General features: G+C 40.4%; 1 protein-coding gene and 1 non-coding gene across 3 annotated transcripts; both read right to left on the bottom strand.

Annotated features, from left to right (window-relative positions):
* Positions 1-43978: 43978 nt before the first annotated feature.
* LOC138882046 (U6 spliceosomal RNA) lies at positions 43979-44081 on the bottom strand. Its single transcript, XR_011403507.1, has one exon. It is a non-coding gene; the product is annotated as a U6 spliceosomal RNA (small nuclear RNA).
* Positions 44082-48001: 3920 nt separating this feature from the next.
* LOC104239339 (serine/arginine-rich SC35-like splicing factor SCL28) lies at positions 48002-54569 on the bottom strand. 2 transcript variants are annotated; one of them, XM_009793953.2, is made up of 7 exons: positions 54301-54568; positions 51803-51880; positions 50930-51094; positions 50743-50810; positions 50491-50530; positions 48659-48952; positions 48002-48227 (listed from the first exon to the last, which is right to left on the bottom strand). In XM_009793953.2, exons 1-7 carry the CDS (start codon positions 54438-54440, stop codon positions 48218-48220), a joined length of 795 nt encoding a protein of 264 aa, XP_009792255.1. In that variant the 5' UTR covers positions 54441-54568; the 3' UTR covers positions 48002-48217. The 2 variants fall into 2 exon arrangements, with proteins under 2 accessions (XP_009792255.1, XP_009792254.1); XM_009793952.2 differs by having other exon boundaries at positions 48002-48952; positions 54301-54569.
* Between the last annotated feature and the right edge of the window lie 17520 nt (positions 54570-72089).

Below are 72089 nucleotides of genomic sequence, written 5' to 3'. Positions count from 1 at the left end.
CAATAAGTAAACGAGACTATTCCGTGCTTTAACACCTTAACGGGGTGGGAAAGGGTAGATATGGATGTGATGACCACGCGATAATGTCACGTGTAATCCCTCGTCGATGAGCGATTACCGGACATTGTGTGGGGTGATCCATATTATTTATAAACCTAGGACCCCCCCCCCCCTTTCCTTTACTTGTTTATTTCGTTGTTTTCCTTTCAAAATTTTAAACAGTTTTTCTCAAATTTTAACTTGCCTTTCACTTCTTTTAATTTTATCTATTTGCAACCCTTATGTGAAAACCCCCTCATATTTGAAGCTCTTATTTGCTTACTTAAAGTCACAATTATAGTATGGCCGGGAACCACACTAGTGAATCCTGAGGGGTGCCTAACACCTTCCCTTCGGGATAATTTCAAGCCCTTACTCGATTTCTGGTTTTCCTAAATCAAACCCTTCTTAGTATCCTAATGCACTTTAATCATTAGGTGGGGACTCCTCTTTTAATACCCGTTAAAAGAGTTGTCAATGTCATAAACCCTATTTCGCGAGAACAAAAGGGAGCACGACAGCATAGCGACTCTGCTGGGGATTTTTAGGCTTTTACCATTTTAGACTATTATTGTGATTTATGCGCAATTATTTGTTTATTTCTTTTAAGCATTCAATTTTCTTTTGGAATGCGAAATTGAATCGTCTCTTGTTTCTTTCCATTGTCTCCTTTACTGCTTTCCTCTACTGTACTCCTTTATGACTGTTTTAAATTATTGTAATTATTACTTTATGAACGTGAAAATACGTGACAACTTGTTTAATCATTGCATAAACATGTTTTCAACATCATATTCCACTCGTGCCAAACAAATACCATAGCAACGCTTATAATGAGTGGTTGCGCTCTTCCGATATCTTCACCCTTTAAATCTGACAAAGGCGTATTTGGTAAAACCAGTCGATCAACGGTGTAGTCGACGGTTCCGTGCCTTTCCCTCTTGAGTTGTCCGCTCAAGGGTACCAGTCTATTACCCCATAGAAACCTTACTCTGTTTAATTGGTGGTGGTAAACCTCTCATTCTAATTCAGTGCTCTCTGAACCGTGCGGGAAGGTTTCCCATCACACGGCTCACCAACTTGATCTTGTGCATGCATTATGGTCAAACTTAACCAAGTCAGTTATGTTGTCCGCATAATGACTCTTTAAGACAACCTCGTCCAAAGTCCACTGGGTTTCCCACAAAAACCAAACGGACACTACCACATTCTGTGCATTTATTTGGAGAATTAAATGCTTTTATGCCAATTATTGGTATTTAATAGTCGAGTCTGGTGGGGGTAAGGGCCTGACCCTTTTGTCTTGCAGAAACATAAGGCACGAAGTCCCCAGATTCGGTATGGTCACAAACATCCACCCAAGGTTGCTAGGCTGGTGGGAGGATCTTCATTCCAGTGATCAGACTCTTGTCCGAAAATACCTAGGAAATCTACCTTCTCTCCTAGAGGTCCAATCCAACAATAAAATCATAAAAGCTGCTACTCTGTTCTGGGACTGTGATAGGTCTGTGTTTCGCTTCGGGGAGATTGAGATGACACCCCTGCTAGAGGAAATAGAAGGATTGACTGGTATACCATGGGAGACTCCGGGTTTGTTAATGCCGAAAAATCGCAAGGGTAGAGGTTTCCTCAAAATGATGGGCCTAAAGAAGAATCCAGCATGTTTGAAGGAGTCTTACATTCCCTTTGATTATTTGTATAAAAGGTACGGTCACAGCAAATCCTACCGTACTTATCCGAAAGAGTTTGCCCTTACATCGTTGGGGCATATTCACCGAAGGGTCTTTGTCTTCATGTTCTGTTTCTTGGGGATGATAGTGTTTCCAATGAAGAAAGCAAGGATCCACACCAAGCTAGCCATGGTCACCAAAACTTTGATGGAGGGAATTGGGGGACAACTATTTAGCATAGTGCCCATGATCATCGCAGAGATATACCAAGCCTTGGAAAAGTGTCAACAAGGATCCCCACACTTTGAGGGCTGCCACTTGATACTCCAACTCTGGCTCATGGAGCATCTCCAAAGGGGTGAATATCGGCAAGAGATTTAGCATAGAGACTGGTACGATCATATAGCCTTCCATCAACCAAGGCGAATGAACTACATGCCCAACATGTTTGCTCAGCCAAAAGATGCCAAGGGATGGGTGGAGCTGTTTGAAAATCTGACTGAGGATCAAATACAATACATGTTCGAGTGGTTCCCTACTAAAGAGTTCATCGCCCGATCTAGGGACGCACCATTTTTGATATTGATCGGTTTGAGAGGAACCTACTCTTATCTCCTTCTCCGAGTTATGAGAAAGGCTGGTAGGAAACAGGTTATACCAAGGGTCGACAAGATGAGTCACTTCCGAGCCGACTTCCAAGTTATGACAGTCCTTATAAGTGCCAAGCTCAGCATATGTGGCATTGCAAGATCATCATGGGGAGAGATACTATCGTCCAGACAGATACCATGCTGGTTGCACCCCATACTATTCAGGATGGCTGGAGGACAATCACAATGGTCTGGGCCAAACTGGGTTTGTTTGAGGTCACAGAATCCTCGTGAAAGGGCTGAAGCACAGTTCAAATACAACCAACTGCGCAAGAGGATTCAAAAATGTGAAAGCGAACACTGCGAGATTCAAGAAGCCCACCAAAATCTAATTGAAGAATGGAAAGATATGGCTGTCAGCGCCAACAAACGACTAGGATACTTGGAACGGGGTCTAGTGGAGCTGGAAAGGAAATTCATCAAAAGGATCGAGGACTGCCAGAATGCTGAGGGAAACGAAGGTGAACACCTGGCTAGAGCCTACTTGCTGCTGGGACTTCGCGAGCTGGTGAAGTTGTTCGATGGAGCCAAAAATATCGAGTCTGGGGAAGGTCCTTCTGGGACCAAGTAGATAGGAGTCTTTACTTTTCGTTTTATGAATGTAATAAGGCCCATGGCCACTAGTGACATTTTATTTCCTATTTTTAGCGTCGTTTTGGGATTCGTCTACTTTTTATCAATAAAATGAGGCATTTATCATTACAATATCTCCAAATCAACTTATCGCTAGGCCTACCTTGGGCACAAATAGGTTTCCCAAATTAGGACACGATTTCAATTCTTGCACTATGTGTTTAAATATCGCAACATTTTTTCTTATAATCCTCACTGACTTGTTACCCTTTTGTTTTTATTTTTTTTATTTATTCCCCTCCCCCAAGGTTAGTTCGTGCACTCTGGAATCGTCATCATATTCCACAAGATCAAAGGTCTCTCCACCCACTCCTCCTCCAAGTCCTATCAAAAACAAGAACAAAAAAAATATGGAGGATCTAAACAACTCAACTGAATGGGTAGAGGTCACTCATGGTACTCAGGTCTCCAAAGAAAGTGCGTCCCAACTCGAGCAAAAACTGTTGAAATTTTAGGAGGAACTTGATCAGGTTCGGAACTTGGCGAGCTTATCATTTTCCTTCACCAGAATCCTGATTGACGGAGGGTCCAGCCTCAATATTTGTCTGTTGGTAACACTCAAGACATTGGGAAAGGGGCTGCATGAGATCAAGGATGGATCCATCAATGTCAAAGCTTTCAACAGTTCCCAAAGGTCCACTATTGGGGAAATTAGCTTGTGTTTGCAGATGGAGCCTACTTGGTTTGATGTTGAATTTCAAGTAATAGACGTGCCAAAATCTTAAAACTTGCTTTTGGGACGGCCTTGGATTCATGTCGCTGGGGTTGTAGCATCAACCCTACATCAGGAAGTGAAGTTTGAGTGGAATCACCAAGAGGTGATCATTCACGGCGACAGTAGCAATCCTATATACAGTCGCCAAACCATCCCAGCGATCGGAGGTAGAAGAAGGATAGGCGGAGAGACCTATTACCACATCGAGCGAGTCAACGCCTTTGATAAGGACAAATGGTAGGACAACAAAATCAAAAGCATATTGAATTGGAGAGGATATGAACCTGGCAAGGGACTTGGCAAGAACCTCCAAGGATGGCACTACTTTCGGTCTGGGATACGAGTACACTTGGGAAGAGTTCACCAACTGGTCGCCACCATGGCACGGCCCTTACTACCCACTGGAGCATCCAATACCCCATTTGGAACAGACTTTCCAATCAACCGATGTTATATATGGGTCGGAAGAAGAGGAAGCACTGGCAGCAATGAGGAATTTATTCGTGGAAGATGATGACATGGATTGTTGTGTCATTTTCAAGGAGGAGGGGGAGGAAGGCCCTTCCATGCAGGTTGTAAGCCGAGGAGCATGCCTCAACAATTGGACCATCAGAACCACTAGAGCCCGGAAAGCCTCGGGGTAACAAGGCTAAACAAAGCATCACGCACTATCTTTCATTTTTACTAGTTGATTTTCCTTTCGCATTTTTGAATTTTCGCAATAAGATCTTCAATATTCAAAACAGTTATGGAATTTAGAAAAACATTTTCTCTATAAATCTTACTCTTATTATTTTCTCTCATTAGTTTACTCATACATCATTACTATTACTTATCTTGATGAACCAATGACGGTAACATGCAACGAGACAACGCAACAAACGGACATAGATTCAGAGGAAGATGACATACCAGAAGAGATTGTTAAAGAGGTTGAAAATTTTGAGAACAGACCTAAGTCCAACCTGGATGAGACCGAGATTGTTAACCTGGGAGATGCAGAGAACGTCAAAGAAACGAGAATCAGTGCCCACTTATCGCCATCAGAAAAGAAGGAATACACAGAATTTCTAAGGGAATATGAAGACATATTCGCTTGGTCGTATGATGACATGACTGGTCTGAGTACATATATTGTGGCTCACAAATTGCCAACCGATCCAACATGTTTGCCAGTAAAGCAAAAGCTCAGAAAGTTTAAGCCTGACATGAGTCTAAAAATCAAGGAAGAAGTCACTAAGCAAGTCAAACCCAAGGTTCTCAGGGTAGTAGAATACCCAACATGGCTAGCTAACATTGTGCCAGTACCAAAGAAGGACGGGAAGGTCAGAGTCTGTGTCGACTATCGGGATCTCAACCGGGCTAGTCCGAAAGACGACTTCCCCTTACCGAAAATACACATCCTGATCGACAATTGCGCCAAGCATGAGTTGCAATCATTTGTAGATTGCTTCGCTGGATATCATCAGATCTGGATGGATGAAGAAGATGCTGAGAAAACGGCTTTCATTACGCCGTGGGGAATGTACTATTACAAGATGATGTTGTTCGGCCTAAAAATGTAGGGGCCACATACATGAGGGCCATGACTACCATTTTCCATGATATGATACATAAGGAGATCGAAGTGTATGTAGATGATGTCATCATCAAAACCAAGAAAGCCACTGATCACATGGAAGATTTGAGGAAGTTCTTCAACAGACTAAGAAGGTACAACCTGAAACTGAATCCCGCGAAATGTGCATTTGGGATTCCTGCCGGAAAAATACTTAGGTTCATTGTAAATCGGCGGGGAATAGAACTAGATCCATCAAAGGTTAAAGCCATTCAATAATTGCCACCGCCAAAGAACAAAAAGGACGTGATGAGTTTCCTAGGAAGACTCAACTACATCAGCCGGTTCATAGCTCAATTTACTCTCATCTGTGAGCCAATCTTTAAGATATTGAAGAAGGACGCCACTACCAGATGGACTGATGACTGCCAAAGGGCCTTCGACAGAATCAAGGAGTACCTGTCAACACCGCCATTTTTGGTCCCGCCCGAACCAGGTAGACCCCTATTACTCTACCTTGTAGTGCTAGATGGAGCGTTTGGTTGTGTTCTTGGGCAACATGATGAAATGGGGAGGAAGGAGCAGGCCATATACTATCTTAGCAAGAAGTTCACCCCTTACGAGGCCCGGTATTCTCTGTTAGAACGCACCTGTTATGCTCTGACTTGGATACCTCAGAAGTTGAGGCACTATTTCTGTGCCTATACCACGTATCTCACATCAAGGATGGATCCGTTGAAGTACATCTTTCAGAAGCCCATGCCCACTGGCAAGCTAGCCAAGTGGCAAATCCTACTGAGTGAATTCGACATTGTCTACATAACTCAGAAAGCAATCAAGGGACAGGCTTTGGCAGATCATCTTGCCGAGAATCTTGTGGACGGAAAATACGAACCCTTAAAGACGTATTTTCCTGATGAAGAGATATCATTCATAGGAGAAGACATTGTAGAATCCTATGACGGTTGGAGAATGTTTTCGATGGAGCAGCACATTTCAAAGGAGTTGGCATAGGAGCAGTCCTAGTGTCAGAAACTGGTCAGCATTGTCCGGTGTCTGGCAAACTCAGATTCCCTTGCACCAACAACATGGTTGAGTACGAGGCCTACATCTTGGGACTCAAGATGGCCATTGACATGAACGTCCAAGAGTTGCTAGTGATCGGGGATTCAGACTTGCTTATACATTAGGTCCGAGAAGAATAGGTGACCAAGAACTCCAAGATACTCCTTTATCTACATCATGTGCAGGAGTTGAGAAAGAGGTTCACAAAGACAGAATTCCAGCATGTCCCCAGGGTCCAGAATGAATTTGTCGATGCATTGGCTACCCTATCATCCATGATACAGCATCTATATAAGAACTTTATTGATCCCATTCTGGTAAAAATCCATGATCAGCCAGCTTACTGTGCTCATGTCGAAGAAGAAGCAGACGGAAAGCCTTGGTTTCATGATATCAAGGAATACTTGGCAAAAGGGGAATACCCATAGCTCGCAAACGCTATTTAGAAGCGTACGCTCTGGAGGTTATACAATAATTTTTTTCACAACGGAGGAATCCTGTACAGGAGGACTCCTGATTTGGGATTACTAAGGTGTGTCGACGCAAAGGAAGCATCTAAATTACCATAAGAAATCCATGTTGTGACCTGCGGGCCAAATATGAATGGCTTTGTCTTAGCCAAAAAGATACTCCGAGCTGGTTATTTTTGGATGATTATGGAAACAGACTACATCTAGTATGTCCGTAAGTGCCACCGCTGTCAGATACATGCAAATATGATAAAGGTGCCTCCAAACGAGCTTAATACAACAAGCTCACCATGGCTGTTTGCCGCTTGGGGAATGGATGTTATCGGACCAATCGAACCTGCCGCATCAAATGGGCACAGGTTCATCCTAGTGACAATTGATTATTTCACCAAATGGGTTGAAGCAGCATCGTACAAGGTAGTGACTAAGAAGTTGTGGCAGACTTTGTTCGCGACCGTATCGTTTGTTGGTTCGGAATTCCAGAATCAATCATTACTGATAATGGTTCCAATCTCAATAGTGATTTGATGAAAGCCATGTGTGAAACCTTCAGGATCAAACACAAGAATTCTATAACCTACAGACTTCAGATGAATGGAGCCGTAGAGGCCGCCAATAAGAATATCAAGAAGATACTAAGGAAAATGATAGAGAAGCATAAGCAGTGGAACAAGAAGTTATCATTTGCTTTATTGGGTTATCGCACCACAGTCCGCGCATCAATCGGGGTGACTCCCTATATGCTGGTTTATGGTACAGAAGCGGTCATTCATGCCGAGGTAGAAATTTCTTCCTTGAGGATCATACAAGAAGCAGAACTCGACAATGCAGAATAGGTGAAGAGTCGTTTTGAGCAGCTAGCTCTTATAGATAGAAAAAGAATGAATGCAGTTTGTCATGGTCAGTTTTATCAAAATAGAATGTCTAGAGCCTTCAACAAAAGAGTCAAGCCGAGACAGTTCACACCGAAGCAGCTAGTGTTAAAGAAGATTTTCCCGCATCAGGACAAGGCCAAAGGGAAGTTCTCTCCCAACTGGCAGGGTCCGTACATAGTCCACCGGGTTCTAACAGGAGGAGCCCTCATACTTGCAGAAATGGACGGAGAAGTTTTGCAGAAGCCGATCAATTCAGATGCAGTGAAGCGATACTATATGTAACCTTTATGCTTTCCTTTATGATGTAACTTGAACTACGCCTGACCTGATTCCCGTTTAAGAGGGGATATGTAGGCAGCCCTATGTGTTCGGTCACAATGCAATAAATTTCCATTTCCCTGCTATTGGAAACTGGGGCAGAATTTTGAGTAGGACCCTCAAAATTGCAAAGCTGATTCCAGCCATTTATCATTAATAGCTGTCAGAAGTAGCAGCCCAGTAAACTAGGGCAGAATTTTGAGGAGGACCCTCAAAATTCTGGAGCAAGAGAAGTTGTAATGTCTTGAACCACGTCGTAGTCGTAGGTTCATCTAAGGAAAACTATTCTCGATTATGTATTTATGTTATATTTTTTTTACTAAATCATGCATGTTTGTTACCAAAGTTGCTTTGTTTAGCAACGTTACCCCAATGATATGCACAGTATCACCGGAACAGAGTCGAGCAAGTCAAGTAGAGCCAGCGGGAATACGAACTAACCTCTCCCCTTTACTCCATCTGCATTCTCTGTATTGCATAAGGCTACCATTCTGCCTTCCGAGGTTAAGCTCTACCTCTATCTGCATTCTATGCATTGCATAAGGCTACCATTCTGCCTTCTGAGACTAAGCTCTGTCTCTATCTGCATTCTCTACATTCCATAAGGCTACCATTCTACCTTCCGAGGTTAAGCTCTACCTCCATCTGCATTCTCTGCATCGCATAAGGCTACCATTCTACCTTCCGAGGTTAAGATCTACCTCCATATGCATGACTGAAATATCGCCACTTCATTTACACCTTGCATGGAGGAAATATCGCCACTTCATTTACATCTGCATGGCTGAAATATCGCCGCTTCATTTATACCTTGCATCGGCTGAAAGATCGCCGCTTTATTTACATTTGCATGGCTGAAATATCACAGCTTCATTTATACCTTGCATCGGCTGAAAGATTGCCGCTTTATTTACATCTGTATGGCTGAAATATTGTCGCTTCATTTATACCTTGCATTGGCTGAAAGATCGCCACTTATTGCATTTCATCGGCTAAAAGATCGTCTCTTCATTTATACCTTGCATCGGCTGAAAGATCGTCACTTATTGCATTTCATTGGCTGAAAGATCACCACCTATTGCATCTCATGGGCTGAAAGATATTGTCCAAAGGCTCATTATTTAGAGGCACCATTTTTATAGCCCAAGAACGACATTTCATGGCCTAAGGACCCCTTTTATCTTTTGCATATCATTATTCAAAGGCATCATGGTTCGGAGGCATCATTCTCATAGCCCGAGAACATTATTTCATGGCCTGTGAATCTTTATCATACGCTTCATGGCCCAAGATGTCATGGTCTGAGGACGTCATCCTAACTGTCCAAAGACAACATTCATGGTCCGACGGGAACTTGCATCATGTTTAATTTTTTGCACAACATACACTTGTGTTGCTTATTTGCAGGTAAACCGGATAGCAATAGCCGTCTCAGTAGGAGAAATCTCGCTCCAGTTCCCGCAGCCCTGTTAGACTTTAACCATCCATCACAACCTAAATATCACGTCCGTCTTTGAGGAAATCTCCATCGGCATATTCCGCCGACGGATCCTGAACTACATATGGCTTGATTCATATAAGACTAGGGATATATAGGCAGCTCGGGAACCAGAGCACGGTCAAGTTCTTCAAACTATTTCGTTCGTTCAAAGTGGACATCATATCTTTACCCGATAACTCTTTTATCCTTCCCGGGTAAAGAGGGGCAGCTATTGATACTCAATTTTTTCCTATGTATTTTTACATGCAAATACTTTCAAAATAGCATATATATGCATATAAAAGTATGTCCATGCTTGCATGTTTATCTTGCTATATTTTCCTATATGAACTTTTGCTATCCTTTTTCGGTATTTTTGTGTTCTTCTACTGTATATATTTCCTACTGAGTTCTTAAGTTTTGTTTGCCTTCTACTGAACTCTGTTTAAGTCCCTTCTAAAAGGTTTTCTAAACATGTTTCTTTTATTGTCGTGACTATTCTCTCATTATACTCCAACAGTCTGTCTGCTATGAATATTATTGGTATTTGCTTGTCCTCTCATGAGATTCTAAAAGGAAATCTCTGAGCATGTTGCCTCATCATCTCTGTATTTGACTCGAGTTGGAAACCTTAGAAATTGGGGTTTCCTCCGAGTTTGGTCATATGATCAAACTAGGGTTATGTTTGAGGACCCTTGACTATTTCAGACTTATTTCTGGGTCTATGAACTAAGTGTGAACTTCTTATGTTTGCACACAATTCTGATTCTCCTACACTAGACTCTTCTATTGAATAGCATGACAAATTTTTTCATGTTTAACGTGTCTGTGTGCTTTTATATATGAGGAATCTTTCTTCAAAATGGTTTTCCAACTTGTGATTGATTCAGAATTCCTTTTAATAAGTTTAATTGATTGGTACTGATTTTCCTTAAGTCAAAATCTTTCCCATCTTTTTGACCTAGTTCATTCATACGAAATCCTCAATTTCTGATTTACTAGCTGTTAACTGATTTCCTTTCCTTATTTTCACAAATCGTGTACTATCAAGACTTTGTCGTTAAATAAACCTCTATGTATTTACCCTCTTGTACTGCTCTGGAAAAGTGTTTGATTGACCCCTTTCCTTAATTATTTTGCGCGTTTGAAATCAGAATCCCTTAATTAAAGGGAGACCTTGTGTAATTGATTTCCAAACTATTGTTGATACCTATTTCTACTTGCTTTCTGCACTATAAAACGGCACGACCCTTCTGCACTTTAGGACACCTTCAATTCAATACTTCTACACATCACCCTTCACAATTCTCTTCTAAACTCATAGCATTCTGATTGCTCATTTGCACTTTGGCTTTATAAGACTACTGCTTTCTCTTTGTTTGTTTTCTCTGAAACTGGTATGTCCTAATTTTAGTTTCAGCATCACCCCAATGTGTTTACTTAAAGTTTTTATATCAATGGCTACCTTACTGCTTACGTAGAGTTCAATATTTAACTTAATATGCCTATGTTCTACTGCCTGTTTCTGCTGTGAATCTTTGCTCCCTACCCCATTACCCCTATGTGTTTGTAAGTGGTGACTTAGGGCATGGCAACATGAGTTGTTGCCCATGACTTAAGTTCTGAACCAGTGAAGTCCTAACCTCTAACAGGCTGGAGGGTGTGCCAGCATATCCCATTGCTGAGTATGCCCATCAGCCTGCTTCTCTTGTGTTCTTGCAAATTCCCTACTCCTCTATACCCCTATATGCATTGATTTTTTAAGTTTTTCCCTTTTTCCCCCTTTACCCTTTCAGAATTTCACTTCTGCACTTGCACTCTCTCCTAGCTTCTAGGTTCTGCCCCCCTCTTATAAGCCTTGCCTTGGGACCTTGAGTTCCCTCTGAACTTGGACACTTGAGGGATGGCCCTTCCACACTGCACTATTTTCTTAATCTGGTAACATTTGGGTGTGAGCACTGCCCGGAGTCCATATGAGGCTCTTAGGGAACTCTGACACATCCAAAGATGAGAGAAAGGCTTTGGACCATGATCTTTAGAGTTGGTTCATCTCATATTTCAGACATGGAGTCTGAATTAGGCTCACCTTGGTTGTACTTTTAATTTTGCTTTTCTTATTTCATTCCGGGCTATAATAACTTGTAATAACTATTGGGGATGGCTAGTGAAAAGGGAGGGAATCATGCCTACAAAGGGGTAGATATCATGTTCGTAGGGAATCATTATACTTCTGCACTTCTGCATTTCATATAGATATCATGTTCATAGGGAATCATTATACTTCTGCATTTCATATAGATATCATGTTCATAGGGAATTATTATACTTCTGCACTTCTGCATTTCATATAGATACTATGTCTATAGGTTTCTGCACTTCTGCATTATATAAAGACCATGTCTATAGGTCTCTGCACTTCTGTATTATATAGAGACCATGTCCATAAGTCATTTCTGAAATTCTGCATATCATATAGATAATATGCCTATAGGACTTCCTGCAATTTCCATGTGCATCTGTCATTAGGCAAACCTGTTTATAGGAGTTAAATAACTAACTGCATATAGATGGCTTGCCTATAGAATTTTTGCATGTCAATAACAATGTTTTTAAAGTCAACAATGCCTAGAAAGCATGCATATATGAATTAACAACCTAGTATGAAACGTTTTCATTCACCTATAAGTCTAAAATCGGCAATATCATTGTCCAACATTTGCAGAATCTTTTGTCAAAACTCGTCTTCCCTGAATAACTGACGACCTCTTCTAAAATCAATACACTTCATCTTTTCGGAAACCAGTAAATATCATGCCTATAGGTTTCGTCTAACACTTAGGCAAGCCTTAGGATAAAAGTTATGACTACACCAGTTTTCTATGTTAATTACGACCAGCGGGCAGGTCTAATTCGGACTTTATATCTAAAAATATATGATAAATCAGCCTACTTTCTCCTTTTTATGTTTTAATCAGACTCTAATCATACATGTAAGACATGTTAAACTAGATACTTTTCTTTGATTTGAGGAGGTTTATTTGAGCCATACATGTTTATGTGTTTTCCCAATACTTGCTATACATGTTTTGTTTGTTGCCTTAGTATTTTTACCTTTTGAAACCACAAATAAGCCAATTTTTCTACCATTATAGGATTAGTGGTCCCAAGCACCTCTTGGGCTGATAGAATTGGGGCGGGTAATAGCATGCAATAAGTAAACGAGACTATTCTGCGCTTTAATACCTTAACGGGGTAGGAAAGGGTAGATATGGATGTGATGACCACGCGATAATGTAACGTGTAACCCCTCGTCAAGGAGCGATTACCGGACATTGTGTGGGGTGATTCATATTATTTATAAACCTAGGACCCCCCCCCCCCTTTCCTTTACTTGTTTATTTCGTTGTTTACCTTTCAAAATTTTAAACCGTTTTTCTCAAATTTCAGCTTGCCTTTCACTTCTTTTAATTTTATCTATTTGCAACCCTTATGTGAAAACCCCCTCATATTTGAAACTCTTATTTGCTTACTTAAAGTCACAATTATAGTATGACAGGGAACCACACTAGTGGATCCTGAGGGATGCCTAACACCTTCCCTTCGGGATAATTTCAAGCCCTTACTCGATCTCTGGTTTTCGTAAATCAAACTCTTCTTAGTGTCCTAATGCACTTTAATCATTAGGTGGTGACTCTTCTCTTTTAATACCCGTTAAAAGAGTTGTCAATGTCATAAACCCTATTTCGCGAGAAAAAAAGGGGGCGCGATAGCGGGAGCACTGGCCAAGGGCGGAGATGCACTCGGGAGGCCGGCAATCATCCTTGAGGGTAGTTTCGAGGTCGACGCCTCATCTATTTTTGGCGAGATGGGCAGGCTTTACGAGCGGGTAACTTCATCTAGCCTTGTTTGCTGTCTCGAGACGCTCCGTCTTTTATCCTAAAAAAAATTTATGTGGTTTCAGGCCGAGGCGCTTTATAACTAGGCTCTCGCCCAGTGTCAGGATAAGGTGAGTCGTCGTGATCATGAGAAAGCCTTTTTCACCGAGCAGGTTATCTATCCTTTGCTTTTTCTATCTTTTGAGCCTTTGTAAAATCTCATCACTTTTAACTCTTCGTGCCTCGATCCGCGCAGTTTGAGAAGGAGAACGCCCTGCTGAAAGGGGAGCTTCGGGCCAGGGATGCTAAAATATTCGAACTTAGCCGGCGTGTGGGCGAGGTGTCTTCTGAAAGGGACCACCTCAGGGAGAGAGCTACCTTGATTGAGCATCAGCTTTAGGGTGCAAGGGAGGATATCGACAAGTATAGGAGTCTTCATTCTGAGCTGGTGGTTGCATTGCTCCACATTAAAGTTGGGGCTGAGGCGTTTGTATCTCTGCATGGGGAGGAGCGGTTGCCGCAAATTCCTGCATTGAGAGGGCGTTTGAGGGGGCTGGCCCAGATTTGCCTCGAACCGTGAGTCATGCTTGGCTGTCTTCCCGAGGGCTGGCCGTTGAGGGCGTGTTGGAGGGCAGGTCAAGCGGGGTTAAAAATGGGGGTGGATCCCCGGAGAGAGGGGATGTTGTTGAGAAAAAGCCATCGGGGGATCTGTAATCATCTGGATGCAACCTTTTGAGGCCGTTAATTTGGTAATAGATTAGGATCTGCTATTTTTTCCCGTCGATCCCCCTGTTTATTTGTACAGTACTTTTAATTTGGCATTTGTATATGGATAATTCAGCGACTCTATTTCCCTTTCTATTTTGAATTCACTAATGATTGGCTCAAAAAACCTTAGATCTGTAATATAGCCCTATGGCTTTTTTGGGATGGCTCGGGGGTTCGTCGCATGGCCGGTTGGTATGGCCTCCGACATGAACCACTGTGTGACCCCGCGCTTTTGACCTCGGCCATTTTGCCGTTTCCACTATTTTGGGTTCAGTCTTTGAGTCGCGCTGCGACTCGAGCTTTAATTGACCCTTAAGTTCTTTTCTGTCTGCATAGATGAACGGCGATGGCCTTTTGTGTTTCGAGTCGAAGTAACCTTATAGGTGGGTGGCCCGAAGGCTCACTGATAGTGGCATTTATGTCATGCCCTTAGGCATATTGTATTTTAGCTATTGCGGGTCCAATCTCCGAGTTGCGTTGCGACCCGAGTTTTAATTGACCCTTAGGCATTTTCAAGCCAGCGATTGCGCCTCTTATGTTTTGAGTCGAAGTGACCTTATAGATGGGTGTCCCAGAGGCTCACTCGGCTAGTGATAGCGGCGTTTATGCAGTGCTCTTAGGCACGCTGTAGCTTAGCCATTCCGGGTCCAGTCTCCGAGTCGTGTTGCGATTCGAGCTTTAATTGACCTTTTTCAATCGTCGAGACCTTTCAATATGTTGCCTGGAGGCCTACATAGTTAACTATTTTGGATCCGGTCTCCGAATTGGGTTACGATTCGAGCTTATTTTAATCCTCAAGTTGTCAATTTTTTGGCTGGCGACGATGACTCTTACGCTTGTTTGGTCGTTGAGACCTTTTGATATGTGGCCCATAGGCTTTCTTAGCTGGCGACAATGGCTCTTACGTTGTTTTTGCCCGTGGGCTTTTTTGTAGGCTTTGTTTTCTACTCGTTAAGGTCTTTTGGAATATTTTTTTCCTGACCCGTCGTCGGTTCTGGAGAACCTCGATTTCAAGTCGTTATTGGTGATGTTTCGAGCACCTCGAAAGGTTCATAGCTCGTAGGTCGAGTAGATCGACGCTCTTGCGATTTGGAGCCAACATGGTCGGAGCTTATTTTTGCTTGTTGAGGGAAGCCTGTTTTAACCGGTTCTTTCTAAAGTATATTCGGAGTAGTGGCCTACGATTTTAGCGACAGTCGGGCATCCCCGAGTCACATTATTTTGGTTGTATCAGCCGTTTTGACCGTAGTCATGTGCGTTTGGCCATAGCCATTTTTTATCCCTAGTGATAGTTTAGGTGTCTACGCCGAGGGTACGCCCTTTAGGAATTCTTACAAATGCGACATATAGCCTAAACTTCAGGATTTTCATGCCTGTTGAGGTCTTACAGTTTGTCATGCATGTTGAGGTCTTACAGTTTGTCATTCCTGTTGAGGTCTTACAAGTTGTCATGCCTGTTGAGGTCCTACAGTTTGTATAATGTAGAATAGATCTGGTCATGCCGAGGCTGCCCGCTAGGGGTCTTACAGTTTTTGCTTTTCTAGCGTATGGCGATTAATGGCAGTCCCCGAGTTATCGAGTTTGTTCAAGCTTGAAGATAGCTTCTCATGAGCTCAGAGTTGCCTCGTAGGGGCTTCTTGAGCCCGGAGTTCCGACCCTGGGGTCGTGCGGGTGTTGAATTTATGATGCTAAGTCTCTGAGTATTTCGGGACGCAATCGGCGGAGAGGCCCTTGCCGTGAGTATGTTGAAATCCCCTTTTCCGAAGTACAGAATGACAAAAAGATATTCTTTATTGCTTGGCGTGAATATATGTTGTAAATACATGTGGTCTCGAGCTTGATATGATATGTTGTTCTCTATCGGAGCCCTGTTCGTCTTTCTCCCGGGGCGGGGTCAACTGCGAAAGAAATCCTACAGGTTCTTCGAATCCTTCTGTGGAAATGTATGGACGTCGTCTCCTTAAAAAATCTTGCTGGCAAAAACCCTTTTTGGGGTAAAAAGCCCAGTCGAAGGAAAAGAGTGCGACGTTTGCTCGAGGACATTCGTGGGGTTTCCCATTCGGTCGCCTTAGCAGTAGTACCACTTAAGCATCGATATATTCCAATTACTCGGAAGTTGCTCGCCCTCTATGGTACCAACTTGTAGGATCCTTTGCCGACTATCCCAAGGACACGGTATGGTCCTTCCCAATTTTGGCCCAGCTTCCCCTTATTAAGGTTTCTGGTGTTGAGGGTAACCTTCCATAGGACCAAGTCCCCGACTCTGAAGTATCGGAGATTCGTTCTTCGGTTATAGTACCTTTCGATTTTCTATTTTTGGGCGGCCAGCCAAACCAGCGAGGCTTCCCGACTTTCGTCGAGCAGTTCGAGGGCCGTTGACATGGCTTCATTGTTTGACCCCTTGCTATTGTGTCGGAATCTGGCGCTTGGTTCTCTGGCTTCCACCGGTATCAGTGCCTCGGTGCCATACACTAGAGAGAAAGTCGTCTCTTCGGTGCTTGATTTTGGAGTTGTCTGATATGCCCACAGCACCTCGGGCAGCGTTTCTTTCCATTTTCCTCCGCGCTTTCCAACTTCTTTTTTAAGTTCTGAATGATGGTTTTATTTGTAGATTCGGCTTGGCCGTTTGCACACGGGTGGTATGGCGTTGATAGGATTCTCTTGATTTTGTTGTCTTCAAGGAACTGTGCTATCATGCTCCTGATGAATTGCCTCCCGTTATCGCATGTTATTTTGAACGGGATTCCAAACCGGCATATGATGTGTTCCCATATAAAATTGATGACTTCCTTTACTCTTATTTTCTCAAAAGCCTGCGCTTCCACCCATTTTGAGAAATAATCAGTCATAAATAAAATGAATCTGGCCTTACTTTGCATCATTGGCAAAGGACCGACAATGTCCGTCCACCATTTCATGAATGGCCACGGTGATAAAACAGAATGCAGTTGTTCTCCGGGTTGGTGGATCATGGGGGCGAACCTCTGACACTTGTCGCATTTTTGGACGAATTCCTGGCATCTTTTTCCATGTTGTCCCAATAGTATCCCGCTCTAATCACCTTTCGGACTAAGGAATCGGCCCCGGAGTGATTCCCGCAGGTGCCCTCGTGGATCTACTGGAGTACGTAGTCCGTGTTGCCCGGCCCAAAGCATACCGCCAAGGGTCCATCAAAAGTTCTCCTGTAAAGAGCCCCATCTTCATCGAGCGAGAACCGGGCCGCTTTGGTTCGCAGGGCCCTAGATTCCTTCGGTCTCGTAGGTAGTTTTCCATCCTTCAGATAATCGATGTATTTGTTTCTCCAACCCCACGCCAGGCTGGTGGAATTATTTCTGCGTGATCTTACTTGACCACAGATTTGAACAATTGAACGACCGTTCCGGGGAGTAGGTCTTCTTCTTCAGTGGAAGATCCTAGGTTCGCGAGGGCATCGGCTCGCAATTTTTCTCTCGAGGTACATGGACTAAGGTCCATTATTTGAAGTGATGCAGTGCGATTTGGATTTTGTCCAGATACCTTTGCATTCTGTCTTCTCGAGCTTCGTAGCTTCCGTTCACTTGGCTTACCACAAGGAGCGAGTCGCATTTTGCCTAGACAATCTCGGCTCCTAAATTTTTAGCCAATTCTAAACATGTAATCATAGCCTCATACTCGGCCTCATTGTTAGACAATTTTGCGGTTTTTATGGATTGTTTGATTATGCCACCGACTAGAGGTTTTAGGACTATACCGAGCCCGGATCCCCTTACATTTGTGGCACCATCCATGTGCAGGGTCCATACCCCGAAAGACGTGCCTTATTTCAATAAAATCTCCTTCTCTACCTTGGGTACGAGGATCGGCGAGAAATCGGCCACGAAATCCTCTAGGATTTGGGACTTGATGGCCATCTGAGGTTGATACTCGATGTCATACCCTCCGAGTTCAATGGCCCACTTGGCCAACCGACTGGATAACTCAGGTTTATGTAGTATACTCTGGAAAGGATAGGTTGACAAGACACAAATACGGTGGCACTGAAAGTAAGGCTTTAGTTTGCCCGAGGCGCTTATCAGTGCGAGAGACAATTTTTCCAGATAGGGATACCGGGTTTCGACGTCTCCTAAGGCTCGGCTTACATAATAAATAGGAAAATGTGTACCTTGCTCTTCTCGGACGAGTACGCCGCTTACTGCTATCTTGGATATGGCCAGGTATAGCGTTTCATCCTCCTTGGGCGTTTGCGGCAAAGGCGGGCTAGATAGGTACTACTTCAGTTCTTCCAGGGCATGTTGGAATTCTGGAGTCCATTCGAAGTTGTTCTTTCTATTGAGCAGAGCGAAGAAATGATGGCTTTTGTCCGACGATCTCGATATGAATCTGCCCAAGGCCGCTATCTGCCCCGTCAGCTGTTGAACGGCTTTTACGTTGTTTGCCACCGTAATCTCTTCAATGGCTTTTATTTTGTCGGGGTTGATTTTGATCCCTCTATTTGAGACCATGAAGCCCAGAAATTTGCCCGAACCTACTCCGAAGGCGCACTTCTCAGGATTGAGCTTAATGTTGTAGCTTCTGAGGATGTCGAAGGTTTCCTGCAAATGGGTCAGATGGTCCTCAGATTTTCCTACTTGGTGTTCGAACATTTTGTTGACCAGCCGTTGGTATGTTGCTCCCGCATTTTTTTAGCCCGAAAGGCATTACGTTATAACAATATGTAACGTATTTTGTGATAAATCAGGTCTTTTCCCTATCCTCGGGATTCATCTGGATTTGATTGTACCCCGAGTAGGCATCGAGGAAAGTGAGGGTCTCGTGGCTGGCCGTAGCATCGATCAGGCAATCGATATTAGGCAACGGGAAGGAGTCTTTTGGGCATGCTTTGTTCAAGTCTTTATAGTCTACGCACATCCTTAGCTTATTCCCCTTTTTTGGTACTACCACTACGTTAGCTAGCCATTCGGGATACTTCACCTCTCTGATGGATCCGATTTTAACGAGCTTCGTCACTTCCTCTTTGATAAAGGCATGCTTTACCTCGGACTGCGTCCTTCTTTTTTGCTTCACAGGTTTGAATTTGGGGTCAACGCTCAGTCTGTGGGAGGTTATTTCCAGAGGAATACCTGTCATATCTAAGTGGGACCAAGCGAAACAGTCGATATTGTTACTAAGGAATTGAATAAACTCTGCCCTGAGCTCGGGGGTCAGCCCCGTTCTCAGGTATACCTTGCGATCTAGGAGGTGATTGATCAAAATGGTTTGCTCCAGCTCTTCGACTGTTGACTTGGTCGCATCGGATTCTTCGGGGGCGACGAAGGTTCGGGGTGCAAAGAAGTCTTCCTCGTCGTCTTCAAGGATCTGCATGCTTCCCTCCTCGTCTGGGGCTAGGCATGTGGGGGTTGGCGTCTCGTGGTTGACCGCGAACACTTCCCTCGCTTCCCGTTGTTCCCCATGTATGGTTGCAATGTCGTCCCTGGTGGGAAACCTTATCACCTGGTGCTAGGTCGAGGGCACTACCCTCATGTTATGTATCCAAGGTCTGCAAAGTAACGTTATATCTCATGTCGTCATCGATGACCTGAAACTCGGTGTTCTGAGTCGTGCCAGACATGTCAATTGGGAGAATGATTTCTCCCTTCGTTTCTTCTCTGATCATGTTGAAACCGTGGAGGACCCGAGGGGTGGGAACAACTTGATTGAGCAGCCCTAGCTGTTCTACTACTTCCGACCTGATTATGTTGACCGAGCTGCCTGGATCCACGAGCACGCGCATTATTCTGGTGTTGTTTGAGAGATACGAGATTACTAGGGCGTCATTGTGTGTTTCCATCATAGTTTCGAGATCCTCTTTGCTGAATATGAGGGTTTCTCCAAGTAAGCGCTCTCTGGCCGACCCCTCCTCTATAGTGGTCGTTCTCGCTCGTTTGGACACGGGTCCTTAGGGAATGTTGGTTCCCCCAATAATCATGTGGACATCGGCCTCTGGTTCGGTCGTGCCCTTTTCTCCATCGCCTTTGAGGTTCCGGCTTCCCATTTCACCAGTTGAACTAGGCGCCTCGTCCTGAAAAAGAGATCTTGGACAAGAAAGATTGTGAAAGATAAGGTGCGTTTGTGCAATGAAACTAGCAAGAAAATAATCACTATTATTTTTAGCCCCACAGTGGGCGCCAAATTGTTTACCGTAAAAATGGTAACAACAATTAAATTTATAAATGAGATTCTAAAAATACGCGATCTATTCCCAAGCTAGTTGTTAGAGCAGTTGATGCTAAGAACGTGGAGTTTAACGAAAAACGAGGTAGTAATCAAACCGAAGGGCCTGATGCCCGGTCGTAGGGCTGATCGATGGGGATCTCGGGATCCAAGTTCGGGTCGAGCTCGAACTATCGGGGACAGTCGGGGATGGGATAACAGTTGAAGGTATAATTAAACAAGGCTCTTTGTGGCCAATACTAAGGCATACGACGAAGAACGAGTAAGAACGCGATGAATATCGAGGTGGCCTCGGGCCAGTGAGAACGAACAAGTTAGAAAGAAAGAGAGAGAGAGAGAGAGAGAGAGAGAGAGAGAGAGAGATTATTGCACTTGTAGAGAAATGGAGCAACACCAGTCCAGTCTACAAAGTAATGGGGATCCCCTTTATATAAAAGGGGAATCCAATATGGTACAGGGCGCGTTAGTCGTAAAGGTATGGAGACAAGATGGCAGGACATGACATCTTGAAAAATAGGCCTCGGATAGACCAACCATGTCAGGTTAAGCCACGTGCCTTGGGGACTTCCCTCTCGCTTGTCATAGCTTGTTGTACCTGTCAGAACACGATATCCTTCGGACCGATATATATGTCGAACCTTGAGGATGTCGACCTCGGCTCCGAGCGTCAAGGGATGTGACCGCGAGATGGTTCTATGACGGGGGGAATCAGGCTCCCGGATTCGCCGTATACAACCCCTAATAAAATGTATGTTTGATTATAGCATGGGGTATTTAAAAGTAATGATAGTGAAATCCTTGTTGTTTATTAATTTTTCTTATGCAAAGTAGATGTAAGATTTTTGAGCCATCGTGATGTTTATTTCTCAAAAATCTTACTATAGGACTAAAAATATTCAAATGTAGGCATCTGCTAAACAGTTTAAAAGTGACAAAAAGATAACTTTTGAGTTCCTCAATAGTTAGGTGTATCTTTGTCTCTTTCCCTATGTGAATCTGATATTATATAGGTAAAACTAAAGGAGATCACTTTTGCACTAGACAATTCAACGGGTGTTTTTCTTTACTTTTGCGAAAATAGACCTTCTTTATTCACTTTGTGATCATGACCACAAAAATTATATTGTGTATATAAATTAAAAATTATTTTTTATATATGTAAATTAAATCTTGAGGAGCTATGAGAAGCCGACATTAGAAGGCCAACGGAGAGGTAGAGGTAGATTGGAGAAGTATTGGGGAGATGCCGGTGATTAGGCAAGATATGGCGTTGTTCCAGCTTACTAAGGACATGATCATGGATGGGAAGGTGTGGAAGTTGAGTATGAAAGTCAAGAATTAGGAAGTCGAGCATTGTCACTGTTTGTAGCAGTAGCTTTGATGCATCACTTAGGCCTCATTTATTTTTTTAAGATTAATACGTCTGAATCTGAAAACATATCTGATATCAAAATATGTATTAAGATTAAGACATCTGAATCTGAATACGCATCTGAATATTGAGATATGTCTTAAGTTATGAATACTAAATGATTAAGACTATTTGTTTTTAGCATCTAAATATATAAAATTTATCTTAATTTAAAATTTAATAAATATAATATATATATATATATATATATATGGTTGTTGGTGGTGGTGATGCCTAACAGGGGTGCTTGTGAATGCCGACTAAAGACGTGATTGGTGGTGGTTTTGGTTGATGGTAGTGGTTCTGGGTAGTAGCTAGTGGTGATTGGCACCAATAGCGATTATGGTTGAGGATAATGGTGGTGCATGGTGAATGTTAATATGGTGGGTGGTGGCGATGGTCGTGGTTGCGATTGAGGAAGATGATGGTGGGTGGTGGTAGTTTATAATGGTGGGCGGTGAAGGCTATGGTTGTTGATGATAATGGGGTAATTGGTTGCAGTAGTTGAGGTGGGCGAGTGTGTGGTTGTGATTGAGAATGATAGGGGTGGGTATGGTAGGTGGTGCTAGTGGCGGCAGTTATATTTAAGGATGATGGTGATGATGGTAGTTGATAATAGCAGGCGGTGGGAGTAATGAATGTGATGATAGCATCTTAATGAAATCAAGTCTCTGTTATGGATCTTAATCATAGAGACCTTTTCAGACCCATTAAGTTACTGTTAAGTAAAAAAATAAACACACTTAATGATTAAGATCTGAATGATTAAAATTCAGACTTTAAAAACAAACGCACTTAATGTATGAGATCTGAATGGTTAAGATTCAGACCTCCATTAAGTGCAAACAAATGAGGCCTTAGTGTCTTTTGTGTATTTTCGTATCCATAGACTTCTATTATTACTTGTTACTGTCTCTATTTTGGTTTTCTGTTTGCATTTTTTAGTGTTAGTATTGTTCGTATTTTTGCTTCGATGTCAGATTTGGTTTGCTTGTTATTGCTCTTCTATTTATTTTTCCTGAACCGAGGATCTATCGAAAACAACCTCTCTGCCTTCTTAAAGGTAAGGATAAGAACTGCATACACTTTATTCTCCCCAAATCCTACTTGTAGGACTACACAGGGCATATTATTATTGTTGTTGTATATTAAATTTTAAACACCTTTAACAAAATTTCTGACTTCGTCACTGCATACAAGACCCTTCAACATAAAGTCAAGCAAAGGAGCTACAAGCACTTGGGATGGTCGTAATGAAGTGGAGAGCGTCCAATATCATTTGGAGAAGTCCGTCTCATACTACACGACACGTTGCTAGAGTTGAAAGAAATCAAGAATTTCTATCTAATCATGTCGTTTCTTTTCTTGGAAGGCAGGACATCTAAAAGTTTAACCGTGGTAAAGGCTACTGAAAATACTATTTAACCCCTGATAATATGCCGTCTAATAAAGGAATTTTGAGTCCAATTGACGTGGTTTTTTTCTTTTTATTTCTCTTTGTATCCCCTTTTTGTCGGAATTTCAGTTTTCATTTCCAAATATTGTAGTCACATTGTTTTTAGATGAATAACCATGTAACAAGACATTTTTATTAACAGTAATATATTATCTATTATTTAATAATTTCAAAAAAGAATGACATTTAGCTTAATAGTCACTGGTTTTATCTTTGACTACGATCTTTTCAAAAGAATTATGATTTATTGTGCTTATTTTTAAATTTTCTATAAACTGATATGTTAATTCAAAAAAATAGATTTACCCTCGTTCTGTAAACGTCACCATTCCTTTTAGTTGGAGATAAAAAAAAATTCTAATTTCAAATTGATTGTAATTAATGAAAGTAAAGAAACACACATAAATCCCATGTTGTCAAATAAGTCAAAAATAACTTTTGCAAATGCCATATTTCAGGGATTTGGAACAGTTTAAGAAAACATATTGAAATGATAATTTGATAATAAAGGGTATGCTTTATTGTAGCAGGAGATATTTAAAACTTGTATCATTTTAAAATCCTGTTGCTTATTAATCTTTGATTTGCAGAATATCTACAAGATCTTTTGATGCATTTGTATCATTTTACTTCTCAAAATTCTTACTATAGAAGAAGAAAAATTCAAATATGGGCATCTACTAAATGGAGTTGGCAATTAAAAGAAAGACAAATATTTTGAGTTAATATTGCTGAACAACAACAACAACAACAACAACAACAACAACCCAGTATAATTCCACAAGTGGGGTTTGGGGAGGGTAATATGTATGCAGACCTTACCTCTACCCCGAAGAGCAGAGAGGCTGTTTCCAGGAGACCCTCAGCTCAAGAAAGCAACAAGAGACGCTATATTAGTACTATCAATAGACTCATAATAAAATAACATAAAATAACATAAAATCCATAACATAACATAAAATACCATAAAATAACATCAATATAAGAAATATAGGAAATACGAGAAAGATGTAAAGTATACTAATAACCAACAGATAAAGCCCATCATCAGTAGCTGATCAGTAGCATCCTAAGACTAACTCCTAACTGGCTAGTCTCGCTCTAGTGCTCTGTAGAAATATTTACAATTTCCCCCTAACCTACAACCTTAATACTCGACCTCCACAATTCCTGTTAAGGGCCATGTCCTCAGTAACCCTAAGCCGCGCCATGTCCTGCCTGATCACCTCTCCCCAATACTTCTTAGGTCTCCATCTACCTCTCATCGTACCCACCACAGCCAGTCGCTCACACCTCCTCACCGGTGCATCAATGTTCCTCCTCTGAATGTGCCCGAACCATCTGAGTCTTGCTTCCCGCATCTTGTCCTCCATGGGGGCCACACCCACCTTCTCTCGAATATCTTCATTCCTAATCTTATCCCTACTTGTATGCCTGCACATCCACCTCAACATCCTCATCTCTGCAACTTTCATCTTCTGGATGTGTGAGTTCTTAACCGGCCAACACTCGGTCTCATACAACATGACAGGCTTAACCACTGCTCTATAAAATTTACCTTTCAGTAACGGTGACACTTTCTTGTCACATAGGACTCCCGTCGCTAACCTCCACTTCATCCACCCCACCCCTATACGGTGTGTGACATCCTCGTCGATATCCCCGGTCCCCTGAATAACTAACCCAAGGTACTTGAAACTACCCCTCTTAGGGATGACTTGAGAATCAAGCCTCACTTCCTCTCCCGCTTCCGTCGGCTTGGCCCCAAATTTGCACTCGAAGTATTCCGTCTTCGTCCTGCTCAACCTGAAACCTTTTGACTCAAGGGCATGTCTCCAAACCTCTAATCTCTCACTGACGCCGCATTGTGTCTCGTCAATTAGGACTATGTCATCAGCAAATAGCATGCACCATGGCACCTCCCCTTGAATATGATGTGTTATGGCATCCATCACCAGGGCAAATAGGAAGGGCTGAATGCAGACCCTTGGTGCAACCCCGTAACAACCGAAAAATGCTCAGAGTCGCCTCCTGCTGTCCTTACCCGAGTCTTAGCTCCATCATACATGTCCTTAATCACCCTAATGTAGGCAACTAGGACCCCTTTAGCCTCTAAGCATCTCCATAAGACCTCCCTAGGAACCCTGTCGTACGCTTTCTCTAGATCGATAAACACCATGTGGAGATCTTTCTTCTTATCCATGTATTGTTCCATCATCCTCCTAATAAAGTGGATAGCTTCTGTGGTAGATCGCCCCGGCATGAACCCGAACTGGTTGTCTGAAATAGACACCGTCCTTCGCACTCTCATTTCTACCACTCTCTCCCAGACTTTCATGGTATGACTTAGTAATTTGATACCCCTATAGTTGTTACAGCTCTGGATATCGCCTTTGTTCTTATACAACGGAACCATTGTACTCCACCTCCACTCTTCAGGCATCCTATTAGTCTTGAATATAACATTAAACAACCTAGTAAGCCGTTCCAAGCCTTCTCTACCCACACACCTCCAAAGTTCAACCGGAATTTCATCTGGCCCGGTAGCTCTGCCCCTTCTCATCTTACGCATTCCCTCCATGACCTCATCGACCTCTATGTCCCTACAATCACTTAATTCATGGGGGCTGTCGGTATTCCTCAATTCACCTAGTACAATATCCTGATCCCCTTCCTCATTTAGAAGTTTATGAAAGTAGGTCTACCATCTCCTCTTAATCTGGTCATCCCCTATCAAAACTTTGTCGTCATCATCTTTTATGCACCTCACTTGGTCCAGATCCCGAGCCGTCCTCTCTCTCACCTTAGCGAGTTGGAGTAACTTCTTCTCCCCGCCTTTGTTCCCTAATTCCTCATACAAACGAGCAAAAGCTGTCGTCTTAGCCTCCGTCACTGCCATCTTCGCCTCTTTCCTAGCTACCTTATATCTCGCAATGTTTACTCTATTCTCCTCCTCGCCAATGCTCCCTACTAACCGCAGGTAAGCCACCTTCTTCGCCAGTGAGTTAATATCGCTTAAGTGTTAAGAAAATGCTTTTTCAACTTCATTCTTGCACGTCGGGTATTTGGACCATTATCATGTCTGTGTCAAAGCCAAGCTTAATAATAACTCTTCTTCTTCTTTTTTCTTTATTTATTGTTTCAACCTAGTTAACAATTTTACTTTAAAAAAGAAAAGATGGAGTGTGAAGCTAATTGTCAACTAAAAGTGTAATATCTTGTTTATCAAAGAAGCAAAAAAAACTACCCCAATTGTGTATTTCCTACTCATTTTAAAAAAATAACTGGTTGCCGTTATATATTATAGAAGAATTAATCAAGATAGCCGGCAGTGGCGGAGCCACATTGAACCAAGGGGTGTCAAGCGACACTTCTTCACCGGAAAATTATATTATAGTGCTAGATAATTTTTTTATTTTATGTATATTTTGTTAGGTTTTAGTTTTAGTGATGAAAAATAATATAATTGCTTTTGGTGTAGGGACTCAAAAGAATCAACTAAGATCGAAGTGCAAAAAGAGAAGCAATCAAAGCTGAAGGAAGAAATCAATCAGAGATTGATTGAAGCATTCAAAAGGATTGATTGAAGTAATCAAAGGAAAAGAATCAGCGTTAAAAAGGAAAAGAAACATGAAGATCCGGCAAGATAATCAATCAGAAGCTATTACTGGAAGGACCCAAATTTAAGGAGAAAATCCGGCAGCTATCAAGACTTAAAGATGGAAAGCTATCAATGTCCACACATCAAGGAAGAGTAACAGGAATTGACATTATTCTTGGAAAGAATCGATTTCTTTCAAGGATTAAATCTCTTGGGTTGGCAAATATCTTCGATCTCAACGGTCTCCTACAAAGTATTTATACGCAACCTTAAGATTTGGAGACACATACTTTGATTGAACCATCTACCCTCTTTTTGTTCTACTCCAAATAAGTATTGTAGTTTCATTAGATCTGCTATGTAACTAAGTGGGAGAAGAAAAAAAGATAAACACTGGTGAGGCATTGTATCAAGAAAAGAGAAGAGAGAGATACAGAGACTAAGTTATTGGTGTAAAGCTACGCCATTCAATCTGTACTCAGGAAATAACGATCACTGAAAGAGAACACCCTTGCAACCTAAAGGGACTGGACTAAGATTCACATTGAATCTGAACCAGTATAAAAAGTTCGATGTCTTTACTTCCTGCATTTAAATTCTGCGTTTATTATTATCTTATCTTTACCTCAAGTCGACTAATTGTTGATCTAGTCATACTGATAAAAGTTGTTAAAAATAAGCATTCCCCCCCCCCCTCCTTGTACTTTCATATTTACTATATATTGACTCCCCTTGACTTTTCGATGTATCTAGTTATTTATATTTTGACACCCCTTGATGAAAATTCTGGCTCTGTCACTGATAGCCGGTCATTCAACCGCTTAAACTAAAAATAATCGGTAAATATATAATATATATAAATATGTGTATATAGATTATACCGACTAATAAAAGTAAAAAGTGAATGTGACCTATAAGCATATAAATTTTATTAAAATTAAATTCATAAAATAATTTGGTTTATATTTTAAATTCAAGATATATTAGTCCAAATAAATACGACGGGCTAATATAATTGAATTTATTATATAAGTCCAAATTTATATATGGATTAAATAAATAAGTCTTAATCCATTGGGCTAGCCCACTTAGTTGGGCTAAAGTGATAAGCCCACTTCATTAAGCTCAAGATGTTATCTTCCTAGAGGCCCAGTTTGGTGCCACATGTCAAATGACGTGGCATGCCAAATCAAACAAAAGAACCAATGGGATCATGCCACGTGTCAAATGATGTGACATGTCAAGTCAAACAGAAGAGCCAATGGGATCATGTCATGTGTCAAAATGACAAGGCATGCCAAGTCACATTAAAAGGCTAATGAAATCGCGTCACGTGTGCAAGTGACATGTTCTGGCCAATCATATGTGTCCATATCACACTTCAATTTGATTGGTCGGAAAGAGTTTGTTCTTATCTCAACTCCTCCCTTCCACAACTATAAATAGGTATCTCCATAACTCAGAAAAGATACCAGAATTTATAACAAAAAGCAAGAGAGAGCTCGTGGATCAAACGCCGCAAATTTCTCTATAAGTTTCAAGCTTCAAGCAATCAAGTTCAAGTTTAAGAAATCAAGTTCAAACTCAAGAACGAAGAATGAATCAAGGTCAAGTTCAAGGAATCAAGCTCAAGCTCAAGAACAAGATCATTGTTCGTGAAAACAAATAAAGATTCAAGATCAAGCTCAAAGGCCCTTGAATTTATTTACTATTGAAAAGAAGAATCAGAGGATTCATAGAGATTGTAACACACAAATATTTGAAATAAAAATACTACGATTGTTGCGATATTTTTCGGTTTTGATTTTATTTTCTCGACGCAAATTTATTGTCTACAAATTCTGGCACGCCCAGTGGGACCATCTCTACCTATCATCTCAACTTTTCAATCACCAAAGTCCGAGAACACTGAAATGGCTTCAAAGAAAATCAACTCCGGTTCAACTTCCACCAAGGCTGCTAACTCCAGGTTCTATGCTAATGTGGAAAGCATCCTCGATGTTATATTTGGAAGTTTCGACCAGTTACGAGGAGCAAAGAGAGCTCTTTAGGACAATAAGCAACCCAAGTGTCGTCCGCATCAACACCTGTTTTCGGATCTTCATCCTCAAAAAGAGCAATATCTTCTACAAACGCACCTGAAAGAGGAAGCGATGTTGCTGAAAAGATCAAGAAAACTCTTGCTCTGCTTGACCTCTCCGGATCAAGCACTCTACTGTGAAGAAAGATAATGATGCTTCAAGTGATGGATCCCCCCACTTACACCACATAGCGTGGTCCAATCAAGGATCAATCTATGTGAAAATCCATTCTACTCTCTGTCGTCCACGACAATCATGCAAGCCATGGTGACAAACACTTTATCTATGGAGGAGCAGTTAGAAACTTGACGGAAGCATTCGCTGGCTTGACCAAATGCATGCAAAATCAAGAGGCTAGAATTGACAAGCTGACAAACAGGGTAGGAATCTTTATGGAAGAAGAATCTACCCATGCACCCGGCAAGCTCCCAAAATTTTTAGAGAGTGAATCTCCCCTAAGACAAGTAGAATCAACTAAGGCTATCCATGTCTCATCTAAAGGGATGATTCCAATCGATCAACTAAAGGATTTCATTGAAGGAACCATTAACAAATATTAAGTTGCTGCAAAATACTTCCTAACATATGCAAAGTCGTACACTGCAAGGGTCGATATGTTGAAGATGCATGCTGGCTATCAACCTCCAAAGTTTCAACAGTTTGATGGTAAAGGTAACCCAAAGCAACATGTGATGCATTTCGTGGAGACGTGCAACAATGCTGGGACTTATAGAGATTACATCATCAAGCAGTTTGTCCGCTCGCTAAAAGGAAATGCTTTTGACTGATACACAGACCTCGAGGTTGGATCTATCGATAGCTGGGATCAACTAGAGCAAGAGTTCCTCAATCCCTTTTATAGTACGAGACGTACTGTGAGTATGATAAAACTTACAAATACTCGTCAACGAAAGGGGGAACCAGCTATTGACGTTATCAATCATTGGAGGAATGCAAGCCTCAACTGCAAAGACAGGCTTAGTGAAGCTTCAGGCATAGAGATGTGCATCCAAGTCATGCATTGGGGATTGCGCTACATCTTGCAAGGTATCAAGCCTGGCACATTTGAAGAACTTGCAACTCGTGCCCATGACATGGAATTGAGCATGGCCTCCGCAGGAAATGAAAGACTGCCCATCTATGAACCTCGCAAAGGGAACGACAAGCAAAAAGCAAGTAAGTGGGGCAAGTTCGTACCTATGTCTGAAAGAAAAGAATCTATGAATGTCAACGCATCACTTGTGAAGTTCACAACGAAGGTGAGCAAGAAGCAGAGTATGAAATCCACTTCTTTTCAAGATAAGCCAAGTGGAAAGTTGACTTTAAAAGAAATGCAAGAGAAAGAGTACCCATTTCTGGATTCTGATGTGCCAGCTATTTTTGAAGAACTCCTCGAGTTAAATCTCATTGAGCTTCCGGAGATGAAGCAATCAAATGAAGCTGGGAAAACAAATGACCCAAATTACTGCAAATACCATTAACTTGTGAGCCACCCTCTGGAGAAGTGCTTTGTCTTCAAGGACAAAGTCATGGATTGGCTCGCGAAAAGAAAATCGTGCTTGAAGATGAGAAAGCAAGCGCAAACCAAGTCTCTATTACATTTGGCTCATTTAGTCCAGATGAATTATGCGGTATTAAAGAAATTAAAGATGAAGAATTATTGGAGAATGACAAAGTTGAAGTCAATCAACCTAAGGATGATGAAAGTTGGACATTAGTGACTCATCGTAGGTGCCACAAAAGGAGCCCATGAAAAGGATCAATGGAACAACCAACAAGGAAAATAATGGTGAAAATACCGAGGAGATGGAATCCAATTAAGCATGTAAAAAAAAGCAAAAGTGGAGGTGCCCACCCTCAAAAGCCACGACATCCAGTGACCATGGAGGATTTCTTGCCATGTTGGTTCCGCATGAAGATTTCCCATGATGGTATTGAAGCCTCTTGTTGCAATGCTGATAAAGGGGAAGAAAAGAATGACGACCTACCGTTAGCACCATCTTCAGAAAAGCTCATCGAGTCTATTCCTCAAGAAGCTAATGTGTGTGAGGAAAAGGTTACGTTCATAAATGACGATCTTCTACTGGGTGACACTCTTCACAATCGCCCATTATACCTGGTTGGCTATATGTGCGATGAAAGAATAAATCGAATCTAGGTTGATGGGGGATCCTCAGTGAACATTTTGCCAATTCACACTGTGAAAGAACTTGGTATTCCCATGAGCGAACTCTTAGAAAATCGTGTGATGATCCAAGGATTCAACCAAGAGGGGGAAAGATCCATAGGCACGATCAGGCTGGAAATCACCATTGAAGATATGTAATCAAGTGCATGGTTGCATGTAATCGACACGAAGACTTCATATAATGTCTTGCTTGGAAGGCCTTGGATACATAAGAATAAAGTGGTTCCATTTTAAAATACTACGAGGGTGAAGTCGAGAAGAAGATAGTTGCTGATGATGAGCCATTCACCGAAGTAGAGTCACACTTCGCTAATGCAAAGTTTCTACTTGAAGAACCGTATTGTGAAGGAGATAAAAGCTGATGATAGCATGAAAAGAAAGAATGACGAGCCCATAACTAAAAGAGCTGAGGTGACTATTGGTAAAGCCAAAGCTATTCCTCAGGAGGTACATTCCAACGTGAATAAATCTCATAAAGGGGGTATTGCGTCTTATGGAAAGAAAGTAAGTCCCACGCTCCAATATGTCCTTAAAAGGAAGAAAGACGAGGGCGAATCATCTAATCTCCAAACTAACACGCTAAAGGATTTAACTCTTCTGATAAAACGAATTGAGGCAGTAAAGTTATCCTCAAAGCCGCTTTTAGGGTTTGTAACCCAAAATCATTTGCAGAATGTGGCACTCCCTACAAAGCGAACAGATGAAGGTTTTGACCCTAACACTTATAAGCTATTTGCAAAAGTTGGATACGATCCCAATAAGCCATCAAAGTTAGGGAAGCTCCCATCAGAAGCTGCAACGAGGCAACCACGTGAAGGTTTGGGATACAAGCAACCGTCACCAGTGCGCATCTCAATAAGAAGTGCGAGTAGCAATTATATCACTGTAGAAGATGAATCTGCCACTTCTAACAGGCCTTCTATCTTTGATCGACTTGGAAAATCATCTATGAGAACTTCCGTATTTGAGAGATTGGGTCCATTAAATAAGGGAAATAAGTTCCAGAGAAATTATCGAAATACAACAACACCCGCTTCACCCAAAATTCAGAAGATCTCTAAAGATTTCCAAAGTTTGGTTCCTTCTAAAATGAAGCGACAAACAAAAGTCATGGTTTTGTGTGATGAAGTACTGAAGGTGAAGACATACGTTGTGGTCTACACTAAGAACGTGATGAAGACGAAGAAAGTGTGGGTTCTTCGTATCATGTTACTACACAAGGTGAGCATGGTATTTTTCTCTAATGGAGGATAACGAGAAATTAGACGATGTTTTACCATGTTATCACATATCATTAAATGATGGGAACCCTCAAGAAGATGAAGATGCAAAAGATGCACCTCCAGAACTTGAAGAATGGGTAAAGGCAATGATTGATGCCTTAAAAGAAGTTAACCTTGGAACTGATGAAGAACCAAGGCCCACCTACCTAAGGGCTTTACTAGAAGTTTATGAAGAAAGAACTTATATTGAGTTACTCAACGAGTTAGGGATGTCTTTGCTTGGAGTTAAAAAGAAGTGTCTGGCTTGGACCCTAAAGTAGCAGTCCATCACCTTGTCGTAAATAATGGCGGGTGTTCGTCCTGTTAAACAAGCCCAAAGGCGCTTTAGGCCAAATTTGGTTCCCTTGATTGAAACCAAAGTTAACAAACTCATCAAAGCTATCTTTATTCGTAAAGTTAAATACCCAACATGGGTTTCAAGTATAGTCCATGTAAGGAAGAAAAATGGCCAGATTCGAGTGTGCGTTGACTTCAGGGATCTCAACAATGTGTGTCCAAAAGATGAATTCCCATTTCCTATTCTAAAGCTGATGATCGATGCTACTACTGGGTACGAGGTAATGTCATTTATGGACGGTTCATCAAGCTATAGCCAAATCCGCATGGCGCTAAAAGATGAAGAGCTTACTGCATTCTGTACCCCCAAAGGTATTTATTGCTACAAGGTAATGCCTTTTGGCTTGAAGAACGCTGGTGCTACTTACTAAAGAGCTATGTAGAATATCTTTGATGACCTTCTCCACAAGAATGTCGAATGTTATGTTGATGACGTGGTGGTAAAATCAAGAAAGAGGGGCGACCACTTAAAAGACTTGAGAATGGTGTTTGAGTTGCTCCAGAGGTACCAACTTAGGATTAATCCATTGAAATGCGCCTTTAGAGTTACTTCCGGAAAGTTCCTTGGTTTCATTGTCTGACATCGAGGGATCAAAATTGATCAAGCCAAAGTGGATGCCATTTTGAAAATGCCCAAGCCCCCCAATATTCATGAATTGAAAAGTCTGCAAGGAAAGCTAGCATACCTTAGAAGATTCATCTCAAACCTAGCTGGAAGGTGCCAACCATTCAGTCGCCTTATGAAGAAAGGTGTCCCTTTCAAATGGGACCTAGCGTGTAGCAATGCCTTTGAGAGCATTAAATCCTACTTGATGAAACCTCCAGTTTTGGCAGCCCCTATACTTGAAAAGCCGCTGATACTATACATTTCACGAAAATAAAGGTCTGTTTGAGCGCTGCTGGCCCAAGAAAATAGTGAAGGAAAAGAAAAACCCCTTTACTAGTTGAGCAGGATGATGACACCAAATGAGCTGAATTATTCGTCAATTAAAAAGTTATGTCTGGCGCTAGTTTTCTCAATCCAATAGTTGAAGCACTACTTTCAATCTCATGTCGTTCATTTAGTTTCAAGAGCAAATCCCATCAAGTTCGTGATGTCAAAACATTTCTTAGTGATCGACTAGCAAGGTAGTACCTCCAGTTTCAACAATTTGAAATTGTGTACATCCCACAAAAAGCTATAAAAGGACAAGTGTTAGCAGACTTCTTGGCAGATCACCCTATACCTGATGATTGGGAGCTAACTGACGAACTACCTGATGAGGGCGACATGGTCATTGAAGTTCAACCTCCATGGAAGATGTACTTTGATGGTGCTGCACATCGCGGAGGAGCTAGTGCTGGTGTAGTATTTGTTACTTCTCAACGTGAAGTTCTGCCCTACTCTTTTTCGTTGACGCGACTCTGCTCTAACAACGTTGCTGAGTATCAAGCACTAATACTTGGGCTCAAAATGGTTGTCGAAATGAAACAGTTGCAATTGCAAGTCTTTGATGACTCTCAGTTAGTGGTCAATCAGCTTTTAGGTAGTTTTGAGGTCAAGAAGCCTGAACTACACCCATATCATGATTACGCTAAAAAATTAATGGGGTGGCTCAGTGATGTGACTATTTAACATGTGCCAAGGAAAGAAAATAAGAAGGTTGATGCTTTAGCTGCCCTAGCTTTATCGTTAATATTGTCTGATCAAGCCAAGTTATTGTCTGCCAAAAATGGGTAATACCGCCGCCAAATGAGGCTGAAGGTGAAGAAAATGAATTCAAGCATCTTGTCGCTATTTCTAAAGTTGAGAAAGAAGAATGGCAACAACCCATTATCGACTACTTGTGCTATGGGATACTTCCAAAAAATCCGCAGAGAAGGACTGAAATCCGTCGTCGTGCACCTCGCTTCCTTTACTACAACGATACTCTATATAGAAGGCCATTTGAAGGAGTACTCTTGCGATACTTAGGGTAAGAAGAAGCCTCTCCAAGCTTTGCAAGAGAAACATTCTGGGGTATGTGGGTCACACCAGTCTGGACCAAAGCTCCACTTCCATATAAAAAGGATGGGATACTATTGGCCAACTATGGTAAAAGATTGCTTGGACTACGCTCGAAGATGCAAGGCTTGTCAATACCATGCGAATTTTACTCATCAACCTCCTGAAGTGTTGCATCCGACTGTTGTATCCTGGCCATTTGACGCTTGGGGATTGGATGTTGTTGGACCACTGCCAAAGTTCTCTGGTGGGCACCTATACATCTTGGCTGCAACTGACTACTCAAAATGGGCTAAAGTTGTTGCTCTTAAGGAAGTAAAGAAGGAAAATTTTGCAAGTTTCATCCGAGTAAACATTATTGATCGCTTTGGCATTCCTCATTACATAATAACATATAATGGAAAGTCATTCGATAATAGGTTGATGAACAAGATTTGTGATCTCTTTGGCTTCAAGCAACGTAAATCTTTAATGTATAATGCTGCCACCAATGGTCTAGCTGAGGCATTCAACAAAACTCTATGCAACTTGTTAAAGAAAGTCGTCTCCAAACCCAAACGAGATTGGAATGACCGTATGGAAGAAGCTCTATGGGAATATAGGACCACTCATCGTACGCCAACACAGGCGGCTCCTTATTCACTCATTTATAGAGTAGAGTCGTCTTGCCACTTGAGCATCAAATAACTTCGTTATGACTGGCTATTCAAGAAGGGATCACTGATGAAGAAAATGCTCGACTTCGATTAGCAGAGTTTGAGGCTCTTGATGAGAAGAGGTTGGAAGTTCAATAGAGTCTTGAATGTTATCAAGCTCGATTGTCTCGTGCCTTCAATAAAAGAGTTCGCCCGAGATCCTTTCAAGTAGGAGATCAAGTAATTGTCGTACGAAGACCCATAATTACTTCCCATAAACCTATAGGGAAGTTCACTTCAAAATGGGATGGGCCATATGTCATATAAGAAGCTTACTCAAGTGGGGCTTACAAGTTGGTTGATGCATATGGCATGAGAATCGGCCCTATCAATGGAAAGTTTTTGAAGAAGTATTATCCTTGAAGTTACCACGCTCCTTGACGCATGAGCCTAAACTGCATGTTTCTATACTCCTGGCCCGCATGAGTCTAAACTGTGTACGGTCCACATAAAAAAAATTCGTTGGGTTGAAAACCTCGAAAGAGGCGGCTTAGGCAAAAGTTAGGACATTAAAATATAAAAAAAAGGTCCACTAGGTTGGAAATCTCTAAAGAAGCGGCCTAGGCAAAAGTTAGGACATAAAAAAAAACTAAAATAAAAAATTTACACATTCTGAACTACGGTATGACTTGATCCTCTTCACTGAGGTACGTAGGCGGCTTAGAGTTTCATTATGAGTTCAGTTGCATAAGTTCAAAAGATACATAATCCCTCAATCGTTGTCCGAATGAAGTACGATTGAATGTAATTCATTCAATCAGTATTTGAAAATCGAGCTCGGATATCATTCTTCTATTAAACTTTGGATCCCATTTGATTTAAAGGGGCAAGCCGCTATGGTAAATTAGTGTCTTCAACGAAATGATTAATATTTTTTTGGAGGTTGCAAAGCATTTGCATTGAAGTCCGGGGATCCGTTATGCCTTCACGTTCGCCAAACCTTCAAATTATTTTGGTCTGCCTTCATGACATTTCAAATTCAGTGAGACTTGGACAAGATATTTGGCGAGAATGAAGCTCATGAATTTCAATTTTTTACAATTAAAAAGTTCTCACAATCTCAAGGCTTTCACACCAAGATACAAATATTTTGGTGAAGTCAAGCTAATTTAGAATTGTCGGCATATCAGGAATCAAAGTTGACTTCAAAATATTATCTGAAACTATCCTTAAGGCATTAAAATTTTCATTTTGGATATATTATATTATTTCAATGAAAGTTTCCAATGGATCAAATGGTTCATGATTTCGACATTTCCACATCAAGATACAAAGGTTTTGGTGAAGTTGTGCAAATTTGAAATCATCACCGTGTCAGAATGTAATATTGATTTCGAACCATTATCTGCAACTATCCTTAAGGCATTAAGTTTGGAATTTTGGATATAATATAGATCTGTAAGTTAAGTTTCCAAAAAATCAAACGGTTTGTGATTCTGACTTTCCTACACCAAGATATGATTTTTTGGTGAGGCTGCGCAAATCTGAAATTTTCAACGTGGTGAAAGCTAAAGTTGGTTTCAAAATATTATCTAGGTCGATTCTGAAGGTGTTTGATTCTAAGTTTTGGATATATTTTGGATATTGAAGTCTAATTTTTGAGAAATCAAAGGTTTGTTATTTGGTCTCTCCTACGATGAGATATGAATCTTTTGTTACGAGTGCGTAAAGCTGAAAATTATGCGACCAAGATAAATGTCAGGCAATGTAAAGCAAAAATAGAAGCAATCTTATTTAAGATGAAATAAACATCCACTAGGTCAATCTAACATAAAGATAAAAGGGGAGATAATGCTAATAGCCTAATCTAAACAAAACTTGTAGTTGATCAATTCTTGACAGCTAGTCTCCAGGTTCTTCTTCTTCTCCTCCAAATGGGCCGAATCTTCATCAGTTAGTAAATTTAAGTTGTCATATGAAGAGACCTTAGTCTCGGCAGCTAAAACTTTTGCCTGAATCTCTTCAACCTCCTTTTGAGTCGCTTCCATAACACCTTCAAGGTTCTCCCTCTCTTGTTGTAATATCTGCAACTTCTTCACACCTCTCTTCAGTTTCTTTTCACTAGAGGAAACTTTCTTGATTTTCTCACTTGCTTCAAGTTTGAACGACTCGAGGCACTCTTTAGCTTTAGAAATCAGCTCTAGCTTCTCATCTTCACTCGTCTTATCAGCCATATTGGATCGCTCTTGGTCATATGACACGGCAAGCTCAAAAAGAGAATCCAGTAAACTCTCTAATGGAGAAAGATCCAAAATATTCGTCTTCTTCATATCCTCGAAAATCTCATTGATTTTCTCCCTATAAGATGAGAGCAGGTCGGCACAAGTTTTGGAGAGTCTGTTGCAAATATCCTCCCAAAGTCCCAAGATGAACTCCTTTTTACGATTAAAGATAATGCCCTTTCCTTTAAAAATAGATACTGCTATATTTGTCATCGGTGGGATGCGAGTTATCTCGTTTAGAGTTGGTTGGTTTAGGGCTCTGTCATGAGGAAGAGATGACGCCTTTGAAGACGACTTCACTTTAGATGTAGGCACTCCAATAGATTTATTACTCACTTATGGCTTATCATGTGGGGATACCACTGTATGGCCAGTGGCATTTAACTGCATAAGGAAAAGGCAAAGAAAGTGAATATTTTTTAGCAGATCCATTCGTTCGGTTAAAAAATAAAAAATAAAAAGGGCAAGGTGATTGTATTTTTACCTCCTTGTTACAAGTTGTAGGCATTCTTGAAGGACTATCAACACTTGGAACCTCTACAATCTCTATTGGGTTAGGTTGTTTCCTTTACCAATTTTGATCTTTATTGGTACTCTGGTTTGTATCTTGAGGAACTTGCGTGCTAAATGGAAGAACTGGAGGGTGCTTCTCTAAATCTGTTGAAGTGCACACCACGTCTTTCAAAACCGCCTTTAAGGATTTAAGCTTCCTTTTTCTTATGTTGTGTAGCTACTTTTGAGATTGGAGTACGTGGCCCTTTAACTTTTGGGAGTGTATTTCCAACACCTTGATCTTCACCTCTTAAAGGAGTAGCAGACTTTAACCCAACATTGTCTACCAAAGCTTGTAAATTATTCTCGAGAAACTTTCCATGCGCTTTCTCCCACCAAGGCATATAATTGGTAGAGAAAGGCTTCTCCACAAGATCTCCCGTTGGGGGAAAAATCGCACGTGACATAGACCGATATAGTGTGCAAATCCTCCAAAATCTGAGTCTTTCATCTAGAGAGGCGTTACGGATATCATTCTCCAAAAAACCAGGGACGTTCTGTAAAACCTAAATTGATGACCAAACCAATGTGGGCTATATGGCTCGATGATAAATGAGTTACCATACCTCAAAGAGAGGTAATTTAAACGTGAGCTCATGAAGTAATTTGACTCCAACTCTTGAGGGGCATCGTTATCTACATAATAATAAGGACGAGAATTGGTTAACATTGTTGGTGTCCAAACTATATCCTCCCTAGTGTAGATGTGTTTTCTTACATCTTTCTTGTCAAAGTACCTCGCAGCTCCCTCTCCTGAGTATGCCACCATCAAAGGGACAGACGGACCCTTAGCAAATGGATAATGGGTTTTAAAGTAATGTGCAAGCCAGTCGTAAACATAATGAATGGGAAAATAAACTTTGACCTGATCAAGTTGGGAAGAACACGAAATCTTGTTCAAACAATGATAAATACTCGCCAAAACTGGAACCGCAAGGCTGATCTTTCGCCCACCTGCCATCGTGCTTGCCATCTTAAAAGTCTCAGGGCGAATGAAGTTTTCTGCCTTGGGAAACACAAAGGCACATAGCCAAATTGATAAGAATGCTGCTACATATGTTTCATCTTTCTTGTCATACCTCACCCTAAGCTTGGAAAATATAGCTTCTTGATCTCTCGACCACCTCATTGTCTCGGGAATGACTCTGTTAGGATTATGTGTTGACTTTAGGTGCACGGATTTCTTTTCCTTTCGTAGTGGGGCTGGTTTATATGTCAAAGTTTTTTTATACCAAAACTTTGTCCAAGTGCTGCAGCGGACTTTTTGGTTAGCACCTGTACCTTCCTTAAGATGATGAAAGGCAGAAACAAGTACTCGCAAGATCGAGAGATAAATCTCATTTGTTTTTCGTGTAAACCAATAAGTTCTCTTGTCTTAGGTACCACTTCTTCATAAGGAGAACCCACAATAGGCAGACCTCCAAGGATATGCAAGTCCCAAAGAGATATAGAAAGTTCCCCAGCTGATGTAAGAAGCGTGTTCGTCTTGGGGCACCAAGCCTCACAAAATGCTTGTAAAATGTTTGAATTTCTATCATAAGTGAAAAGTGAGGCATAGACAGCATCATAAATCTTTGTTGTACTCAGGGTTTGTTGGCTTCCACCAAGTACATCTTCAGCCCATTCCAAAAATCCTGGAATATGACAATACTCACCCTCGATTGTTATTGTGCTTCCCCAACGTACTTCGCCTTGAATTACACGATGCCCTAAGTTTGGAAGGGTGCTAGCAATGTTTACGTGGCGATAGATTGGGGCTTGGAGAGACAACATCTTGGATAGTGGATTAGAAGTAGACTTGTGTTACAAGGTCCAGTTTTCTACATGAAGGGAGTTCCTCAAAGAAGGCCATGAAGCTGCATACCGGCCAGCTTGTCGTGAACCAAAAGCTTGGTTTGTTCTATGCCATCTTCAGTCTCAATTATGAGATATCTAAGTTTAGAGGAAGGCGATGTATAGTCTCTGAAATTTTCCATCTCTTCGGGCTGCAAAAAAAAGGGGGTCGTCAAAGTCCAAATCAAGAATATTAGAATAAGCACAAAAGTCTAAATGGGTGAAATGGCCTCCAATAGTCGGGCAACATTGAGAGTAATCTCTCCGGTAGTCGGCTTATTTTGAGAGTAATCTTTGTGGTAGTCGAGCCACATTGAGAGTAATCTCTCCGATAGTCGAGCCATTTTGAGAGTAATATCTCCGGTAGTCGGGCCACATTAAAAGTAATCTATCCGGTAGTCATGCCATATTGATAGTAATTTCTCCGATAGTCGGGTCATTTTGAGAGTAATCTCTCCGATAGTTGGGCAACATGGAGAGTAATCTCTCCGATAGTCGGGCCACATGGAGAGGAATCTCTCCGATAGTCGGGTCATTTTGAGAGTAATCTCTCTGATAGTTGGGTCATATTGAGAGTAATCTCTCCAATAGTCGGGTCATTTTGAGAGTAATCTCTCTGATAGTTGGGCCACATTGAGAGTAATCTCTCCGATAGTCGGGTCATTTTGAGAGTAATCTCTCTCATAGTCGGGTCATATTGAGAGTAATCTCTCCGATACTCGGGTCATTTTGAGAATAATCTCTCCAGTAGTCGAGCCATATTAAGAGTAATCTCTTCGATAGTCGGGTCATTTTGAGAGTAATCTCTCCGGTAGTCAGGTCACACTGAGAGTAATCTCTCCGGTAGTCGAGCCACATTGAGAATAATCTCTTCAATAGTCGGGCCATGATAATAATCTCTTCGATTGTCGAGTAGGAATGTGTACTCATTCCTTCACGCCTAAGATTGCATTCTTCATGTATGGAGGAATCTACTCTCACTTCCTTGACCTACAAAAGAAAAATACAATAATAAAAGAAGAAAAGCACAAGAAAAAAAAATCTTCGCGTTAATGCTTCCTTATTTACAAAAATAGACTCAAGTAAATTGCGAATACTGCAAATTGATGCTCTACAAATACGAGCACATGGGTTTATATAGATTACAGAGTGAGGCGTTGATGATATGTAATTCGATGTGGGATCAGTTGAAAAGTTCGGCAACGATTCATCTCCAACACGGACTTGGACGATTTGTCTCCTAGTCCGTATAAAATACAAGGAGTCTGGTGTAATGAGGAACAATAAAATAATGGAATGTTTCCAATTCTCTATTTGATAAGGAAAGCAAGTACTTTGACTTCAGTAACACCACTAAGGAAATTTATCCCGTTTGAAGTGCTGTGAAGTCATTTTACATTTTGACGTGTAGAAAAAAGATTATTATCCTATCCAATATTCTAATCCAAGAAAATCATTATCTTATTAGGTCAATGACAAATATTTTTATGACCATAAGGAGTAAGCCTTATAGTTTTAGTAAACGAAAAAAGTAATTTTATTTTACAGTTACTTCAAACCTAGTCTTTAAAATTTACACCTTGACAAGTTTTGAAGTAGGGGCATTTATAGGCATATAAATTTTATTACAATTAAATTCATAAAATAATTTGATTTATATTTTAAATTCAAGATATATTAGTCCAAATAAATACTACGGGCTAATATAATTAAATTTATTATATAAGTCCAAATATATATATGAATTAAATAAATAAGTCTTAATCCATTGGGCTAGCCCATTTAGTTGGGCTAGCCCATTTAGTTGGGCTAGCCCATTTAGTTGGGCTAAAGTGATGAGTCCACTTCATTAAGCCCAAGATGTCATCTTCCTAGAGGCCCAGTTTGGTGTCATGTGTCAAATGACGTGGTATGCCAAGTCAAACAGAAGAGCTGATGGGATCATGCCACGTGTCAAATGATGTGACATGTCAAGTCAAACAGAAGAGCCAATGGGATCATGTCATGTGTCAAATGGCAAGGCATGCCAAGTCACATTAAAAGGCTAATGAAATCGCGCCACGTGTGCAAGTGACATGTTCTGGCCAATCAAATACGGTCATATCACACTTCAATTTGATTGGTCGGAAAGAGTTTGTTCTTATCTCAACTCCTCCCTTCCACAACTATAAATAGGGGTTTCATAACTCAGAAAAGACACCAGAAGTTATAACAAGAAGCAAGAGAGAGCTCGTGGATCAAACGCCGCAAATTTCTCTACAAGTTTCAAGCTTCAAGCAATCTACAAGTTTCAAGCTTCAAGCAATCAAGTTTAAGTTCAAGAAATCAAGTTCAAACTCAAGAACGAATCAAGGTCAAGTTCAAGCAATCAAGCTCAAGTTCAAGAACAAGATCATCGTTCGTGGAAACAAATATAGATTCAAGATCAAGCTCAAAGGTCCTTGAATTTATTTACTATTGAAAAGAAGAATCAGAGGATTCATAGAGATTGTAACACTCAAATATTTGAAATAAAATTACTACAATTGTTGCGATATTTTTCGGTCTTGATTTTATTTTCTGGACGCAAATTTATTGCCTACATGACCGTAAAAGTAAAATTTAAACAATTGTAAATTTTATTTGCACTATCAGCACACTTTAACACGTAAACTATAGGACACAAGAGAAGTCTCAACGATGCCAAACCTGTGAACTTGCATGCCTACCATTATGCATGCACGTCCTGCTTAAAGGCTGTCTGTTTTGCCTACTCTGCTCTCTGCTTTAATAACTCCACTATCATGGTTATTGGCCTATTGCTCAGCATATCTGAAATTCTTGCAACCATCTCCCACGAATCAAGGTGACATTACTCAATCGAGCAGTCATAGAGTTGCACGACCAGAGCACTAGCAGCACGCAGTAGTGGTGTCATTTTCTTCAGAATGACAGTTAACACAATGGTATATCCGAGAAAATTACGATAACCCTCAATAGGCCTTTTACCTCAATAGTAGAGTCATTTTCTTCAAAATGAAAGGAATGACACTACTTCAGCATTAGCAAATCCATTTAGAATACAGTAAAATGCTTCCATTAGAGTAATGACAAGCCTTTGGCAGTGGCGGAGGCAGGATCTCCACGAAGGGGGTTAAAAAAAAAATTGTAGCTAGTGGAAATTGAAGTCATGACCTTATGTAGATTTTGAACCCCCTTTACCACTAAACTACACTTTTGGATTGTGCTAAGGGTGTTCAAAACTTAATATATAGATATAAAAAACAGATTTTATCTTATATATACAGTGTAATTTTTCGGTGAAGGGTGTTCTGGTAACTGGCCTTTGGAACTGCCAGCAACTCGAACTCTAAACACTCAACTATCCAAATAATGTCATTGTTAAAACTATTTCTCAGAAGAGCTTCCTTAACAACTTCAATTCAGTTCCCACTTTTTTACAGGAAGCCTCAACATCTTCTGTCCAGTTAATAAAAAAACTTCAGTACTTAAAGGTAATTGGTTATAGTTAATTAACAAGCTTGTCAGACGTTCCAAGTCTCACGTGTTGACAGTTCCTCATTCTAGTTTTGAAATAATCCTTAATGTCATATATATTCCTCCAAATTATGCAAATCAAAATCAAAACCGAAGTACCTGTTAAGCTTACTTTGCACTGAGCTATCCACCAATATAGAATCAAAGGAGGCGACAATATATAGCTCCTTCTGGAAAGTTGTATGGCCACTTGCATCTGCGATTTACTTGTGTTATATTCGTTGGAGCAAACATTAACATTTGAGATTTTCTCTTTCTAAGACCTTCCTTCTGCTCCTTATTTACCATGATTTTAACACCAGGAAATTCGAGATCTAAAGTAGCCTTGCGTTTTCTGTCATTCTCGTATACTTCCTTGCTGAGTAACATGTTTAGATGCTTCTAGAATAACATATGCACAATAGTAATAAAAAAGAAATACGGAAACAATTCTACGGACCGGTTGATTTCCTTCCTAAGACCTCTTATGAAACTAGATAAGAAATAAGCTTCAGAAGATATTGGACCAATTCTCGATTTGTGCGTGTCATCCTTTCACAAGGATCATGTTAATCTTCTCTGTATCGTTGTACCCGAAGGGACACTCTCATATTGAGCTTTTACAATATAAACCGTGGAATGCTTCAGCAATTGGTCGGTATGGGATAGGGGTGGCAATTTGAGCCCAAATCCATCTAACCCGCCCAACTAACCCAGAGATTAATGGGTTGGGCTACAAACATTTTAGCTCATGGGTCAATTTGCATTGAGCCCAAGTTAACCTATTATTTTTTATAGCTCATTCTGACTCATTTAACAGCCCAAATACAACCCATGAAACACACCCAAAATAAAGGATCTCAACCAAACTTATCTACAAATTTACTTAGTTGCCCCAATTTTTTATTTTTTTTTGTACTTTTAATTTTCTGTTCTTTTGTTTTTCTACACCACTCACCCACCCTACCCCTACCCCCAGCAAAACCCCAAAAAAATTTTACTTTTTTTTTGTATTTTCAATTTTCTGTTTTTTTGTTTTCCTGCTGTTTATTCATTTTTTTCACCACCCACCCAGCCTGACTCCCCCGCAAACCCCCTAAAAAAATATCAATTTTTTTATTTTCAATTTTCTGTTTTTCCGTTTTTCTGCACCCCCTCCCCTCCCCGGGCAAACCCCCTCAAAAATTTTGTTTACTTTTTTTTTTTTCAATTTTATGTTTTTATGTTTTTTTGTTTTATACTATTTATTTACCTTTTATACATAGGTATAAAAGATAAAATGTTTTGTTTATGCAAGATGAACATGATTCTAAAATACCCACCCCAACCCCGCCCTCCCCTACCCATAAAATATTTGTTAACTCACATATTTTAAAGTAAAAGGTTTTTATATTTAAGATGAGCATGGTTCTAAAACATAGGTTAAGTTAGGCGGGTTGGGTTATGACTCATTGTTTAGCCCATCTTGGCCCAGCCCATCTTAACCCAAATACACATTGGGCTGGGTTGGGCAATGACCCATTTATTGACCTAACCCATCTTCGGGGGCGGATCCAGAATTTTCATTAAGGAGTGTCAAAATATAAATAATTAGATACATTGAAAAGTTAAGGGGAGTCAACATATATTAAATATACATAAAATAAAAAAATTTATCAAGTAAAATAGTGTAATTTTCCAGCGAAGAGGTGTCGCTTGACACCCCTTGCTTCAATGTGGCTCCGCCACTGCCCATCTTGACCCACCCAAATTCAGCCCAACACGCCCATTTGTCACCCCTAGTATGGGACTCGAGAACCGGAAAATGGTCTTCTATTTACTCATTTTGTAAGGGGCATTTGCATCTATACCCGCTTTTTGGGTCACATTTTAACTTATATCCGCTTTGCAAAAAAAATTACAAGTGAACCCACTTTTCGCGTAACTTTAGGCATACGGGCCTGAAGTAGCAAAGGCAATCACGCAAACTTCAGCATTCTAGTAGACGGGCCTGAAGTAGCAAAAACTGTTGAACCAAGTGTTGGCTGGAGTTTTTGTTTGTAATTGCTGAACTTAAGCATTCTAGTAGCTGAAGTTTTGTTCTTTATTTGCTGAACTTCAGCATGTTTTCTGTTCTTTTGTTCTATATTTGTTGAACCTCAGCATGTTTTAGCTTAAGCTTTGTTATGTTTGTGATGAACTTCAGGGCTGAAGTTTGTTTTGTATTTGCTGAACTTCAGCATTCTAGGAGCTGAAGTTTTTGTTTATATTTGCTGAACTTCAGCATTCTTAGAGTTGAAGTTCTAAAACAACAATGACAAGTTGTCATTAAGATCCAGTTGCTATAATGGAATTATCAGGAAATTTGAAAAACAATACTCCAATAAAACAAGACCATTAGTAAAAGTAACATCTTCACCTAAAGCACAGGGAATCAAGTCGTGCTTTCATGTTTCAGTAGCAATTAATATTAGAATTTCCGAACTGGACGGTCCAGAAGCTAATTCCTAGTTGTAAAGAGTTAAAATAGCATATATAATTTAGACTAGAACACATAATAATATCTCAATCTTCAGCATTCAGAAAATAAAGGAGGAGGAGGAGAAAGAGGCCTGAAGTTGTTTAAACAGTGGGTATAAGTTATAACTTTTTAAAAAAGTAAGTATAGGTTAAATGGGGCCGACCAAATAGGGTGTTTGCGCAATTATTTCGTTTAGTTGAGCCCTTTCTCTAAAAGCCCATGACGAAATGGGCTACTTGTGGACTATAATACGATGAAACACTTTATTTTCTCATGGCAAGTGCCTGCTTAAATTTTTATTTTATTTTGAGAAACTTTCAAAAATCATTATGTTTTAGTGGTTATTAGCTACTTGTAGCTACCATTTACTAAATTACTTCCTATAGCTATGTTTTCAAGTTTTTTAGAGTGTATTCGATGTATTTAAGCTATTGTATTCATGAATACAATAGCATTTCTCGGCGTGAAATATGGGATTACAACTAGATAGATTATTGTATTCGACTGTATTCCCAGTGTGAAACAGGGGATTACAGCTAGACAGATTATCGTATTCGACTGTATTCACGATATGTATTTGTGAATACAGTAACGTAAACGGCGCAATTCATGATCTATTCAGCTGTTTTTAAACGGAAAGTGAATCAATTAACACAATAGACTCCTAATATAACTCAACAAACACAATTATAAATCTGAATACATAAAATACATAAATTATATTAATTAAAAAAACATATGAATACATTGATGGAATATAGCGAGACACTGAATACATTGAAATATATGAAATACAGCGAGATACAATGAAATACATAAAATACAACGAAATACATTGAAATACAACAACAAAAATAGGTAACAGACACTTCAAGTTGCTTAGCCCCAAACTCTGTCCTCTTTGTTCAAGAATAACCCTAATGTGATCATCTCGTCAAGAGGGCCGCGATTCTGACTCGAAACTCTCAAAATTTGGCGCAAAAACGAAAGAAATTCCTTATTTTCAATAGCAGATTGTCTTCTTTTGTTAGTAATTGCGAATTTGGTAGATGAAGAAAAGCAGCAATGGAGGTGGTGAGAGAAACGGACGGCGGGTTCTACCATCAGCATTTTCGGAATTTCAGCAACTAAGGAATTGAATTAGGGAGAGAGATCAGTGAAATAGAAGCAAAAAGTGTTGGGTTTTCAATAATCTTTTTCGTCCATCTCTCTTCGTGATTAGGACGTGTGGTTCTCTAAAACGAGAGAAAAATAATACAAAGAATATTTTATGGCTCAAGGGTAGGAGTAACTATAAATAGATATTTGAGTATAAAAATCAAAATGTAGCTATGAAATATAATTTTTTTAAAATGGTATTTATTTAAAATAAATAAGAAATCAACCTTTGCTATATGAGGTAAAAATTCCTTTTATTTTTAGAGATAAAATGACTTTTTTAAGTCATGAAAATACACTTAATGTTACTAGCTCTACCAAGTATAAAGGCGACAAATCGGCAGATCATCCACCTTTCGCTAGGATTTGGGAAGGACATTTATGAGACTAAGGTGAAATTTACGCTAGCCTTGCATCTGTTATTGGGGCTTTGATTAATTAAGAACTTCCACCTATACATAACGTCTCAATATTTTAGTCGTACAGGCTGAAATATTTTAGTCGTACAGGCTGAAAGGCGCAAGATGTTACTACATATTTGCAGCCTCTCTGCTCTATCGGAGTAGGGGGTAAGGTCTGCGTACACACTACCCTCCCCAAACCCCACTTAGTGGGACTTTACTGGGTCGTTGTTGTTGTTTCACCATTTTAACTACTCCATTCTCGATTACAACAGCAGCCCAGCAAAATCCCACAAGTGGGGTCAGCAAAATCTTACCCCTACCCGATAGGGCAAAAAGGTTGTTTCCGATAACGCTCCATCCTCGATTAATAAAGTAAAACTAAATGGCAGACATAGGACAAGGAAACAGAACTATAACTACAAGTACACCGAACCTTAAAATTTAGAGAACTAGTACGATAAAAAACAGAAAACAGCTAATGTTAACCCATGACCATGTTTTATATTACAATAGTCCATCAGTTCAAACTGAGATAACAAAAAGAAAGAAAACACGAGCAGAACAGACAACCGTAAGGTTCTAATCTACTATAGTTTTGCATATGTAGCCAATCCTCTATATCAAGATATTGCAGATACTTTTCCCAAAACCTCCAAAAAGACCAGCAGATGGTGATAACGAAGAGCAAACCGTCAATGAGGACTGCAAAGAGGGGGAAAAACAACAGTCAAATAAGGGAAAATCACCAAAGAAACCAGGTTAGTAGCATTTTTATAGTAGGAAGCTGGCAAAAAATACAACCCGACCACAGAAAGCTTTTCTAAATCTTTTCTCCGCTAGTCACCTATTATCATCATGACCAGCAACTGTATGTCATGGTATATCCACAACGGCCATAAAATGACAAGTCATATCTCGTTGTTTAGTAGCAACAGCTCAAAGCCTCAAACACCAACTCTCTACCAAAAGGGTGCTGATTTGAGCTGCTATGTAATAGTATATCCATAACGGCCCTTCGAACCACCAAAAAAGGAGAGCTGTATGTGTACATGAAGGAACAAATGCATATAGAGTACTAAAATATCGAAAGGATGTGCATTGTACAGGCTAGTTCAATTTAATGTTTCACAGACCTGTAGGACCTAGAGCGAGATCTGGCTGAGCTGTCTACATTTCTACCAGATCTCTCGAGCCTCCTTCGGGCAGAGTCCAAATCATGAACAATCAGTCTATTATCTCTTGGACTCGGGCTGGGCCTACCTTTTTTCTGAATGCGTGGAGTATTTGACCTGGACATTTGCCGGGATTGTCTGGAAGATCTTCCATTCAACCTATAATTTCTTTCATCCCTTGGAGAAACAGACGGAGATTTTGACCTGCATCTCCTTGGAGAATAGTAATCATCCCGATTCTCACGATCCCTGTCCCTGTGAACCATAGTGCACTTAAGCCGCTTAATGATAAGTTCAATGTAGTTTTTGCAGCAACCCATGAAGTTGAAAACAGTACAAACAAGTAAAAAGACTAGCACTGGTTTTCAAATGACTGCTTATTCCAACTCACAATGCCACACTACTCAAAAATAAGGCTGATACTAAAACAAACCATGAAAGGTAGATTCCTTCAATATCTAATCTACTGAACCACAACCTTTACCTGTATCCTTATTTCATAGTCTGGAAAAAACTACAGTTTGATCCAGACTGTTTAAGCACTATATGGTACGGTTCTTCAGCATCTGATCACTTCAAAGTTCTTCTTTGCCCCAAATCTTGAGATAGCTTTCCTTGGGCATTCTCATGAAATGCCAATCAGTAAAAACTTCAAAAATATTTGCCCCTTTGAAGGTGAATTCTTTCTTTGGCCAACTGTAAGCTCTAAATTTTCTCTCTAACTGGATATTGTGCAACATTAAGAAATAAAACATGAATTTAAAGATAAGCAAATGAAGGTCTTTGTGACAGAAATATGTCCACACCACTTCAATTGGTTCTCCGAGGTACAATAGAAGGCTCATCCTTACTAGAAAAAAATCCAGAAAAGGAAAATCACATGAACTTTGATGATGGTGATTTGAAACTTCCGGAGATTCATCACATTTCATGAGCAAGTAATCTTTGACTTTATGGTCCCTTTTCTCAATTGTCTATATTAGGCCAGAATTCTTTAAGTCTCTTTCTCAATTTAGCATCTGCATTAATAAAGCCACCAGCAGATGTCATTCAATAATCTACAGGATAGATGACATATGCCTGCAAGACATTTGACATAATCTATAATCGTGTGTCCCAAATAAGTATTCAACAAAATTAGAAAGCTAAAGAACCTAATAAGCCACCACAACTCAAGGGACGGAGAAAGCCTCAGTATTCCAGGACAAGAGATAACAGATAAATTAAATAGAGAAAAAAAAAATTCCTAAAATCAGGTGGATAGTGTGAGGCAACCACCACTTTGGCAGATATAAATATGCCACATCACTATCCTAAGTTCCTAACCTCCAAGGAGAAAAAAGCAAACATAAAACAATCAGATACCAACCAAGGAGTGTTTTGAGCCAATAAAGGTGATAACAAACAAAAAATAGGCAAGAAAAATAGATAAAGCAACAATACAAAGCGCCTTGATGATTCAAGGCAAAAAACTGCAATTTTACAAAGAGCTCATTGACGAAGGACATGCACCATAATGCTGAAAAGGAATCAAACAGATCAACGAGCAAAGTCTCTCTTTTGAGCAACATTTATCTCTAAATATAGGGAAAATGACCAATTTTGTCTTGATAGTTGAATTGTGCATGTTAGGCAATGAAATTGCTGCTACTATGACTACAGGCTACAGATTTGTTTTATCCCAATAGATGTTCTTACTAGATTTTGTCCCATTAGAATCAGTAGCAGCCCTTGCTCAAAGACAAACAAACAATAGGAGAATACAAGCAAAACTTCTGTTATGAAATACAAACCTTGAGTCACGTCGTGCTGGGGAAGCCGAGCGCGAGTAAGCTGCCATAGAAAATTCTAGACCATTACTCTTAAAGGAAGACAATGCTCTCGACTCTAACAGTACTAAGTTTACTTCTTCTCTTTTTCCTTTTTAATTTTGGAGGGGTGGGGGCCTCAATGCAATATCATATAAATCAGCATCAGAAGCTAAATGAGTCATTGAGAAACTAAACAGTTACACTTTTAGTAAGAGAGTTAAAATTCAAACTGACAGTGATATCTGCGACTTGGGAACCTTTGTGGACTGTGTCTCCTGTAGCTGCCTCGAGCACTAGGTCCACTAGTTAAACAGGAAAAGTAGTAGACTTAGATTCACTGTGGGTGAATAATACTTGAGCTGGAAAAGAGATTGATAATCAACATGATTGCAACTCGAAGCAAACCACATATATGTAGCACCTTGTGCGTAAAACCCTATTCATTTCTTGAGGGGTCTTTCGATTCTCCTCCGCAAAAACAATACTAATTTCACGTCCACCAATAACTGTACAGTTTAAGTGTGCTTTTGCTTCAGCTGCATCTTCGGCATAACGGAACTTCACAAAGCCAAATCCTCGTGGTTCCCTACATATAAGTTGAAATTATTTTTGGAAAAAAAAAATGATAAAATGTCACAGTGAACTTACTTATATTGCCGATACCTAGTAAAGGAGGGGTACAATACGTCGACAGACAACAGTCAACGTAAAACTTGTCGATTTATGGAAGTGAGGTTGCTTGATGTGATTAGGTTATTTCTTACATAGACGTCCAGGAGCATCGGCTAAAAAGTGTGAAAAATGATCGTTGAAGATGTTAAAACAGAATGAGGTAGAATCAAAGCCACATGGAATGCAATTGTCTTGAAGAATCTACAATCTCTTGAAATTCATGCAAACTTAGAGACAAATAGAGCATACAGAAAGAAAAAGATCACACATATAGACGATACAAACTAGTTGAGATTAAGGCTTAGTCTTTTTGATATGCTCACTTGGTCTAATATTTGCTAGAGGAGTTTTTCAATCATTGTGGGAGATTTGTATGACGATAAAAAATGTAGAGGACTTCTAGTATTAGAGCCTAATTTATTCCATATTGGAATGAGACAACTAGATGAAGCAAAATGGATAGTGAAGATTCATATTACCGACCCTAACTAGCTTGGAACTGAGTCCAAGTTGGGTTGTTATTGATCATAGTGATATTAACAAATAGCAGGACATGGAAACAGACCCATATTGCAGAATACAGTACCAAGTGAGAAGCCATATTATCAAGGCATATGCATACCCAGTATAGTAATTCTTGGGCAGATAGACATCTTTTACAGGACCAAAACGTTCAAAGGGGACCCTGACATCTTCTGGCCTGCAGAACAAGCACAAAATGATTAACTTTATCCACAACTATAGCAACATCTGCTTAGAGACTGAGAAAGAGAGGAAGACAGAGAGAGAAAGCAATCTTCAGTTTATGAAATAGAAATGGAAAACAAATCAACCCAACTTTTAGAAAGATGGAAAGCTTCAACTTTTATTAAGCCATATTAACTGACAGGCAGAAACCACTGTATAAATTGTGCAATCTGCATATCATTTCTTTTTACTAGCTATATTATTTCAAAAGGTTTTTAAAGCCATCTGAAATATAAGAAACCATAAAGCCCACATGTATCAATGTTTGTAGATAAGGAAGATAGCTTATTGCATAGCATCATAATTCAACCTCTCCATCAGAGATAAGACATCTGCTAGTGCTCCAAGGAGCAAGTCTAGGTGTAAGGATTTGGATGTGTTTGAACATGTAAGAAACTTGTTACTAGTGTAAAACATGATCATTGAAAAAAGAATCAAAATAAAAAGTGTCCATTATCTAATGGATAGGAAGGAAAATCAAATAAGTGAGATCTCACGTTAAGTGTTTACATAAATCTTCTTGTGCTGAATAGTTGATTGATAGATCAATCAATCCTTAATTTAATTATCTTTTGCAAATACAAGCCGGAAAAAATGAAACTCAAACAACTCATTGATATGATGTTCATTAAATACAATATAGCATTGAGGTGTCCATACAATGTTCATGTGCCAATTGATCCAATTTCCTTGGAGAACATTCATGAAGCTAGTCCCTGAAAATGATGAGAATAAAAAGGTATTGATGGATAATGTAATTCAAATTCGATTGATGTTGCTGAGACAAGTTCAGGAGGACTTCTATGGTGTGAGGGGAGCTCAAGTTAATGACTCTTTCCATTTTGAGACATTCCAAAATGTTAGACAACATTTCATTCAGCGTCATTAAAATCCATTACTTTGTTGCTTAAAGCAGTGAAAAGTGATAAAAAGTGAAGGCTTGTCACTTTATGAGTGAAGCCATACGCTTCAAAGAACTGTGCACTTCAAAATATGACGCGCAAAGAGATTGCAACAACAAGCGGTCAGTTATTTGAATCTCGGCCTTTTCAATTCAATCTCCCACTTGGTTTCGGACAGTCAAATATAAAGACTCTTTGTTAGCTCTTCGTACCTACTTGACTTCTCAAACTGAAGTAAGACTGTCCAACTAGAGTATAGCCGGGAGGAGCTCTTTTTGTATTGAAAGTGTTTTCAAATAGCAATCCATCGCGTCGGTAATAAGACTTATAGTAAACGAACGATTCAGCTTCTTACAGAAGGCAGTTCAGCTTAATAACTCGATAAGCTGTATTGAACTTTCAGAAGTTAGACTAGCATCGACGTTATTGCATACCTGATGTTGCAAATAGTTATGCCAGTTGCAATTTGATTATTATAATACTATATATAAGTTTGATAAAAAATTTATTTCATAAATTGTTGGCTTCACTTCTAGAAAGCGTGCGCTTTATTTCTCGCTTTGTGCTTCAAATCCTACGTACCCCGCGGCTTTTGTGAGATTTTCGCTTTCAAAACCTCCAGTTCTACTAATAGTAATATCCAATACAACTTTTATAACTTTCGAAAATCCCAGTTTATTTTTGTTATTGATTTTAATATGAAATTTCCTCTACAACAACAACAACAACAACAAACCCATTATAATCCCACAAGTGGGGTCTGGGTAGGGTAGTGTGTGCGCAGACCTTACCTCTACCTTGAAGCTAGAGAGGTTGTTTCAGACTTGAAATTTCCTCTATTAAGCTGATTTTTTAACCAATAATATTAATATCAGACTAATTCCACAAAGGAACATACACTCTTGAGTTTAAGTAGGAGAATTCACGAATCGAAGCAACACCTAAATATATTACATATGAAAACATAAATTATGATATCCCCCAAAAAGGTAGTATGAGGACCCAAAACCCTCAATGCAAAATCAAATTGAGGTCGACAAAGGCATGAACAAATTAATTGGGCTGCAGGCAAGAGGTGCACTGTTAATCGACATGCCTAGGGTGCTACCTGCTAAGCACAAATGTCATAAGAACAGCTCAAAACACCACTCAAACAACTGGTAAAAATCAGAAATAGCCATTTTCAGCCGCTGTAATTGAAAAATTGCCACTTTCATGGAGTTTGTGGAACTCCAGTACAGCTGCTATTTTTCAAAGACTGGACCAAAATGTGGTCAGTGGGCGCTCTCTCTACCTCAAACAACAAAAAGTTCTATAAAGCATCTAATAAGCATTAAAATCAGGTAAATGCATGTTAAATATTTCAATAACAAAATTGATAACAAAAAAAAAAAAATCAATAACGAAATTGATTTTGCAACAAAAGATAACCCTAACTTGCGCGTATGTGTTTATAAAAAATGACTGATACCTGGCGCTAAGGGAGATGTTACGAACAAGAAGGCCAGAAGGTGCGGGAGAGCGACGGTCGTGGCGACGGTCACGTGGTTCGTCGTAGCGTTTACGTCGCACGGGGCTGTAACTCCTGCTACGGCTTCTGTGCCTTCCCATTACCCACGTCGTCGTCTGATCACCGTGAAGGGAGAATCTAAAAACCTAGTTCGATTTCCTTGGAATTGAAATTGAGAACCCTAGCCCTAATTGGAGGTAATAACTTCTCGGCTCTCCGTGCTGATTTGGAGGTGGATTGACGTGACCTTTTAATAATAATAATAATAATAATAATAATAATAATAATAATAATAATAATAATAATAATAATAATAATAATAATAATAATCTATATCTATATCTATCTATACTTATACTTACTATATTAAAGGGGTTTTGACACAACAACAACAACCCAATAAAATCCTACAAGTGGGGTTTGGGAGGGTACTATATATGCACACCTTACCCCTACCCCAAAAGAGTAGAGAGGTTGTTTCCGGAAGACCCTCGGCTCAAGATAATAAGAAAAACAAAAATGAGAGAATATTAGTTTCTCCACAGAGATCATAGGAAAAATAGGAACATAAAATGCAGAAGTAAAAATGCAAAACAAAAATGATGGCTAGTAAATAGGTCTTGCATCGAAAAGAGAAAATAGTAAGACACAACAACGCCGCTAGCTATTTCAAACAAAAATCCTATCAGACTATGCTCACAACAGTACAAGGTAATGCAAGACTCAACTAGCTCCTAGCCTACAACCGTAATACTCGACCTCCACAACTTCCTATCAAGTGTCATGTCCTCGAAAATCTGAAGCCTCGTCATATCCTGTCTGATCACTTCTCCCCAATACTTCTTAGGTCGCCCTCTACCTCTTCTCGTGCCCTCCACAACCAGTCGCTCACACTTCCTTACTGGAGCATCTGGCTTCTCCTCTGTACATGTCCAAACTATTTGAGTCTCTCTTCGTGCATCTTGTCATCAATGGGAACCACGTGCACCTTCTCCCGAATATCATCATTCTTGATCTTGTTCATCCTAGTGTGCCCGCACGTCCACCTCAACATCCTCATTTCTGGTACTTTCATCTTTTGGATATGTGAGTTTTTAACAGGCCAGCACTCAGCCCCATATATCATGGCCGGTCTAACCACCGCTTTATAGACCTTACCTTTGAGTATCGTTGGCACTCTCCTGTCACACAAAACTCTGGATGCTAACCTCCACTTCATCCATCCTACCCCAATATGGTGTGCGACATCCTCATCGATCTCCCCTCCCCCGTGGATAACCGACCCAAGGTACTTGAAGCTGCCTTTACTTGGGGATAACCTGTGATTCAAGCCTCACATCCACGCCTACTTCCTCCGGCTCAGTGCTGAACTTACACTATTTAGCTTTGTCTACCCATTTATTTTTCTATCCATAAACTAATTACATTTCCTACCCATAGTAGTTTTTGTGAGGATTTTTTCTTTATTCTCCAATTCTTTTTTATTTCTATGCTTCTATTCTTTCATTCTTTTTTCTTTTTTTTCTTTTCTCCTTTTCTTCTTATTTTTTTCTTTTTTCCTTTTCTAATTTCATTTAACTTTTTTTTATATTCATTTTCTCTTCATAATCTAATTTCATTTACTATTTTCACTATTTTTTATTTTTTATTTTTATATTATTACTAAAAAAAATTAAATTGCGTAACAATTAAAGGTAGCTAATACAACAAAAAAATATTAACTAACATATCATACCAGTATAGTATATAGCTATACCAGCAAGGTATACAATTATACGCAAAGAGTTAAAAAAAATTAATTCAATTATTAAACTGAAATAATATTAGTTGTCAATAAAAATTTTAAAAAATTCTAAAATGATCTAATTATAAGAGTATACCGTTACATTATATAGCATACTATAATTTTTTATGCTTTATTTTTCATTTTCAATTTGCCCCTCACGCTGGGTAAAAACTTAAAGCAAATTAAAAGGAAAAGGGCAAGTGAATTTATGAGTAATAAGTATAATACTATAGTATATTGTATACTATTACAACATATTGTTACAGTATATTGCATATTATTACAGTATACTATAACAATATATTGTATACTATAATAGTATAGTGTTGCAGTATAACTATATACTCATATAGTATATTATATACTATTACAACATATTGTTACAGTATATTGCATATTATAACAATATATTATATACTATAATAGTATAGTGTTGCAGTATAACTATATACTCCTATAATATAATGTATACTGTAGTGGTATACTGTTAGGTAACTGTGTTCTTCTTTGATTATTACAATATACCATTGCAGTATATTGTAAACTATAATAGTATACTATTGCAGTATAGCTATATACTCCTACAACATATTGTATACTGTAGCAGTATACTATTGGGCAGCTGTGTTCTTTTTCGATTTTCAGCTAAAATTTCCAACTCAATCACCTCAAATCAGCTCCAAATGCTATCAAATTTCAGTATGAACTTCCAGAAGGTATAATATTTAACAACACCCACTTTGAATCAAACAAGAAATCTACAAAATAAAAATTTTAAGCCAAGGCAAGAGCAAGAGCTAGAGAAAGAACAATCAAGAAAAAGTGGAGCAGAATTGAAACTAGTCAGAGCTCAACTTCTCAGATAATCAGATCTAATTTCCTTTTGAAGAAGGATATAAGGGAAATGGAAGAACAATTTTGTAAGAATAAATTACAAGTAAGTCAAGAAATAACAAACAAGAAAATAATTCAAGGATCTGGAGTTAGTAAAATGAAGACCAAGTCTTCTTTAATCTTGGGTCTTCACCCAAATTTCTTTGCTCCTATAGAGTCATTAACTACCTACTAGGGGTAACCTGAAGTTGTGCCCTCGTCCAAATTCTTAGTGTATAAAGGTAATATAGCTTCTCATGCGACCTTGGCTAGTGATACGAATCTCATTTGCATCAACGGGTGTTTCTACTCTTGGCTTTTCCACCTTCTGGTACCAATCCATCTATTATATTAATAACCACAAATCAAGTCAAAAATCCAAAGAAGAAATTACTACTAATTCAGAAGAAAGAAGACAAATTTGGATTTGTTAGGAGTGTGAAATAGAAGCTATGGTTTGAGACATGGGATCTGGAACCTGAAGTTGTGCCCTCGTCCAAATTCTAAGTGTAGAAAGAAGAGCTATTTTAATAGAATAAATGAATAAGCGGGTAAATAGTTTGGGCCGCAATGGTAGGAGTAGTAAATAGTTTGGATCTGAGCATTGTGAGCACGTGATTTTTGCTTCACGAAAACTACTCCTTAAAGGGGAAATAGTTTTAATTAATGGGTATAAAGTGAGATTTTCTCTATATTAAAAGCACGAAGGCCCGCAACGAAATGTCGTTCGCTTTTTTTACCCTTTAAAAATAACTTTTATAATGGACAGAATTATAATTTAGTTATTTTCCTAACATTTAGGACTTTAATATCAAGCAAAATTTTTGTAATTAAATCTTTCTTTATTCCCTAATATTTAGGAGTTCTAAATCAACAATAAATTTTAAATTTATATTAAATATCTTTTTCCTAATAAGAACTAAAAATTTATATACTATATTAAAAACATGAAGGTGCTTAGCGAAATGTCGTTCGCCTTTTTTAACCTTTAAAATTAGATTTCACACTAGACGCAATAGTCTTGTGATTATTTTTCTATAGGCGAAATGGCTTCCTAACCACTTAAACTTGCATTAGTTTGTAAAGCCGATGTATGAACTTTTGAGTTTCCCATTTGAACACCTTTACTTGAAAAAATGGCTATTAATAAATACTTGTGATGGTGCATATTGTTCAATTGCTGCTGACATGGATTTAATTTAATATTTTATATAGTCACATCACCCATTCATTCACATTTTATTGACACTTTTATGTTCAAGGTTCCAATTTATGGGCCCTGTCTTTTTCCAAAATTTATTAAATTTCTATTTTTTCTGCTCTTTCCCTTCTTTTATTCTTTACCTCCTAGGCACGAACTGTAAACAAAAGCTACAATAATGGAGACTGTAAACATAAGCTCTGATAATGGAAACTGAAGTTCAATCGAATTTTACCTATTTGGGAAGAACATTCACCGATCTCAGTATTAACGCAAGTTCCTCGGCTTTGAGTGATTGCAATAGTAATAGATCCGACGAGTTTCCAACTGCTTCTTCACAAAGCTAGCAGCTATTTTTTTCTTGCACTTCTGAAAACTTCGATGAATTAATCGAGCAACTTGTCTCCGGTCTCAAGTTAGCGGCTATTTCGGAAAGATAGCAATCTGGAGAGGTTCTATCTGGAGATTGGACTATATCATCTGGAGTTGAAAGCTTGTTGGAACAGGGGTTTGCTTGTTCTTTGGGGAGATCTCTTGAGCATTATTTTCTTCAGAAATTTTTGGAACAAATGAAGGGCTGTCAACTTAAATATTATTTTATGTAGCTCTTGTGTAGGGCTTTATTATGATGAGTGATTAGTTTTCTTCTGGTTATTGGAGTTTGGTGTTGATATCTTTGAAGGAGTTATGTGAGTGCGTTGAGGGTGTGCTAAGATTCTGAGCTTTTTCCTTTGTTTGGGTTGTGTTCTATGTTTTGCTAGAAGTGGCTATGTTTCAAAATTAAAATGCTTGACTTTATTAATATGGTAGAATAAAAGGGGGAGGGGGAAAGGGGAGGTGGGAGTTTGTTAGGGAAGACGAGGGGAAAAGAGAAGGGAGAGGGAAATGTCTCTTTTTTTTTTTTTTTTAAAAATAAAACAATACTATTCACACGCCTTTGTAGCGTGATTTGCACACAATTTAGCCATGTCAGCTGCGCCGCTTCCACATAGGCATAGTCAACAATCAAATGTGCTTATTAATATTTATTGCATCAAGTTGGAGTGTTTAAATGGGAAAAGTACAAGTTCATGTATCGACTTTTTAAAATCCTACAAGTTTAAGTGGCCACGAAGTCATTACGCCTTTTCTATATTTTGTACTTTAATTATTTTCCTAATATTTAAGAATTCAAACTTAACTAAATTTTATGTATTAATTTTTTCTTTATTTAAACTATATAATATAACATATTTATAAAATAAACCCCATTTTTTGGTTGACAAGCTTAAAAAAATTGCAAATTTACATTCATTAGGACTTCCAAGGCACATAGGACATGTGCCTTGAAAATCTCTTTTTTAGGGTTAAAGCATTACTTAAATAATATATATATATATATATATAAAGTTGAGAATAGGAAAGGTGATGTGGCAGTCCCTATAGGCGACGAAATTGCTCTATCTTTTTTCTCAATTTTTTGCCTTTTTCACTCATTGTTGCTTTTAAAAATATATCTCCTCTACTTTCCAAAATGGAAGACTGAAACTGTTGCAACTAAATTCCATAAAATACGAAAGAATGAAACGGTTGCAATTAAGATAATGTGACGACTCAGTCAGTCGTCTCATGAGTTACCATTCCGTTTCCCCCATTTCTGCTTCTTATTTTTTTGTCTATCGGTTCTAGATGTGATCGAGTTGGTTGGCTCGGGTTCGGAAAGGATTTGGTAAGGTTTGAGACACTTAGTCTCTTTTGAGGAAGCTTAAGTTAGAAAAGTCAACCGGATATTGACTTATGTGTAAGAGGGCTCGGATATGAGTTCCGATGGTTCGGATAGTTTCGGGAGGTGATTTGGGACTTAGGAGCGTAATCGAAATGAGTTTTGGAGGTCCGGAGTAGATTTAGGCTTGAATTGGCGAAATTGGATTTTTGGCGTTTTCCGGTTGATAGATGAGATTTTGATATGGGGGTCAGAATGGAATTCCGAGAGTTGCAATAGTTCCGTTGTGTCATTTAGGATGTGTGTGCAAAATTTCAGGTCATTCAGACGTGGTTTGGTTGAGTTTTTGATCAAAAGCATAATTCGGAAGAATTTGGAAACTTAGGCTTGAATCCGATATGGTTTGGTTGATTCGATGTTGTTTGAGATGTTTTGAAGATTGGTATAAGTTTGAATAAGGTTATGTGATATATTTGTGCTTTTGGTTGAGGTCCCGGGGGCCTTGGGGTGGTTTCGGATGGTTGACGGAGAGTTTGGAATTTTTGTAGAAGTTGCAGATTTTCTGCTTCTAGTATTTCCGCACCTGCGGATTGGGGACCGCAGGTGCGATGCTGCAGATGCGAGGGGGAAGGTCGCAAAAGAGGAAGAAAGTGAGGGAGGCAGAAACCACAGAAGCGGTTGGTGAACCGCACCTGCGATGGCGCAGGTGCGGCTGGTGCATCGCAGATGCGGAAAGCTAAAGGATAAGTGAAAACTGCAGAAGCGGTTATTGGACTGCAAAAGCGGTACCGCAGATGCTTGACCGCAGATGCGAAAATGCCTGGGTCAGAACATATAAATTGTTTCCTTCGCGATTTTTGAGCTATTCCACCATTTTTAAGTCGGCTTTGGAGTTTTTTGGACGATTTTTTAAGAAGAATTTCAAGGGAACTTCATTGAGGTAAGGATTTTGGACCTAAAACTCATTCCTATGGTATTATTTCACGGATTAGAGCTATAACTAATGGAATTTAAGGGTTAAAATAGGGGAAAGTAGGGCTTGGTATTGGAGACCTAGACTTGAGGATTTGAGGAACCATTTGTTGTCGAATTTTGGTACTTTTGATATGTATGAACTCGTGGGGAGATGAAGAATCTATTGATGTGAGTTTTCTCAAATTCTGAGACGTGGGCCCGAGGGCCGGGTTTTGGTAATTTCGGGATTTGTGTTGAAAATTGATTATTTTCACTTAAGCTTCATTCCCTTAGCATATTTTGACGCTATGATTCTAATTTTGGATTCAACGCGAGTGGAGGCCGATTCGAGGGGCAAAGGCATCACGGGCTAGATTTGGATCGGATTGAGGTGAGTAATGATTGTAAATGATGTCCTGAGGGTATGAAACCCCGGATTTGCACATCGTTGTGCTACGTTGAGGTGACGTACACGCTTGATGATGAGCGTGGGGTCGTGCACTGTTGGGGATTGTGACTTAGTCCGTCCCGAATGACTATTTTATCACGTATTTGACTAAAATATACTTGCTATCATCATGCTTTGGGCTGAATGCCATATTTGGGCCTCGTGTCAACTATTTGAACCCTTAGGGGATTTTTATTGATATTTCCTCACTATTTTGACTTTATACTTGAACTCAGTCATGCTATATTCTAATGTTTTCATAACTCAACCATGTTTACTCTGTTTTAACACTTAAATGATCTTTTAAATGATATTTTGGACTGAGAATTATGTTTTACTATTGCCCGAGTGGGACTTGACTGAGTAAGGCCGAGGGCTTATGTTGTGAGAAAATATTGTCTATGATTATGAGGCCGAGGGCCTGAGATATGTATGCCACGAGGTGGCTTATTGATATGAGGCCGAGAGCCTAGTGATGATGCGACGAGATGGCTTGATATTGCGGTTGGGCCATAAGGGGCCCCTCCAGGAGTCTGCACACCCCCAGTGAGCGTGGGCACCCATTGTGATGTGAGATATAGCCCGAGGGGATAGTATTGTTAACATTGGGCCCGGGGGGCAATCCTTTATGTGCTTATCTGTCTTATTTGTCTGTCATTTACCTGTTTAATTGTTAAAAAGTCATTTTATGAAGTTTGAACTGAATTAAAAATGACTTTACACATTATCACTGCTTCTACTGGTTTTACTGCTTCATTATAGCCTGTAATGTGCCTTATGTGTTTTCATATCTCTCAGTCATTTATTTATGATTATTACTTACTGAGTTGGAGTACTCACTTTACTCCCTACACCCCATGTGCAGATTCAGGCATTGCTGATCCTGCCAGCGCGAGTTGAGAGCTCCCGGCAGACTTCGGAGTTCACGAGGTAGCTGCTTGGCGTCCGCAGTCTCGTGTTTCTCCCCCTTTATCTCATTTCTATCTCTTTATCAGTTATTCTATAATAGTTTAGTAGGAATTTCAGACTTGTAGCATACTGATAGATGCTCATGACTAGTGACACCCCGGTATCGGGCTGTGTTGGGTTGTATTCCGCAAATTGTTTGTATTGTCACCACTTACTTTTGGATTTATATCATGTTTAAGACTAAACGCTTAATGTTTAATTGCTTAAAACGGAATTGGAAATTTGTCAGTTGGCCTTGTCTTCAAGAGAGGCGCCATCACGATTGGGTCCGGGTTTAGGGTCGTAACAAGTTGGTATTAGAGCCTAGGTTATATAAGTCGCACGAGTCATGAGCAGGTTTAGTAGAGTCTCGCGTATCTGTACGAAGACGTCTGTATTAATCCTCGAGAGGCTGCAGAACCTTTAGGAAAAACTCCATATTCTTGAAATTCTTGTCTTTGTTAATCCGGGTACTAAACTTCTGTCATTCTATTCTCTCATAGATGGTGAGGACACGCGCTACTAGCTAGGATTGACGACCACCAGTACCACCAAGTGTGGCCACTAGAGGCTGAGGACGCGGTCATGGTCGCGGTAGGGGTAGAGGTGTGGCTTGCACAACAACTAGGGCAGCACTTGCAGATCCACCAGTCGCACCAGTTCAGGATCAGGTCCCAGTTATAGACGCTCCAACAGCACCAGCTCAGGCACCAGTTTGCACTGGCCTAGCTCAGGTGGTCTCAGCCACTACAGTCGCAACTATTTCTCAGCCTAGGGGAGGCAATCAGACTCCCGCCGCTCGCACACCTAAGCAGGTCGTGCAGGGACTTTAGACACCGGGGGAGCATCCAGCCCAGTCGGTTGCAGCTGCTTAGGACTATGTAGTTCCTGCCATGCCAGAGGACGAGCAATGTAGGTTGGAGAGGTTTGGTAGACTTTAGCTTCCGACCTTCAGAGGTGCAGAGGGCGAGAATGCCCAGAGCTTCTTAGATAAGTGTCAGAGGATGCTTCGTACAGCAGGTATTCTGGAGACCAGCAGGGTCGCTTTCACTACTTATCAGTTTTCTGGAGCCGCCTTCACTTTGTGGGAGACTTTTGAGAGGCGTAGGTCTGTTGGTGCAACACCCCTTACCTGGCAGCAGTTCTTCGTTCTCTTTCTGGAGAAGTATGTGCCGCAGTCTCGCAGAGAGGAGCTGCATAGGGAGTTTGAGTGGTTGTGTCAGGGAGAGATGACTGTGATGTAGTATGAGATGAGGTTCTTCGAGTTAGCTCGTCATGCTATTTAGTTGGTTCCGACAGATAGAGAGAGGATTAAGAGGTTTGTTGATGGCCTCACTTATCAGCTTCGTATTCTCATGACCAGGGAGAGGGTGACTGGTGCTACTTTCGAGGAAGTTGTGGATATTGTCGTGAGATTGAGTCTGTTCGTCGCCAGGAGTGAGAGGAGAGGGAGGCCAAGAGGCCTCAAGGATCTGGTAGTTACAGTGGTACTCCTTCGAGAGGTCAGTTTCAGCACAACAGAGGCCGTCCATTCAGGCATGCTCAGCCAGCTCGCCCAAGTTATCGTGGAGCGTCATCGGGTCATGGTTCTCACAGTTCTCATTAGGGCCAGTCATCACTTAGTGCCCTTCCAACTCAGAGTTCATCTTGTGCTCTATCAGTTCAGGGCTCTTCTATGCCAGGTGCATCTGCTAGTCACTCCGGTGCGAGAGGTTCCCTTCAATCCCCTTCTCCAGCACCCAGGAGTTGTTATGAGTGTGGAGAGATGGGCCATATAGTGGATTTCGATATCATTTAAGCATGGATTGTCTATCTCTGTGTCATGCTATTCTAGACTATCATGCTAAGACAGTCGCCTTGGCTATACTGGGTGTGCCACGGATTGAGTGGTGAGGTTTGACTGATTATGTTCCTAGTAGAGTAATCTCATTCCTGAAATCCCAGTGTATGGTTAGGAAGGGTTGTCTTTTGTATATAGCCTTTGTGAGGGATGTCGGTGCAGAGACTCCTAGTATTGATTCTATTCCAGTTGTGAGGGATTTTCCCGATGTGTTTCCTGCAGACTTGCCGGGCATGCCACCGGATAGGGATATTGATTTTGGTATTGACCTAGTGTCGGGCACTCAGCCCATTTCTATTCCGTCGTATCGTATGGCACCAATGGAGTTAAAGGAGTTAAAGGAGCAGCTTCAGGAACTCCTTGATAAGGGGTTTATTCGGCCTAGTGTGTCACCTTGGGGTGCGCCGGTTCTATTTGTGAAGAAGAAGGATGACACTATGAGGGTGTGCATTGATTATAGGCAATTGAATAAAGTAATAGTTAAGAACAAGTATCCTCTGCCTCACATTGATGATTTATTCGACCAACTTTAGGGAGCAAGAGTGTTCTCCAAGATTGATCTCCGTTCAGGTTATCACCAGTTGAAGATCAGGGACTCGGATATTCTTAAGACGGCTTTTAGGACCCGATATGGTCATTATGAGTTCTTGGTGATGTCTTTTGGGTTGACTAATGCCCCAACAATGTTTATGTATTTGATGAACAACATGTTCCGGTCTTATCTCGACTCGTTTGTCATAGTCTTCATTGATGATATTTTGGTATATTCGCGTAGTCAGGAGGAGCACGCAGAGCATTTGAGAGTTGTGTTATAGATATTGAGGGAGGAGAAGCTTTATGCAAAATTCTTCAAGTATGAGTTTTGGCTCAATTCGGTGGCTTTCTTGGGGCACGTGATGTCTAGTGAGGGTATCCAGGTTGATCCAAAGAAGATAGAGGCGGTTCAGAGTTGGCCTAGACCATCCTCAGCCATAGAAATTTGTAGCTTTCTTGGTTTGGCAGGCTATTATCGCCGGTTTGTTTAGGGATTCTCATCTATTGCATCGCGCTTGACCAAGTTGACTCAGAAGGGTGCTTCATTTTTATAGTCGGATGAGTATGAGAAGAGCTTTCAGAAGCTTAAGATAGCCTTGACCACAGCTCCAGTGTTAGTTTTGTCATTAGCTTTAGGTTCATATACCATGTATTGTGATGCTTCGAGAGTTGGTATTGGTTGTGTATTGATGTAGGAGGGTAGAGTTATTACTTATGCTTCTCTTCAATTGAATCCCTATGAGAAGAACTACCCCGTTCATGATATGGAGTTGACTGCCATAGTTCACGCGTTGAAGATTTGGAGGCATTACTTGTATGGTGTGTCTTGTGAGGTGTTTACTGATCATTGTAGTCTCCAGCACTTGTTCAAGCAGAAGGATCTTAATTTGAGGTAGCGAAGGTGGTTAGAGTTGCTAAAGGATTATGATATTACTATATTGTTCCATCCGGGAAAGGCCAATGTGGTGGTCGATGCCTTGAGCCGAAAGACAGTGAGTATGAGGAGTTTGGCATATATTCCAGTTGAGGAGAGACCTTTTGCTGTTGGTGTTCAGGCCTTGGCCAATCGGTTCATGAGGTTGGATATTTCGGAGCCCAGTTGGGTATTGGCTTATGTGATTTCTCGGTCTTCCTTATATGATTGCATTAGAGAGCGCCAGTATGATGATCCGCATTTGCTTGTCCTCAAGTACAGAGTTCAGCACGATGATGCCAGAGATGTGACCATTGGTGATGATGGGGTGTTGAGGATGCAGGCCGGATATGTGTGCCCAATGTAGATGGGCTTCGAGAGTTGATTCTGGAGGAGGCCCATAGCTCGCGGTATTCCATTCATCCGGGTGTCGTGAAGATGTATCAGGATCTGAGACAGCATTATTGGTGGAGAAGAATGAAGAAGGATATTGTGGGATTTGTAGCTTGGTGTCTCAATTTTCAGCAGGTGAAACATGAGCACCAGAGACCGGGTGGCTTGCTACAGCGGATGGATATTCCAGAGTGGAAGTGGGAGTGGATCATTATGGACTTTTTAGTTGGACTTTCATGGACTTTGAAGAAGTTCAATGCTATTTGGGTGGTTGTGGATCGGCTGACCAAGTCTGCGCACTTCATTCCTGTGTGTACTACCTATTCTTCAGAGCAGTTGGCAGAGATCTATATTCGGGAGATTGTTCGTTTACACGGTGTCCCAGTTTCCATCATCTCAGATAGGGGCACTCAGTTTACTTTACAGTTTTGGAGGTCTATGCAGCGAGAGTTGGGTACTCAGGTTGAGTTGAGCACAACTTTTCACCCTCAGACGAACGGACAGTCCGAGCGCACTATTCAGATATTGGAGGATATGCTACATGCTTGTGTCATTGATTTCGGAGGGTCATGGGATCAGTTTCTACCTCTTGTAGAGCATGCTTATAACAACAACTACCAAGATTGAGTATTTAGATGGACCCATATGAGGCTTTATATGGGAGGCGTTGTAGATCTCTAGTTGGTTGGTTCGAGCTGGGTGAGGCTAGACTATTGGGTATAGACTTGGTGCAGGATGCTTTAGAAAAGGTGAAGGTGATTTAGGAGAGGCTTCGTACCGCGCAGTCGAGGCAGAAGAGTTATGCTGACAGGAAGGTTGGAGATGTGTCCTACATGGTTGGTGAGAAGGTTCTGTTGAAGGTTTCGCCCATGAAGGGTGTCATGAGATTTGGAAAGAAAGGTAAATTGAGTCATCGGTTCATAGGGCCTTTTGAGGTGTTTCGGAGGATTGGGGAGGTGGCTTATAAGCTTGCTTTGCCACCCAGCTTGTCGAGTGTGTATCCGATATTTCATGTTTCTATGCTCCGGAAGTATATTGGGGATCCTTCTCATGTTCTGCATTTCAGCACAGTTCAGTTAGATGATGATTTGACCTATGATGTGGAGCCAGTAACTTTAGTGAAAGTTCAGTGGAGGGGTCGGCCCGAGGAGGAGGCTACCTAGGAGACCAAGCGGGAGATGCGGAGCAGATATCCTCACCTGTTTGAGGCTTCAGGAATGTTTCTTGACTCGTTCGAGGATGAACGTTTGTTTAAGTTGGGGAGGATGTGATGACCTGGCCAGTCGTCTCAAGAGTTACCGCTCCGTTTCCCCCATTTCTACTTCTTATTGCTTTGTCTATCGGTTCTATATGTGATCGGGTTGGTTAGCTCGGGTTCGGAAAGGATTTGGTAAGGTTTGAGATACTTAGTCTCTTTTGAGGAAGCTTAAGTTGGAAAAGTCAACCAGATGTTGACTTATGTGTTAGAGGGATCGGGTGTGAGTTCCAATGATTTGGATAGCTTCGGGAGGTGGTTTGGGACTTAGGAGCATGATCAGAATGAGCTTTGGAGGTCCGGAGTAGATTTAGGCTTGAATTGGCGAAAATGGATTTTTGGCATTTTCCGGTTGATAGGTGAGATTTTGATATAGGGGTCGGAATGGAATTTCGAGAGTTGCAGTAGTTCCATTGTGTTATTTGTGATGTGTGTACAAAATTTCAGGTCATTTGGACGTGGTTTGATTGGGTTTTTGATCAAAAGCATAATTCGGAAGAATTTGGAAACTTAGGCTTGAATCCGATGTGGTTTGGTTGATCCGATATTGTTTGAGGTGTTTTGAAGATTGGTATAAGTTTGAATAAGATTATGGGATATGTTTGTGCTTTTGGTTGAGGTCCCGGGGGCCTCGAGTTGGTTTCAGATGGTTGACGGAGAGTTTGGAATTTTTGTAGAAGTTGCAGATTTTCTGCTTCTGGTATTTCCGCACCTGCGGATTGGGGACCGCAGGTGCGATGCAGCAGATGTGAGGGGGAAGGCCGCAGAAGCGGAATAAAGTGAGGGAGGCAGAAACCGCATAAGCGGTTGGTGAACCGCACCTGCGATGGCGCAGGTGCGGCTGGTGCATCGCAGATGCAGAAAGCTGGAGGATAAGTGAAAACCGCAGAAGTGGCTCTTAGACCGCAAAAGCGGTATCGCAGATGCGGTGGATTGACTGCATATGCGAAAATGCCTAGGTCAGAACATATAAATTGTTTCCTTCGCGATTTTTGAGCTATTCCATCATTTTTAAGTCGGCTTTGGAGCTTTTTGGACGAATCTTTAAGAAGGATTTCAAGGGAACTTCATTGAGGTAAGGATTTTGGACCTAAAACTCATTCCTATGGTATAATTTCACGGATTAGAGCTATAATTAATGGAATTTAAGGGTTAAAATGTGGGAAACTAGGGCTTGGTATTGGAGACCCAGACTTGAGGGACCATTTGTGGTCGGATTTTGGTACTTTTGATATGTATGAACTCGCGGGTAGGTGAGGAATCTATTGATATGAATTTTATCGAATTCCGAAACGTGGGCCCGGGAGTCGGGTTTTGGTAATTTCGGGATTTGTGTTGAAAATTGATTATTTTCGCTTGGGCTTCATTCTTTTAGTATATTTTGACACCGTGAATCTGATTTTGGATAGATTCGACGCGAGTGGAAGTCGATTCGAGGGGCAAAGGCGTCGCGGGCTAGATTTGGACCAGATTGAGGTGAGTAATGATTGTAAATGATGTCTTGAGGGTATGAAACCCCGTATTTGCACATCGTTGTGCTATGTTGAGGTGACGCACATGCTTGATGATGAGCGTGGGGTCGTGCACTATTGGGGATTGTGACTTAGTCCGTCCCGAATGACTATTTTACCGTGTATTTGACTGAAATCTACTTGCTATCATCATGCTCTAGGTTGAGTGCCATATTTGGGCCTCGTGCCAATTATTTGAACCCTTAAGGGATTTTTATTGATATTTCCTCACTATTTTGACTTTATACTTGTGTCACGACCATAACCCCGAACCCGGTCGTGATGACACCTTTTGTGAAGACAAGGCGAGCCAGACCAAAATAGAACACCTCATTTAAATAGTTAAATACCATAATTAGTTCTAAAACATGATATAATAACCATAATTTGCAGAAATAACGATAACAACAGTAGAAATCATCCCAACACAGCCTAAACTGGGGTGTCACAAGTCATGAACAACTAAGGATCCTGATACAAGTCTACTAGATATAATATCTGGTACAACTGTTTGAAGAATATAAAAGTATTAAGATAAGGGAGGCACGGGGGTTGCGAACGCCAACAGCTACCTCGTAGTCTCCGAAAATACTGCCTCGACTGGGAGGATCAGCTCTCTAGAGCGGACTCTGCGATGCCTGAATCTGCACACACAGTGAAGGAGTAATGTGAGTACTCCGACTCAGTGAGTAATAATCATAAATAATGGCTGAAAGCAAGAAAATACGTAAAGGCACAAAGCAATTCTATATCAAGCAGTAAAAAATCACTTAAAGCAGTAAATCAGTGAAGAACTCAAGTGAAATCTCTTTAAATAAGGTAAGACAGGTAATTTAGCAGGTAAATAACAAGTAAAAGTTCACCCCTCGGGCACAGTGTCAATCACTCAGAACAGTATCAGCTCCTCGAGCTTACTCTCATCACTTAGTGCTCATTCTCAACTCTCGACCCATATATCTCTTATAATAACAGAAATCAGAATAACCGCTGCGGTGTGCAGCCCGATCCGTACATCGATGCGGCGTGCAACCCGATCCATATAGATAGTCGACTGCGCTCACTGGGGGTGTGCAGACTCTGGAGGGAATCCTACAACCCAAGCGTTATATTGCTGCGGCGTGCAGCCCGGTCCATATAAGTATTGCTGCGGCGTGCAGCCCGATCCATAACATATAAAATATCCTCACCATTGGGTTCTCAACCCCTCTCAGTCATTAACCTCATAGCCTCTCGGGCACAATAATAGAAGATAGGGATCTCAGCCCACAAATTCCTCTCATTTAGGAATAGTATGATAAAACTGGCTCGAATCGTTTAAAACAGATAGAAACATGACCGACGATATGATTTTTAACAAGTATAGTGAGGAAAAATCAGTCAAAATCCTCGAAGGGTTCAAATAGTTGGCACAAAGCCCAAATATGGCAATTAGCCCAAATCATAATGATAACAAATAAGTTTCAGTCAAATATGCGGTAAAATCATCAGTCAGGACGGACCAAGTCACAATCCCCAATAGTAAACGACCCTACGCTCATCATCAAGCGCGTGTCTCACCTCAATATAGCACTACGATGTGCAATTCGGGTTTCAAACCCTCAGGACATCATTTACAATCATTACTCACCTCGAACCGGCTACAACTCTAGCTCGCGATGCCTTTGCCCCTCGAATCGTCCTCCACGCGCGTCGAATCTATCCAAAATCAGAACGAATATGTCACAATATGCTAAGGGAACAAAGCCCAAGCGAAAATAATCGAAAATATCAAAAATCCCGAAATTAGCAAAACCCGAGCCCCGGGCCCACTTCTCGAAACTCAGAAATTTTCACATCATTAGATTCCTTATCTCCTCACAAGTTCATACATATCAAAAGTTCTCAATTGCGACCTCAAATGGTCCTTCAAATCCCAATTCAAAAGTTCAAAATCCCAACCCCTAGTTCTTCCATTTTTAGCTTAAGTTCCAAGAATTTCTAGGTTAATTTCACAATAGATTCGAGTTTTAGGTTCGAAAATCTTACCTCCAATCAATTCTCCTTGAATCACTCTTTAATCACCTTCAAAAAGCTCTCAAAACACTCAGCTATGGAGGAAAAATGGCTCAAAATCGCGGATAAAATGACTTATAACTTTCTGCCCAGGTATGACTTTCCTTCTACGCGAACACGGTCAGCCTCTCGCGTTCGCGTAGCACAAATTTACGTTGACCAACTTTCCTTCTACGTGATCGCAACATAGGACTCACGAACGCGATGCTTTTCCTAGGTGACCCTTCGCGAACGCGACATCACATCTACGAACGCGAAGCACAATTTCACTTCTAATCCCCTGACTCGAATCCTTCTATGCGAACGCGACAGTACCCCTCGCGAACGCGATGCACCAAGCTCACTCCCCTTCGCGAATGCGTGGCCTGCCTCGCAAATGCAAAGGTCAATTTCACACCTTCCTCCGCTTACTCTTCGAGAACGCGAGGACCCTTATGCGAATGCGAAGAGATAAATTGCTACAACTCCTCAGATCAATTTTTTTGCAACTTTCGAAACTCAAAAGTGGTCCGATTGACCATCCGAAACTCACCCGAATCCCCCGGGACCTCAACCAAAAGCACCAACACATCCTAAAACCCCATTCAAACTTTCTCCAACCATCAAAACACCTTAAACTACACCAAATCCATCAATTCACATTGAATTCAAGCCTAAGTTTTCTAAAAACTTCCGAAATACGCTTTCGATAAAAAATGCAATCAAACCACGTCCGAATGACTTGAAATTTTGCACACACATCAAAAATGACATAATGAAGCTAAAACAACTCTCGAAATTGCATTCCGACCCTCGGATCAAAATCTCACCTACCAACCGAAAATCGCCAAAATACTAACTTCGCCAATTCAAGCCTAATTCTACATCGGACCTCCAAAACCAATCCCGATCACACTCCTAAGCCATAAATCACCTCCCAAAGCTAACGGAACCATCAAAACTCTTATCCGAGTCCTCTAACACATAAGTCAGCATCCGGTTAACTTTTCCAACTTGAACCTTCTCAAAAGAGACTAACTATCTCATTTCTTACCAAATCCACTCTGAACGTAACCTACTCAACTCGATCATATAAAACACAGATAACGAAACATAATAAAGCAGAAATGGGGGAAATAGAGCAGTAACTCATGAGACGACTGGTCGGGTCGTCACAACTTGAACTCAGTCATGCTATATTCCACTGTTTTCATAATTCAGCCATGTTTACTCTGTTTTAACACTTAAATAATCTTTTAAATGATATTTTGGTCTGAGAATCATGTTTTTCTATTGCCTGAGTGGCTTGTGAGGACTTTGACTGAGTAAGGCCGAGGGTCTATGTTGTGAGGAAACATTGA

This window comes from Nicotiana sylvestris, chromosome 1 (genome assembly GCF_000393655.2).
Source record: "Nicotiana sylvestris chromosome 1, ASM39365v2, whole genome shotgun sequence".
Lineage (NCBI taxonomy): Eukaryota > Viridiplantae > Streptophyta > Magnoliopsida > Solanales > Solanaceae > Nicotiana > Nicotiana sylvestris.
This window is presented reverse-complemented; position numbering and strand designations above follow the sequence as displayed.

Bases quoted from the DNA above. Each gene is read 5' to 3' on its own strand.
- LOC104239339 (XM_009793952.2), bottom strand. From the start codon at position 54,440: ATGGGAAGGCACAGAAGCCGTAGCAGGAGTTACAGCCCCGTGCGACGT. The intron at 51,095-51,802 runs GTATGCATATGC...ACTTATATGTAG, and splicing joins CCCAAGAATTACTATACTGG to GGAACCACGAGGATTTGGCT. The intron at 48,953-50,490 runs GTTTGTATTTCA...TATGGTTCACAG, and splicing joins CCAGCACGACGTGACTCAAG to GGACAGGGATCGTGAGAATC.